General features: G+C 37.0%; 1 protein-coding gene across 4 annotated transcripts; it reads left to right on the forward strand.

Annotated features, from left to right (window-relative positions):
* The first annotated feature begins 6647 nt into the window (after positions 1–6647).
* Positions 6648–40864, forward strand: LOC107842460 (E3 ubiquitin-protein ligase listerin). Of its 4 annotated transcripts, none has more exons than XM_047396966.1 (17): positions 6648–6868; positions 6972–7083; positions 7338–7400; positions 7845–7922; positions 20961–21052; positions 21709–21811; positions 22415–22567; positions 22747–23396; positions 23513–23984; positions 24701–25143; positions 32677–33409; positions 33716–34424; positions 34612–35666; positions 35776–36234; positions 37617–37847; positions 39116–39200; positions 40641–40864. In XM_047396966.1, exons 1-17 carry the CDS (start codon positions 6813–6815, stop codon positions 40670–40672), a joined length of 5526 nt encoding a protein of 1841 aa, XP_047252922.1. In that variant the 5' UTR covers positions 6648–6812; the 3' UTR covers positions 40673–40864. The 4 variants fall into 4 exon arrangements, with proteins under 4 accessions (XP_047252922.1, XP_016541798.1, XP_016541796.1 ...); XM_016686312.2 differs by lacking the exon at positions 40641–40864 and adding an exon at positions 39322–39924; XM_016686310.2 differs by lacking the exons at positions 39116–39200; positions 40641–40864 and adding an exon at positions 38267–38633 and having other exon boundaries at positions 6649–6868.
* Positions 40865–72089: the final 31225 nt, after the last annotated feature.

A 72089-nucleotide genomic window follows, 5' to 3' on the forward strand; every position in this document is an offset into this window, starting at 1 on the left:
GGTTATATGAAATGCAGATCCCAGTAAAGTTTCCCAAATGCATTTTTGTGTCATCTGTGAACAACCCCACAAACATGTCCTTCATAGTACAAGAGATGGTCATAGCACTAGAGATATTGAACTCAACATCAGGAGGTAAAGTAAAGAAGATAATGACTCTTGTATCAGTGGCTCATCATATCCCAAATCATCTTCATCATCAACATATAGTTGAACATACTGATATGCCAGGATCACCTAAGGTCGGCCTCTATTGGTGATTTGCTGCTTGTCTCTGCTCAACTAACTCTATTTGAGCTAACATCTTACCAGTCTATCTATCAATAACCTCATGAACACCGCCTTCAGGAAAATAGGCCCTTATTGACTCTGACATTTTTATATGTGATTGCAGATTATGTTGTATAGTATAGAAAGTAATTGAAGTTGAAACCTAATGAAAAATATAGAATAAGGGTGAAATGCATTGTACCTAATTGCAAGTGGTTGTTGTTTACTTCTACTGATAGGGATTCAGGAAATTTTATTATTAAGAACTATAACTCTATTCATAAGTGTGTTCCTCTAAATAAGAACAAGATGTATGATTCAAAGTTGATTGCTATAAAGTTCAAGGACAGAATTATTTCTCAACCACACATAAGGATTTGGGAAATTCAGTATTTGATAAGAAAGGTATTAGGTCTTTATGTAGGTAAACCTATTTGTTATAGGAATAAACAGATTATTATGAGGGAGAATATGGGTGATTGGAATCTAGAATTTGCCAGATTATATAACTATGCAGATATGATCAAGAAAACAAATCCTAAAAGCTTTTATTGGATAAAAATTGACAAAGAAACTGAACCAGGGAAGAATCTCTTTGTTTATTTCTATGTGTGCTTTCATGTCTTTAAGCAAGGATAGTTAGATGGGTGTAAAAAAATTATTGGTTTTGATGGTGCTTTCTCAAAGGATCGTGTAAGGGTGAGTTGTTAGTTGCTATGGTAAAAAATGAGAACAACCAAATATATCCTATTGCATGGGTAGTTGTGGAGACAAAAACAAAGCATAACTGGGATTGGTTCATAAGGTATTTGATTGTTGATCTAAATTTGGGAACTGGTGAAGGCTTGACTATAATGTTAGACCAATAAAAGGTACCACTACTTAATTATTTTTCTTATTATTTGACTTTAATTTTCATTAAAATCATATTCTAATCATACTTATACTTATTAGAGGGTCTTGTTTCTGTTTTGATGGATCTGTTATCAAATACTGAGAGAAAAATATGTGCTAGACATATTTGGAGTAATTGGCATGTACACTGGAAATGAGAAGAAAGAAGAAAGCAGTTTTAGAGATGTGCAAAACAAGCTTAAAGCAGTTTTAGAGATGTGCAAAACAAGCTTTGAAGTTACGCTTAGAAAGGAGATGCAAGCAATGTCAAGACTAGGTAAGAAGGAAATAACTAAGGACATGTTGGTTAATCCTCCTTCTTCTTTTTAGTGTAAGGCATATTTCAAAACACATTCTAAATGTGATATTGTAGAAAATAACATGTGTGTGACTTTTAATTCTTGGATCTTAGCTGCTAGACATAAGTCCATAATCACAATGTTAGAGGATATTAGGCATAAAATGATGAATAGATATATAGATATGATCAGATTTACTGAAACATGAATTTCTAACATTGCACCTATGGCAAGAACTATTTTAGAAGATAACAAGGAATATTCAAATAGGTATAAAGTACTATGAAATGGGTTAATAGTTTTGAAATTAGGGATGGGGGTACACATTTGTTGTTCACTTGGACAAGAAGATTGTGATTGTAGGTTATGAATGTTAAGAGGTATGCCGTGTCCTCATGCTATTTGTGCTTAGTATTACTTGAATAAAGATCCTGATCAGCATATAGAGCACTGGTATAGGAAGAAACATTTCTTATGTCTTATAACTATTTCATTCAATTAATTCCCAATATGAGAATGTGGCCTGAAACCACAAACCCATCAATTAAGCCTCCAAAACCAAGAAAGATGTCAGGCAGACCTAGCAAGAAAAAAAAAGAGCAAGGATGAGCCAAAAAATGAGGCAAACTATCAAAAAAGGTATCAAGATGACCTGTTCAAAATGCAGTCAAGTTGGCCATACCAAGACTGTGTATGCACAAAGAGTAAGCTTTAAATCAATTTCATAATAGTTAACAATTGTTGTAAAGTTATTATCTTTTCATATTTCTGTTTGTCTGCTAGAATGGGATGGGGAGCAGTAACAATACTCAACCTAGCACTCAGCCTGCACCCTCATGGAATCCACCACAATCAAGTTCTATTTGTGGTGACACCAGTGCAATGCAAGAGATACCTACTCTGAAAGTCAGGCAACAAGAGTAAGTGATATATGTTCTGCGTTTATATTATTATTATTATTATTATTATTATTATTGAAACTGCTGAAAATATTGTGTTGCAGTTATTGTTCTTTCAACATCATGGAATTATAATCTAGGGAGGGATATCATTCACAGTCAAGCTCCACCTTTCATACATATGCAACTACACAATTTAGCTAATTAGGATCTATTTGTGCTGACACAACTGCTTTTGCTAAGAGCATCTAAAAAAGTGTCAAGTGGGGCTGGTAGAGGCCAAGGTAGTGCTGGTATAGGTAAAGATGGGGTTGGTAAAATCAATGTGGTTTTGGTAGAGGTCAATGTGGTTCTGGTAGAGGTGAAGGAGGAACTGGTAGAGGTCAATGTGGTGCTGATGGGGGAGGCGAAGGAGGAATCGGTAAAGATCAAATAGAGGCTGGTAGGGGATTGGGGAGAAAAATAACTAATGCAAGAGAAATCCCATTTGAAAGAGCAAGAAATGCTTTTTCTAGTCAAATTCCACCTTAACCAACCAACAAGAGGCCATACAGTGCTACCTCATTTTCTGTTGCTACTGGATACAAAATGCCTACAACTGGTTTTGGTATTTACTCTGATCTAGCAACTGGAACCCAAGTGTATAATGTATTTCTCTTTGTCTTATTCTTTATCTATAACTATGTTTTCATTCAACATGTCAATATTCATTATCTTACAATTTTTGTCTGATTTTGCAGCTTGATACATCAAGTGAGAGGGTTCTTTATGGAGGTATAAATTTAAAGAATGCTTCATCAACCAATAAAATATTAATTTTAAACCTCGTGGCCTAAAATAGAATGGAAAAGATGTAGTCACCAACACACAATTTCAATAAATGAAAGCAAATAAGAGAAACAAAGTGGATACAACCAAGTCTGTTTTATCAGTTGGATCTTCCAAGAAGTAGATCATTTAGAAATGATTTGTATGCGTGATACTATGATGAGGGTTATATTCTCATTTTAAACAACAACAACAACAAACCCAGTGTATTCCCACCTAGTGGGGTCTGGGGGAAGGTTAAGAGCCTTGCGCTCTACCAACTGAGCTAGACCGGCTTACTCATTTTAAACAAATTGTGTTATTATTTTTTGAAGGAACAATACATAAACATGCCCTTTAACTTGACTTTATATCACATCTATGACCTCCAATTTTGGGTATGCATAAATAGGCACTTACACTTGTATAAAGCTAAACAAGTAGACACATATGTCTTATGTGGCATCCCGTGTGGCCAATTCTCGTCCTACATGGAATCCTACGTGTATCATACCACATAGGACATATATGTCTACTTGTTCAACTATATATAAGTTTAAGTGTCTACTTGTGCACATCCAAAATTGGAGGTCATAAATGTAATTTGAGGTCAAGTTAAAGGGCATGTTTATACAATAGTTAATGATTTTGTGGTATGTTGCAGTAGTACTCTTATGCTCAGTGTTGAGATTTTTTTTTATGCACTTTTATGTTGAACACCTTATTTAGTGATGTGATGCACGTTTTAGCTCAACTTTGCACAGTTAATATGATGTGTTTCTAAAGTGTTTTAGTAGTTACAAATACTTGTGTTTTAATTTATTTTTTAGCAATATTTTAGTAGTTACAAACAACTAGACACAAAGTAATTGACAATGTGATTGTGATATAAAATATGACAGTTCATTCACATTAAACATGTCAAAATGATACAAAATAAAGACTGCCCAAACTACTCTATTACATACTAACTAGGATAAACTACTCAATACCCAATTATCTATTTAATACGCAAGCGTAACTACTAGCTTACACCATACTAAAGAACCACTTTACAATAAGAACACAGAGAAAAAGCAGAACAAGTCTATTAAATTTGAGCTTTGCAAATTCTCTTTCAAGTTTAACTTTTTTGAGTTTTTACTTCACTACAATCAACTTCTCTTCACTATCTTTCAATTTTTCACACAATGTGTCCCTCTCTTCTTCAACCTCTTTGAACTTTTTCTTCAGTTGATCATACTGATACATTAAGCTCGATTCCACCCTAGGAAATTGATGCTCAGCAATTGAAGATTTTGGATTAATCTATCTAAAGTAGCCATATCCACCATTTTCCTAAAATGCAAAAACAGTAACCTTACCAAAAATTCACCAAGAAAAGATAATAATTTAAATCTTTGAAAATGTTACAAACCTTTGAAACTTTACATCCAAAAAATCTACGACCTAGATTTGATGGATACCTTGAAGTTCTCAAATGACAAAATTCAGAATAGTAACACAAATCGGGTAACTCAAGATTAACTGAATTTTGCGACATTCTTGAATAAAATGAGAAAAAAATTAATTTAAGAGAAAGATGAGAGAAATTATGAAACAAATATGAGAGTGAGATGAGAGAATTAGAGAAATTATGAGAGTGATGTTATGACATATGAGAGAAATTAGAGAATGAGAGAAATTAGATTTTTTTGGGGGGTCAGGGGAGAAGAAAGTTAACATTAAAAAATGTTAGCTTTTTGCCACATCGGATGATTTTATCCATTCACACGCCCAAAATGAGTGAATAATATGCGAAGTGCCATGTGAGTAAAAAACCTGGGTGGATTAGACTTCGAGTAGGTTAAGGACTTGATAGATACAAGTTGAGTTAAGGAATTTAAGTGAAATTTTTTGATAAATTTAGGGTTCAATGGATGATTTAAGCATTAAAAAAAGAAGAAGACATGATCTCCCCTCTGAACTTGTCGCCTCAACTCACTTTAACACTTAAACTAAGCTTTCGTTTATTTATCCCTTAACATCTTTAAAATGTATTTATTTCACTCCTAATGCTGACACGGTATTTAACAAAAAGGGACGCGTTTCTTATTTAAAAAATTATATAATCCCACTCATTTTACACACACATATATGTATATATATTAAAAAAAATAACCTTTTCTTCTTCAATACCCCCCACCCTCCCTTACCTCTCATCCCTACCCCGCACCCCCATACCCACATCCACACCCATGCCCTTTTCTTTTTCAGTGTATCATCAAACAAAAATACCCAAATCGCACCGAAATAGAGCTAAATCTGTACCAAAATCGCACATTCCATCATTGTTTTAACCATCTTTCGATGGACTTTACCGAAATCAGACTGAAATTATTTGAGTTTGATCGGATTAAAGCTACGGATACTGTTTTTCTTCACCGGAGCTCAGGCAAACTCGGCAATGACGAATATCAGGGAAAACGAACAGTCGTGCCGCCGTTTTCCATCGAGAACTCGCCAGAGCCTCTTGTTTCCACTTCTCTCTCTCTTTTCACTGTATTTTCTTAACTCTTTCTCTTGTTTCTTGTCTTCGATCTCTCCCCCTCTCAAATCTCTCTCCCTCGATATCTCTGATGCATTGCTTGTATATTGATGGTGAGAGGTTCTCTGTGAATCCACAAAAATAAGAGAGAATCCGTGTAGTATATGTGTTTTTTGGTCAGCTCCCCATTGTGTGGTGTATGTTTGAGTTTCTGTTGTGTATGGTTCCGTTAATGGGTTTCATGGCAGATCAAAACAAAGGAACGAATATTAGTATTATCGCTGCTAAATTGTTTTGCAGACCTGAAATTACTGTGGATGAGTTTAGGTTTTGTTCTACTTGCAATTGTTGATTTGTAACTATTGATGGAAGAGCCATGACTTAATCTACATGAACAAGTTATTTGTCAATTTCTTGTTAAATTCGAATTAAGTTATTGGTGTTAATGATGAAATAATGGTGTTAATGATGAAAAAGAAATTAAAGGAGAAGGAGGAACGGGGGTGGAGGGGCTGTTAAAGAATTGAAGAAGAAGGAGGAACAGGTGGTGGGGGCTGTTGAAGAAGAAAAAGGAGGAGAAAGCGGGTGAGGTGGGTTTTTATTTTTATATATATATATATATTAAAAATAATATAAATATATATATATATATATATATTTTTTTTTAAATATATAAAAGTAATATGTGTCTTGGATTTTTTTTTTTTAAATTCTATTTTTTTATGTGGCAATGACCTAGTACTGATGTGACACTGATTTGGCACTGACATAGCGTGCATGTAATGCATTCTCTGTAGTGAGAGTGGAGTTGTAATTTTGAGATTAAGGGGTAAATAAATAGAAATTTAATTTAAGTAATAAAGTGAGTTGAACAACAAGTTGGTTTTATTTTTTTCTGGACTTTTCTAAAAAAAAAAAAACATTAATAGTAAGCTTGGGCCGGGGCTTCACTATTAGACAAAGGCGGTGACAAAATAGGCGAGTAGAAGTATTTCCTTGTTTGAGACGTGAAAATAGTGAATTGTCGGTTGTCGTCATTCTCAGGCAAGTGCACAGCTCTGGAATCGGCGTTCGTATGACCCAAATTAATATTAATTTTAACGTAGAAGCAGAATAATGGGGAGATCGAAAGGAGATGGAGCTAGAAGCAAGTCTCGTCCCTCTAGCAGCAGGTTTCTTAATCTTTCCGTGTGACCTCTCTTTGTTGCAGTTTGTTGCAGTTTTGTTGGTGTTCTTTTTTTTTTTAAATATTATTTCTAATATTGGGTATTGCAGTCTTGCTGCTTCTTTACTGCCCCAAGGTGCTACCCCTGTGGGATTCGGTGGCTATATGGGTTGTTCCCGTGTTGATTCTTCGTTGACAACTGAAGATTCTCTCCCTTTTTTGGTACTATTTAACTTTGCTGCGCACTTATGTTTTACGAATATTTTCACAAGAACGACCTAATAACTAATAAGTGGTACATGTTATCTTTGTTTCCATGTTTTACGAATAGTTGAATTACATCGATGACAACACTGATGCTAATCATCCTAATGATAAGGCTTGATCCACATGGACGACCTAATTACTAATAAGTGATTCATGTTATCTTTGTTTCCACTCCCTATTGTGATGATAATGATATTTTCTTTTTGCAGGATATTGACAGTGAAGTTGCACAACACTTGAAGAGGCTTGCTAGAAAGGACCCTACTACTAAAGTAATTTCATATGACAAATTTCTTATTCATTGTTATATAATGGATATCTTTTCCAGTTAGGAGAGTATTGGTTCCTTGAGAGATGTGAATTAGGAAACAGTTAATAACTACATAAGCACCAAGTAGAAATATGTTGTTTTAAGTATCACAGTTGTGTTTATTGATGGTTCTCCGCATCATCTTTATTTATTTGCCTATTTATTTTAGTATGTTTTGAAGTTCACATATGGCACTAATATATTATGTGGTCATGGCTCAGTACATCCTCTCTTTGTCCTTTTGTCTAGTTTTGAGTGATTTGGAACTTCTGTATTGGTCTGTGCTAAAATTCATATTCATGGGTCATCTGATCTCTTTGTTTCATGGTCAGACTTGCATGTAGTTTGGCGATGCTTTATTTTTCATGTTTGAGAAAGCTCAGTAAAATTCTTCTTTTGCTGACAGCTAAAAGCATTGGCATCACTATCTCAGTTATTCCAACAAAAGACCGCAAAGGAGATAATACCAATAATCTCACAATGGGTATGCTTTCTTCTCTTTCGCAGACTAGATGCTAGTCAATACCCAATAGGACAATATCCAGGCATGCTATATCTTATGTTGCAGATTTTGCAGTCGATGGAAAAACATTTGGTGCTCCTTTTAAAGAAGGAAAAAAGGGTTTAAAAAAACCTCTCTACTTTCATTTATTAATCAAGTTTGTCCCTCACTATACTGTTAGGCTAATTTTACCCTGCCAATATGAAACTCGATAAATATGCCCTCCAATTGGATGGATTCCTCCAGTTGATCAAAATTATCTGATTCCACTTGAAGTTTTAACCCGACCCGACCCACCTATTTTATTTAACCACTAAAAAATAACACCCATTGAGGTAGAGGTACGGACTACGTATACTCTACCCTCCTAGACCCCATTTTGGTGGGAATACACTGGGTATGTTGTTGTTGTTGAAATGACACCCCCAATCCCATTTCCCGCAAAACAGGTCATCAATAAATTGCTTTGCTGCAACAACTTTCTCCATTGTTAATCTAGAACCAAGAACTACTTCTTCACCGTGTTGTTCTTCGTCTGTTCCCTCTCTAAACTGCCCTCTCTGTTTCTCCATATGTGTTTATATATTTATTGGAACAAGAAGAGGGGTGGGAGTGAAACCTAAGAAACACAACTTAGGCTTCATTTAGCAGTCTATGCGGGACAAATATAAGAATGGCGACCCATCTTAGAATTCAAAGAAAAAGAATAAATAAGAAAACCATTTTTAGCATTTACACTTCACAGATGTTGGGCCCTCTTTAATCAGCATAACACATTTTATTCTTCATTCCCAATTTTAAAGATTTAGAGAATTTTTATTTCCAAATTCTCCTTCAACTATGAGCAGTTCTGAACGCTTCCGTCTTCATCTTCTTCTAGCAAAACAGAGTGAAGTGGAGTTCAAGAGCCTTGACCCAATCCCTGGTATTCTCACCACTAGCTCGACCACAGAGTCTTCGGCTGGCCACTGAAGTCTTGCTTCTCTTGGTGTTACAATGCCAGCACTGAAAATTTCATTCGCCATGAACAAATTTGGAAGGAAATCATAGACGAATCTGCTTCCATAAACACTTTGATATGCCCTCAGCAATAGCCAATAGTTACAACCATGCTCCTCTATAACCAATTCCTGTTAAAACCTTCAAATTTGCCGGCACTCTTTCAAATCTTTCTAGCTTCCATCCTTGGAAAAATTCCAAGTATTCCTGAAATAGAAATATCAAGAAAGACCCACCCTCATAAAACTGATGATTTGTTTGGGGAGGGAAAACAGGATTTGGTGTTATTTCATATTGGTTAAATTAATTATGTGGGTCGGGGATGGTTAAAAGTGGGAACCGGGTAATTTAAGTGAAATACGATAATTTTGGTCGATTGGGGGGAATCCATCCAATTGGAGGACATATTAGTTAAGTTCTGTGGCGGGTGGGTAAAATTGGCCCGATAGTAGCTTAACTAATAAATTAAAGTAGAGGGGTGTTTGGACTCTTTTCCTCTTTTCCCCTTTAAAGAAAGTTCCTTGTGGTGTAAGATAATGATGTTTGGATTTCATGCTTGCTCCTTGTAACCTTTCAGCAACTCATAGAAACAATTTCAGCCTTAAAATTTGTATGATCAAATAGTAAATTTTGTGGTAAATTTAGCATTGAGTCCTTCCAAAATTTTGAAGAATTTTATAGTCTTGAAATATGGTTAGGTCTAACATTTGAGGACAACTAGCACTTATTTGGTCATTCGTAGTATCCCATACAGCCATACTCTGTTGCTTCTATTATTTTATTTTGGCTGAACACATCGCCAATCCCTTAAATTTGGCATGAATTTTTATTTTTGGCGCCTTAACTAGTCCTTGTTCATTTTAAACACCTTAACTAGTGTCCCGATGTGTCATTTTGATAACTTTTCAACAATTAGCTAAAATTACAAAGAGTGTAATACACTCCCGAATGACATGACATAATGACTAATTAAAAAACGACACATGGGTTATTCTAACATGGCATGAAAAAAGGTTCATAAAGGGGGTAGCTTCAGTGGTTCTTATTCTAGGGGTTATTCTAAGGGTCATAGTTTGCAGGGATATCCTGTCGCCCTATTCAATCAGCGATGCAAGTGCTTGCTGGGGCCAGCCAACCAGCTTGATTCAGACTTTGGTTAACTCAATGACTGGTGGAGCAGTATAGGGAGAGGAAGGACTCACACATGGTGTTCATTGATCTAGAGGAGGTGTATGACAAAGTCCCCAAGCAGATTCCTTGGAGGTGCTTGGAAGTTAGAGGTGTTCCTGTGGTGGTACACTAGGTCAATTAGGGACATTTACGATGGAGCTAAGACTCGTGTAAGAACTATGAGAGGAGACTCTGAGCACATTCCCGTATTAATGGGGTTGAACCAAGGATCGTCCTTTAGCTCATTTTTATTTGCCTTAGTGATGGATGTTTTGACTCGGCAAGTTCAAGGTGAGGTGCCTTGGTCTATCTTATTTGCGGATGACGTAGTTTTGATTGAGGAGACTCGTGGAGGAGTTAATGTTAAGTTGGAGGTTTGAAGGCAAACCCTGAAGTCTAAAGGATTTAGGTTGAGCGGGACCAAGACGACATATTTGGAGTGTAAGGTTAGTGAGGAGACACGTGAGACAGACGTGGTAGTGAAGCTTGATATCCAGGTCATTCCAAAGCGAGATAGTTTTGACTATCTTGGGTCTATGATACTGGAAAATGGTGAGATTGGTGAGGATTTTACTCATTGTATTGACGCAGGGTGGGTGAAATGGTGGTTCACATCTGGAGCCTTGTGTGATAAGAAAGTGCCCCCTCATTTAAAAGGCAAGTTCTATAAAGTGTCAGTTAGACTAACAATGTTGTATGGGCGGGGTGTTGGTCCATTAAGAACTCCCATATTCAAAAGGTGAAGATGGCAGAAATGAGGATGTTGCGATGGATGTGTGGGTTTACTAGGATGGATAGGATAAAAAATGATGCTATATGTGTTGGAGTGACTTTGGTAGAAGACAAGATGCATGAAGTAAGGTTGAGATAATTTGGGCATGTGATGAGGAGGGACACAGATGCTTGAGTACGGAGGTGCGAGAGGTTGATTATGGATGGATTCAGGCGAGTTAGAGTCTACACCAAAGAAATATTGGAGGGAGATGCTTAGACATGACATAGATCAGTTACAACTTACCAAGGACGTGACTCTAGATAGAAAGGTGTGCAGGACACGTATCAGGGTAGAAGGTGAGTAGGATGGGGGCTAGTAGCTGTAGTGTTTCACGGGTAGTATATTGTTCTTGGAGTTTTAGGGGTCGTTTGGTTTGAAAACAAGTTATATCGGGATTAGTTATGCTGGGATAAGTTATGATGGGATAAGTTATGATAGGATAAGTTATACTGGGATTAGTTATACAACAACAATAACAAACCCAGTATATTCCTACATTGTGGGGTCTGGGGAGGGTAGAGTGTACGTATTCCATACCACTACCTCTAAAGAAGTAGAGAGGCTATTTCGATAGACCCCCGACTCAAGACAAAGGACAGTATATATAGAAAAAAAAATGCATGGAACATGATAAAATAACATAGGTATGACATCCACCAAAAAATTGAACACTGCCAAATACTACCAAAGCCCTCCTACCTACTGCCTACGACTCAACCACACCCCTTAGCCCTCTATCCTAATGTTTTTCCTCCATACCGGTTATGTCCTCAGTCAGCTATAACTGGAATTAGTTATGCTGGGATTATTTTTTATTGAGTGTTTGGTTTGTTGTATTCAAACTAATATGCATTGTATAATTTCTAGGAATAAATTGATTGATTATCAAAATACCCTCCATCTTATTTAACTTTTTTTATATATACATTTCTTTTTAAGCTTTAAATATTCATTCTTAAAATTTTTTATTATTTTTTAGAGAAATTAAAATATATAAATAAGCATAATTTATATATTTTACAACCATTTTGAACGGTAAACTGTTCAAAATTTATTTATTTATGAATATATTATACGTTAATTAAACATAATTTATGTGTGTGAGAATATATTATGTTATATATAATTAAATTATATATAATTAAACATAATTAATGTAATTAAACATAATATATTATAATTAAATATATTAACATAATATATATAATTAAACATAATTAACGTATATATATTCATAATATTATAAGTTATATATTACGTAATCACGTTATATATTATGTAATATAATATATTCATAATTAATGAATATATTATACGTTAATTAAACATAATTTATGAATATATAATTTATATATATTTATGAATATATTATACGTTATTCATAATATATATTTATGTTCATAATATATTATACTGTTCATAATATATATTATACGTTCAACACATAATTAATATACAGTTTACCAGTTTACGTTAATTATTATTATATATATATAATTTATTTATGAATTATTATACGTTAATTAAATGTAATTTATTATTTATGAATATATATAATATATATATATGTGAGAGAGAGAAATGAAAATAATAGAGTTTGAGGGTATTTTTGTCCTTTCATACATTTATCCCATGGATAATTTATGGTGGGATTATTATCCCACCAATTGAGTGGATAACTTATCCCGGAATTATTTATTAGTTTCGGGATAAGTTATCCCGAATATTGCCAACCAAATCCTGGGATTATTTGCTTCAACACCTCAAACCAAACGACCCCTTAGGGTGTTGTTTGTGGTTTCAAGTAGATTGTTGGTGGTATTATTTGGTGATAATCTTTCTTTCGTTACTGTCTGTTGTTTTGTGACTACTTTGTGTTTCTTATTCTTATATTATGTCTTTTCCTACGTTGTTTGGGCTCGAGTCAGGGGCCTATTAGAAACAACCTCTCTACCTCATCTCTGAGGTAGTGTTATGGAATGTGTACATTTTACCCTTCCTAGACCCCCCACTACGTAGGGAATATACTGGGTATGTTGTTGTAAATTATAAGAAAAATAAAAGGAAAAACAATTTTTCAGCCCAAAAAAAAAACATATTTTGTAAACCCCACAACTGAATTGATAACACATGGTATTTTCCCCACATAATTACAAGACTACTTAAAAATTATACTTTTAGATAACCCCTGACCGATGTTGTCTTTCTACAAGAGCCAACCCTCTACCCCAGCCTGAGTCGTCTTCTCCATGATACCCCAAATGACTAATTTAAAGTTTTTTTTCCAAATCACTTCTAACAATTACTCAAAACGTAAAAATATAAAAATTACAACTACACATTTTGAAGAATTGCGGATGTTAATCTTTCTTCAATATTTTTTTGACCCAAAACACATGAAAAAGCTTGGGAAGTATGGACAAAGCGGTTTCTTCTTTTAAAAAGAAAAAAAATTCCTATGAGAACGGTAGCGGAATTGAAAGTTTTCAAATAAAAGATTATGTTTTTTCATTGAGAATTTTGTAATTGCAGATTAATTCCTTTCAAGGAAACCCATTTGGACATGATCTTGAATTTTGAGTATGATTCCTGTAATTTAGGAAAAAGAATAGTTTTTTGAGTATGATTCGATTTTTGAGTAACTTGCTCTTTTCTTTGTGAGCTAAAAATAAAATTGCAGGTTAATTTCGATCGAAGAAACCTATTTTTTCTTTCAATTTGGCTACCAATTGAGAGACTATTGATGAACATGTTTGACTTTTAAGCTTGAAAAATGGTGGAAAATAGTGGCAAGAGAAAATATGGCGGAAGAAGAGAAAATGAAACAAATTATCTAAATAAGCTTTGCCATGTCAGCAAAAAGTGCCAAAATGACATAGAGAGACACTAGTTAAGGTGTTTAAAATGAACAATCGTTAGTTGAGATGGCAACATGAAAGTTCATGTCAAGTTTACGGGGCTGACGATTTGTTTGGCCTTTTGTTTTTGTTCCTTCGTCATTTAATCGTTTGCTTTGAAATATTGTGACCACCCTTTCATATTGTGCAGTGCGAATAATTATAATCCTTCTTTGTCCACCACATATTCATTAGTAGTATGTATTAGCAATGAGACAGTCTTTTGCACCCAATTTGCATAAAAGTTTGTCAACAATGTTCTTTGAAAGCATAATATGGCTTTAGACACCATCGATCTTGAGTCATGGAGTGTGAATTTCGATTGAGCAAGGTGAAGCTTCTTGCTTCTTACTTCTTAATAAGAGTCGGGTTACTGGAAGAAAAACAAAAAAATAATGTTGAAGCGAAATATATGAAGATTGAAAACTAGAATAAAGAATGAAGATTAAAGACTTGAAGGGGAGCCTTGGAGTAACTGGTACAGTTGCTGTCATGTCACTAGGAGGTCACGGGTTCATGCCTTGGAAACAGCTTCTGATAGAAATGCAAGATAATGTTGCGTATAAGACACCCTTTTCGTGGGGCTCTTTTTCGGACCTTGCGCATAGTGGGAGCTTTTGTGTACCGGGCTGCCTTTTTTAATAATAAGATGAAATTTCAAGCAATAAATTCCCAAATCTCAAACAGAATTGCTATGAATACTAATTGATTGTAATAGGCTTATTAGTGGATTAGCGCTAATTATATTTACTAGCACATTCAATTCAAGAACTTTTAGCAATCTAGACCCCTAATTGAATAATTAAAGACAACAATTAGTATAAGACATTACCTTCTTTAGTTGAATTAGAACCAAAGATATCCAATTAAAAAATCAATCTTACCTCTTAGAAGAATCGTGCTTTTAAGGTTAGATAAATTTCAAGTAGCCAATATGCAAAGATATAAAGAAAATTGTTGGTAAAAAGGAACAAAATCCACTCCTATATATAGGAAAATTTCGAGCAACCTATCCCAAGGAGCAGTCCTACTTTTATGGAAATAACAAATAGTAAACCGAACAAGAAAATTTTATACTAGGAATATTAAATGAGAAACAAGTAAAAATTATCAATATCACACTTAATGCCAAAACTACTCCACGCAAGTATGGGCACTGACAAAATTGCACCAAAAACTCACGTCTAGTGCATCCCCATTTTAGGCATACATGCAGCCCCTATGGGCATGAATTGCAGCCCTTTTGGGTGTGATTCTCAGTCCATTTTGGTCTAAATTTTCAGCTCTTTTGAGCATGCAAATCAGATCTTTTAGCGCTCGTTTGGGGCTCCACGTGGGCCCCAAGTTTCCTCCATTTGGGCTTGGAATTGGACCATGGAATATGTGTTGCACTTAGCCCTTCAGAGCTACAATTCTTGGGCGCTTCTTCCATGATAAGCACCTTCGTCATCTTTTATTGGAGCCTTCTCTTGATCTCCTCAACTTCCAAAGTTTCATCTAAGCCTTTTAATGGAAATATGCCACTTTGGATACTGTCATTGCCATCTTATCCATTAATCATAAGCAACGACGGAGGAATAAAACAGACTAGCCATGTGTCCACTTAACCTAATTAAGCTAAGAAGGGATACATTTGTCTTACAAAGCATGTGGACATCATCATCCCAATAGAAAATCTTTCTACTTATGTAAGCACAACAAATAGCTCGTCTAGATGCCGCCTCTCCAATTTATTCCTATCAATAAAGTATCCAATGGGTATGGAAAAGCCGACACTATATCCCTACCACAAGCATCAAATTGAACACTTCTACAATAGCCAAACATCCTCAATTATACCTCCCACAAATTCTACATAAAAGCTATTTACATAAGCACTAGAGTTCTTTAGAACGATATACGAACCCTTACATGGGTAAATTTGAGCTCATTATTTGAATAATCAGAAATAATATCATCACACATTGAATTCTAAGGTAGGGGGAAGGATGCGTACATATCACCCTCCCCAAATCCTACTTGTGGGATTACTTTAGGTATGTTGTATACTCATTGAATTCTAAAGGGATGCGTACATACCATCCTCCCAAAACCCTACTTGTGGGATTATAGTAGGTATGTTGTTGTAAACTCATTGAATTCTAAATAATTGCTTTAATTCTCACGCAAGGAATCATGTAGGTTCAAACAAAGAGTATTTTAGCACTGTGTCATGATAGTCATGTATCTCATCATCATTAGTAGAAAACACTTTTTTAAGCTCACAATCCCCAAGACGTGAAGGATTATTACATTTCATTACACAACAAAATTTATATTCTAGCACATTATCATATGAGAACTCATGCAACACTAGAATAAGAGGAGGGAACATCCAATCACAATCTCTGGCCCCCCTCCCCCCCCTCCCTTCCTCTCTCTCCAAATTTCGTGTCTTGTTTCAACAACTGCTTACTTTGGATTTAGCTACTCATGATGGGAGAAAATAAACATAAGCATTAATTGAAGTCATAGTGTTTACTTTGGATTAAATTGAAGATGAAAGAAATAACTTTGTCGTTCTTTATAAAAGCTTCTAAAACTTTGAAATATTGCAATTACAAACTACTAAATTCTGGTAAAATGAAAACATTCATGACAACTATTATAATAATCCTACAAAAGGTATTTATAATGACCCACAAAATTGAATCCTAAACAAATCGAATTGTGTGCCGACATCTTCCAAGGTCACATCCACGCACTGTACATTGATCCATATTCCGTGGATTGCCTTTAACTCCGTCGTTCTATTCTAGGTTTCTAGTCTCCAGCTGTAAACAATCGACGGATTTTTCTGCTAGCCTGATCTTCACCAGATGTACATGCCGTGAATGTGACATATGGTCCTTATTTTCTGTCGTACTTTTGTCATCTACAGTATATTCTTTTTGCATGCCATCTGGACTTTCCACGATGGGATCTACACCCCGTATTTTTGATTCATGGCCGTGGATGTCCTTTTTTTGGCAATTTCTCTGCTTTTCCTGCTATTGATCTTTTTGACTTTCAAAACCTACAAAACAACATTCTAACATTAAGGCCCTGTTTGGCCATGAAAACCATAATTTTTCGGAGTTGGAGTTGATGTTGTGTTTGACCATGAACATAAATTAGAGTTTTTGAAATTTTGTGAGAGAAATAGGAGTGAAAAAAGTGAAAACAAGTTTTAGTTGCTTTCCCTTTTCCAAAAATAATTTTCAGTAAAGCGAAATAATTCTTATCACAAATGAAATAATTTTTTAGGAAAAAGCGAAAGGCCAAACGCCTACTAAAAACATATAAAAACATGCAAAAGGAAATTTAATACTCAAGTAAAAGACATTGGATGTGCCATAATTTTAAGGCACATCACAAGTCACAGTTGTAAATAACAATAACAATAGGAATAACAAAAATTACATGGAATGAAGGAAATGATAAATTATCATCAGGTGGACTATGTGTAATAAGAATCAAGTGGATTAGTGAATCAATTTGGAGAAGGAATATAAATTGTTCACTTAGTTTAGTTGTCGGGCTAGAAAAATGACAAAAGATTGACCGATTGAGTCGATTGGTTCCATTGGGCCACCCAAAACTTTCTAGTTTGGCATAGTGCTCTATCTCTAGTGTTAGTAAACGATTGAAACCTAAAGGAAAGGCAATCTCATGGTTGTGAATTTCCTCACGATCACCAAACCGGATCGATGTTGCCTTTCATATCATTCAAGAAGTGGATAACGTAATATTTGTGTGCTTTAAGTTACTGTCACGCTAGATGGTCGACATAATTTGTCCAGCATATTCGAAACTCACAATAGAGGGATGGATGTTAGAATGTTTTGAGAAGGTTCATAATTTTTCCAAAGCCTTCGGAAAAGGCTAGTTCAATTATTTGTGTGGGCATCTCTCCTAAGAATGACGGGTGACCATAATCTAGGTTCCAACGAACTCACAACTGGAAGAGAACACAAATTATATTTATGGGTAAGACTAGACTACCCGTTCCTAAAGCTGCTCCTTGACGTATATTTGCTCTGGTTGCTTTGCTGGCTCCTGTAATATTGTCGTGGTTGACTGGGATGATTGGTTTGTGTCGTAGCTAGTTGTGTCCTAGCTAGTTTGGTATGTGTTTGGGACAGGGAGAAAGATGATGACAACTATAGTAAGGGTGATTTTCATTTTTTTGGGGAGGGGGGTTGCATACTACTTTGGGGTATGTTCACTCTTTTGCTAAGGGTAAAGAGGGAGAGGGAAGAAGAGGAGGCATATCATATATCGTTTATCAAAGGGGAAAAGTGTGTTCAAGTGGGTCAGGGGAGTACTTTGACTTTGGAATGTTGTTAGGTGTCAAGTGCAATAGGATCGGAAAGTGGGATGAAGGAAACTAGGGAAAACACAAGAAGGTAGGTGTGATGTTCTAGTGTATCAAGAGGGTGCGTGAAAGGGATGGGGTGGTAAAAGAAAGGGGTGAATGATCCAAACAAAGAGGCCATCATCAAGGTGGGTATTTGAGGGCGGGGAACGGAGCTAGGATGCTTGCAAGAGATGAAAAGGGAGAATATGATCGGTGCAGTTGGTAAAAATGTGTGGAGGGAGCGGGATGATTGAAGTACTTTTGTGGAGGTTGGTCTTGAATTGTTTTGGTATACAATGGGTGATGTTAGGTAATGTTAGAGAGGGGTTGCATAGATGACAAAGACCATGAGAGGTTGCTCGCTATCTCTTATGTGGGTCGTATAGTTGGAGAGAAATAGAAGAGCATTTGAGGGGTTTGAAAACGATTTTATTCATTTTTTTTGGGCAATAAGTGGTTTTATAAGTTGTGGTACTCAGGAAACGCGAGGAGCAAGAATGGTGTAGGTATCCTAGTAGATGATGAGCTTAGGAAGCAAGTGTTAGGGTTAAAAGAGTCAACAATAGGATGATGTCGATTAAACTAGTTATTGGAGGGTCTTCTTGGAATATTATTAGTGCATATGCCTCTCATATAGGTTTGGATGAGGAAGAAAAGAAGAGGTTTTAGGAGGCTTTGGATAAGATGGTGAGGGGTGTTCCCACATAGGGTTTTTTTTTCGACGAGTTATGGTGATGTGCATGGAGGCTCTGGATTCGGTTTAAGGAATGATGAAGGAGTGACACTTTCAGATTTTGCTCGGGTGTTTGGATTGGTGGTTGTTAATTCGAACTTTCCTAAGAAGGAAGTTCACTTGGTTACTTTTTGTAGTTTGGTGGCCAAGACTCAGATTGACTTCTTGCTCCTTTGGAAATGAGATAGGGTATTTGTAAGGATTGTAAGGTCTTACCAAGCATGAGTCCTTCAACCCAACATAGACTTTTGGTGACGGACTTGGAGATTATTAAGTAGCGGAGGAGGAGAGGTGTGGAGGATCAACCGAGGATTAGATAGGGCAATCTGACTTTGGCCAGTCCACTGGATATAGGGCATACAACTGCTAGTTGCCATCATAAAGACAACTAGAGAGGTGTCAGGTGTTTCGAGAGGCTGCTTGGGCAAGCACCAAGGGGACTAGTGGTGGAACGAAGAGGTGAAGGGGAAGGTGGAGGCTAAGAAGAGATCGTATGCAAAGTTGGCAGAGAGTAAGGATGAAGAGGATAAACGGAAGAATAGGGAGGAGTATAAGATTGCTAGGCGGGAGGCGAAGTTGGCGGTCACAATGAATAAGGATGCGGCTTTCAAAAGCTTATACATAACATTGGATAGTAAAGATGGGGATAAAAAGTTGTATCGGCTAGCAAAGGTTAGGGAGCGGAAGACTCGGGACCTCGATCAGGTGAAGTGTATTAGGGATGTGGACGACAAAGTTTTGGTGGAGGAGGGTCGTATTAGAAAGAGATGGCAGTCGTACTTCCATAAGCTCCTGAACGAAAAAAGGGATGCTAGCATTGTGTTGGGGGGATTTGGAGCATACCGAGTGGTTTCGCAATTATGGTTATTGTAGGCGCATTAAGGTTGAGGAGGTTAAGGAGGCTATTTGTAGGATGCATAGAGGTGGAGCAATGGGGCCAGATGACATTCCGGTGGATTTTTGGAAATGCACAAGAGGGGCAGGTATGGAGTGCTTGACTCGGTTGATGAAGGTGAAGGTGGCGGAGATGAGAATGCTTCGGTGGATGTGTGGGTATACGGTAAAGATAGGGTTAAAAATGAGGTTATTCGAGATAAGGTAGTAGTGACTTTGGTGGAAGCCAAGATGAGGGAAGCGAGATTGAGATGGTTCAGTCATGTGATGAGGAGGGGCACGGATGCCTTAGTGTGGAGGTGTGAGGTTAGCTAGGGATGGCTTTAAGCGAGGTAGAGGCAGACCGAAGAAAAATTGGAGGGAGGTGATTAGACATGACATGGAGCAGCTCCAGCTTACCGAGGACATGACCCTAGATAGGATGTTGCGGAGGAGGCGGATTAGGGCAGAATGTTAGTATGAGTTTAGGATGTATCTTTTGTTGCATTACTTGGTGTTATCTTTTATATGGTATTATTGGATGTGTTGATTTATATTGTATCTTGTCCGTTTACTATTCCTTGTATTGATTGTTTTATTTTGAGCCGGGGGTCTATCGGAAACCTCTCTTTCTCACATCTGAGGTGGTGGTATGGAATGTGTGCACTTACCCTCCCCAGACCCCACTTGGTGGAAATATAATGGGTATGTTGTTGTTGTAAAGTGATTTTATACATTTGAGGGCTAGCCCTTTGTCTTTGATTGCTTTTTGTTGCACCCCTGAGATTCCTAGATGGTCGAGTCTATTTCTTAGAGAATCATGTTATGATGTATATTCTCAACCTTTTACATACAAAAGTTTTTCCCAATGCGAATAAGATTATTTAACTTGTCCCCAAAAATAAAAGAACAAGGATCAGGTCAACTAAGTTAAATCAATTTAATTTCTATTTCAGATGAATACAACTTGAATTTGTAAATATGCTCACTCGTTTAGTGGTTATCAAAAAACATATGCTTGCTCATATATAGTGCTGTTCTGAAAGAGATGTCCATGGAAGTTAGGTGCATCCATTTGAGTGTTGGATTCTTGAAACTACGGAGTATCTTATTAGATTTTTTTTATGGTTTGGGTGACAGAATTGCTAGTTATCAGTCACTTAAGTGGCCCTTAACCCCCCATTCTTCCTGTTAGGCCTTTGAATACAAGAAGCTGCTTCTGGATTACAACAGAGAGGTTCGACGAGCAACTCATGACACCATGACAAACCTTGTTGGCGTTGTTGGGTATGCACTTATCTTATATCAATCAGAACTAGATATACTTTCTTGCATCTGCTACAAGGACAAACGTCAAACTTCAGACTATTATAGCAATGACGACTAGTCTACAGTTTCTTAATTTATCCTCTTTTTTCTTCATTTTGATGAAAACTGGATAGTTTTTAAGCAGCTTGTTAGCTTCTATAGATTAGATTGCACCTGCTGGCAGTTATAGTTTTATTAGTTAAGCAACGTGTTGACAAAATCTTATATTTCTTAATAAAACTCAACTTCTAAATCATTTAATGGTTGGGTGGTGCAAATGATACCTATGTTACTATGTTCTAAATCACTTAGTGGTGGTGCAAATGATACCATGTCAATAACCATGTTGCACGTACTCTTCAACAATGTCAATGGTTGTGTGTCGGATTCTCCAAAACTAAAAAGATATTTTTGGAGAATCCGATACGGGTGCGACATTGAAAGTGAAGAGTCCACGCAACGTAGGTTAATAATAGCTCTTCTTCTATTAGTTGTATCTTGATCATAATTTGGTAATTTTCGTTTGTTCAAACCTCTAGCATATCACATATGATACCATCTATGGCTTGCAAATATTTGGTTGCTTCCCATCCTAAAGTGATTTTCGTGGTTTTCTCCTTTCCTCATTTTTGCAGAAGAGACGTTGCTCCATATTTGAAGTCTTTGATGGGACCATGGTGGTTTTCCCAATTTGATTCTGCCTATGAAGTTTCGCAGGCTGCAAAAGGATCATTTCAGGTTACATGTGTTTCTTAGAAAGTAACCTAACTGTAGATTTACTAGCTAGTTGCATGGTTTCCTCACATGCCATGAGGATCAAATAAACTTCTTCTAATTGTGCTGTACACCAAAATGAAATTGAAGATCAACGTGCAAGTGCATCAGTGTGGTGAAGTGAAATTATAAATGAATTACATGTAACAGTTTCTTCCTAGTAACTTGTATTGGTTAGACTTGGTTTATGTTTGACCAGCTCTGCTTTGCTCATCATGGCATAAAAAACAGATATATAGAATACCTACTCTGTTAATATGCACCATTTGAATCTTTTACTGAATGGATAAGTGTTGAGAATCCAGTGGCATTTTATGTAATCTGTGGAATTTATAATCATGGGCATACCTTCAGAATCCAGTGGCATTTTATGTAATCTGTGGAATTTATAATCATGGGCATGATCTGAATGGTCTAGGAGATGCTATTAGTTCTCCTATATTCTCTCTGTTTTGTTGATGAGCTTCTTGACTTAGTTGTCTGTTAGATACAACAAAATATAGCAAAACTTTCAGCTGTGTCAGTCTTCATCACAGCCTTACTGCCATGTGTAAATTATATTATCAGGCTGCTTTTCCAGCACAAGATAAGAGACTAGATGTCTTGATTCTATACACATCAGAGATATTCAGGTACATTGAGGAAAATCTAAAGCTTACTCCCCAGAGCATGTCAGACAAGAATGTGGCATCAGATGAACTGGAAGAGATGCACAAGCAGGTAATATCCGTTAACATTTAGTGGGCGCATGAATATCTCCTTGGTTCTGACATATGGAGAAAAAATGCTTGCTTTTCAAAAGATTTGGACTTCTCGCGCTTCTCAGATTTGATTCTTGCAATCCCTTTTTAATTCCACATTGGTCCTGATTTACTTTGTTTTACTCTAATTGGTTACAGGTAGTTTCTTCATCATTACTGGCATTGGCCACCCTTCTTGATGTTGTGGTCAGTGCACAATCTGAAAGGCCTGTTTCGGAAGCCGAGTCAAAGCGTGCTTCTAAAGCCAAGGTCGTAGCTATTTCATTTGCTGAGAGCTTGTCATCTACTCATAAGTTATTTCGGGGATTTCTGAAATCTCAGAGCTCTGCTATTCGCTCAGCCACATATTCAGTCATGAGAAGTCTCATAAAAAATGTTCCTCATGCTATCAAGGAAACAGACATTATACATCTCGCGGATGCAATACTTGGAGCTTTCCGGGAAACGGATCCCTCATGCCATTCATCAATGTGGGATGTGATCTTACTGTTTTCCCAAAAGTTTCCAGAGAGTTGGAGTATCATAAAGGTTAAAAAATCTGCTTTAAGTAGATTCTGGCATTTTCTTCGAAATGGCTGTTTTGGATCACAGCAAGTATCATACCCCGCTCTCTTATTATTTTTGGATGTTGTACCTGCACAAGCAGTTGAAGCACAGAAGTTTCTTCTTGAAGTTTTCCAGAATCTGTGGGCTGGAAGAAGCTTGAGTTATTCGTCACATCTAGACCGTCTTGCACTTTTTAAAGCAATGAAAGAATGTTTTCTATTTAGCCTGAAAAACAGTGATAGGTGAAGAGTCCACTGAACTTTTCCCTTTGAAGTTCTGTGGCCCGTGAGCTTTGTATCATTATGTCGAGAGCTGTTTCTTTTAGTTTCTGTGCTCAGATATGTGTTCCTTCTTTCAGGTATTCTGATTCCGCAGATTCCTACAGATTTCAGCAGACACTTACAGATCAGATCCTCTTAAAGCTGCTGTGGCATGAATACCTGTTCTCTATCAGCACAAAGAACCAGGATAGTGTCTTCTCTTCCATGGATTTTTCTTCTGATGGTATTGGACCTTCTCATCAGGGATCAAGACAGCTTAATGTCAAAATTCCAGAGGGTTATGTGCAAGATCTTGGGAAATGCATTGTTGAAATCCTTTCAGATATCTTTTTTCTGGAACCTGATTTGAATTTGCTATTCTGTTCAACATTTCAACAAACCTGCCTTGCTGTATTTCAAGAAACAGACAGTTCTGTCGCGAATGGCGAAGGGGTAACTGAGTTCTTGTCAGTAGTGAATCAACAAGCAGTAAGGAAAGGTGAAACTTGGCCTTTAGTTTATTTGGTTGGACCAACATTGTCGAAGTTATTCCCCTTGATTAGAACACTGGTAAGTTATTCCTTTGTAATGTGTTCTTTTGGTTGTGTTTTTGTGAGTAGAAAATACTGTAGGCTCTAAATCCGTGGCTGCCTCCCCTCCAAAAAAAAAAAAGAAAAGCAATGGAGAAGGACAGTGTGTGAGGGACAAAGGGAAATTTGGATATGGTTGACAAGTTTCTAACTAACACTATTTTTTGCTCTCTCTATTTTTAAACGTTGTGGACAAAAAGTTGCTGACCACTTATTTTACTGAATGTTCAGAGCTTAGCCTTCGTTCTTTTGAGAACACTATATTTTGGGAATTAATTGCTTTCAAGGGAAAACCTAAAATTTCTCTATCTGCATATCTGGCTTGTTTATGTTTCATTACTGATTTCCATGAATAATGTTAAGCCCAAACCCAAGCTCAGCTTATCAACATTTGATCCTTTTGTGGTTTCACCATATTCTTGCCTCGTCAGTGATATGTATGCATTTGTATTTGCTCGTCGGGGAATAGGTAAATAAAATGCTTTCACACGTGACCTATCAAAATTTTCTTTGATGATTCTTTTTACCAATATCTTTCAGTGTCAATTTGATTCTCTCGTATGACTTGCTGTATTATCTAGGATTCCATTCTTCAGCACAGACGGATTCTAGAATTTCTGCAGTGAGAATTACTGTGGCTTTTATCATATTGTTTCTGTATCACTTTCATTCTCTCATATTGGTTTTCAATTGTAGGATTCCCCTAATGCAGTGAGATTTATGGTGGCTGCTGTCTCTATATTTGGTCCACGGAAGATAATTCAAGAGATCTTTGGCATTGAATCCGAAGGAAGACAATTTTTGCATGTCTTCAAGGAGACCTTTATCCCATGGTGCTTGCAGGCTAACGGTCCCACTACCAGCGTGTGGCTAGATCTCTTGCTTTCGTTACTTGATGATGAATGCTCAGAAGAACAGTGGGCTAGCATCATTATGCATGCAACAAATTTGGAAGCACTGAATTCTGCAGATCGGATTGTGAACTCCGATTGCCTTTCTCTATTGACTATGCTCATTGAAAAAGCAAAAATAAGAACTAGCAATAGAAGCGCCATGCATCATAATCTTTTGGATTTTGCTGCCATTTCTGTTGTTCAAGCTTTTCCACCTTTTGGAACTTCAAATGTTTCATTTATACGGTATGTGAAAAATACCTGAAATATTTTATTCACACAGGTCTTTCTCTAAGTCCATCATTTTACTAGATAGTGACTATCTAGTGATAAAGTGGTTTCATTTTCCCGTTTGCCTATCTTTGATATCTAATAAGTTATGTTGTGGATGTCATTTCTATGACTATTATATTTTTAAAAATCATTTGAACCATTATTAGATCTATCGTATTATTTTGCTAATAGTACTGTTCTGTCACTATTTGTCGTTTCTTGTACTTTTGTTACTGCTTTTTTTTGATTGCTTTGGACTGTTTTACCTTGAAACGAGGGGATATCGGAAACAACCTGTCTACCTTTGAGGTAGGAGTAAGGTTTGTGTATACTAGACCCTCCCTGGAGCCCCCTCTATGGCACTTCACTAGGTATGTTGTTGTTGTTGTTTGTATTATTGGGACTAAGAGTTATTTTCTTTTGCCTTAAAATCTAGGTAATTGTTTGTGAACTCAAAACTTGTATAATAAACATCTCAGTGCTCTTGGGAAGGGGGAAAATCTAATCGGACAAGTAAAAGGTTGAGTTAATAATTGACACCAGAATATTCTAAGCTAATGTTTTTGCTACACATCTTCTTTGGCTCTCCTTGATAAGATAAATAAATCTTGGCCCTGGCTCAACCCTAAAAGATAACTCATGAGGTGAACATTAGCCAAAATAAGACAGCCCCCATACACTCTTTAACATCCTCTGCATGAGGGGTGTGCATATCAAATTGAAATAAAAAAGTTCAGGTTTTGATATGATATTTGGCTTAAGTTCTTTAAAAAATATGGTATGATATACGTTATTTAGAACAAAAATGTTGAGAGTAACACTGTTTCGAAATACATGCTAACTTATACAATACACATATTTTAGATTACAACTTAAGTATATAAGGCCTAAAGTTGTACTTCCTTTATCCTTAGTTTTTTTTTTTAACCCAATGTTTTTGAGAGCGTGAAGCGGCAAAAAGTGATTTAAGGCCTTGCTTTGCTTAGAGCGTGAAGCAAAGTGCTCGCTTCATCGAAACAATGTCTTTTTGTTTTTTCTTTTTCAAAAAAAAAAAAAAGATCAAAATAAATCTTACAGCACAAGAAAACACACACAGAAAAAGTCAAATAGATAACAAAATTCAATTAAATTAACACTAGGCAATTTCTTCCCATCTATCCTAGCCTTGGTGGATAGAGTTTCCCGGTACTTATTGCTTGTGGATATTGCTGGTGGAAGGTGGCAGGTATCCTGTGGAATTGGTCGAGGCCCGCGCAAGCTAGTTCAGATAGTTATTAAAAAAATAAATAGATTCAATTGAATTAAAGAACTGAATAAAAGAAATAGAATTATTTGAAATTTCAATTATTAAATTAACAAAGTGAAAATATATATTGGCATGCCTCTGGGAGCAAAGTCGATCCATAGATATTTGGAACCTAATTATGGAGAAATGTGAAAAGAACCTGTCAAGATGGAGATCAAATATTTGTCACTGGAAGGTCGACTAACCTTGATCAATTCTGTCCTAGATGCTATACCAATATACATGTTTTCCCTATTTCATATACCCCGTTCAAAGGATGGATAAAATCAGGAGAAACTGTTTGTGACAAGGAAACCGGGAAAGGAAAGGTTATGGTTATCCATCTGGTAAAATGGAAGAATATTATCAGAAGCAAAAGACAAGGTGGATTAGACATCAAGAACCTTAAAAACCAAGAGCAAAGCTCTTAAAGTGAAGTGGCTATGGAGATACCCACAGGAGGCTCAAACTCTATAGTACAAGGTCATTAAGAACAAGTATGGGGAGTTGGATAATTAGGTGACTGAAGAAGTCACTACCCCATATGGTGTTGGTCTTTGGAGATCATGATGCTGTTCTCCTTAAAAGTCAAATCTACTATCAAAGGTACACAATGGCTACAAAACTATTTTCTGGATAGACAAATGGTTGGGTCCTGATAGTCTAAAAGGCTTATTTCCTGATATTTTTGCTTTGGCTCAATATTAGCATAAGACGGTGAAATGTGGACACAATAAGGTTGGGATTTGGTCCTTAGGAGACCCTTAATTATTGGGAAATCCAAGTGTGGTTGATTTGTTCAAGCTGCTGGGAAATTTTCAAGGACTATAGAGAGGAGAGGACTTCTTATGGTGGAATAGGCATAGCAATGGTATATATAAGGTGAAGGAGGATACAAGCTGACAAACCAAACTGGTACTATCATTTTCAAACTAAAGGTTATTTCTGTCGGTCCTAGGAACAACTGAACAACAACTATTGCCCACAATCTCAACTCGATTATATGAAAATTCTCACTTCCCCATTAAGCTCAACTCATGTTATCATCATACAAAATAAAATAATATAAAATAAAATAAAATAAAATAAAAGTGAAAATTAAATTAAGTATATATGAATAATAGTAATTATAATAAATAACAATAAGATTAGAAGTTCTCTAACAATACTAAATCATGGTCCCACTTGTAGATATCATCACCTATATGGATCTTTTTCTGCCATTGTGCCTAGTTTTAGCCAAGTCTGCATTGGGGAGACATTGATCCCAAGACCGAATAAACGAGGAGGCTTGTGGTAAGTCGGTAGCCAGCGTAAAATTTGTCAATTCATTATGAGCCATAGTCATAGGAGCAGTATACAGTTTTGGCTTTCTACAACAACAACAACAAACCCAGTGTATTCACTACTGGGGAGGGTAAGATGTACGAGTCCATACCTCTACCTCTAAAGAAGTAGAAAGGATGTTTCCGATAGACCCCCGGCTCGAGACACGAAATACTAAACAAATTCATAGTAAAACATGGAACAAGATAGCATAACATAAATACGACACCCACAAGTAATAGAAAACAGAGAAAAGTAAATAGATTCGTAATAAAGCATGAAACAAGGTATCATAACAAGAATAATACCCCCACCAAGTAATTTCCTACACTAGCGACCCAAACTGACCCTAGCCTTTTGCCCTGATTCGCGTCCTCCAGATCTTCCTATCTAGGATCATGTCCTTAGTGAGCTGTAACTGCTCCATGTCCTGCCTAATCACCTCTCCCCAGTACTTCTTCGACCTACCCCTACCCCGTGTAAAACCATCCAAAGCTAGCCTCTCACACCTACGAACCGAGGCATCCATGCTCCTCCTCATCACGTGTCCGAACCATCTCAATCGGACTTCCCGCATCTTATTCTCCACTGGGGTCACACCAGCCTTCTCCCTGATAGTCTCATTCCGAACTCTATCCCCCCTAGTCAGCCCACACATCCAACGCAACATCCACATTTCCGCCACCTTCATTTTTTGAATGTGGGAGTTCTTAACTGGCCAACACTCCGCTCCATACAACATGGCCGGACGGACTGCCACCCTGTAGAATTTGCCTTTAAGTTTGGGCGGCACCTTCTTATCACACAACACCCCCGAAGCGAGCTTCCACTTCATCCATCCCGCCCTAATACGGTGCGAAACATCCTCATCAATCTCATCGTTACCCTGAATCATGGACCCGAGATACTTGAAACTATCCCTCTTACATACCACCTGTGAGACTACCACCTCATTCTCCAGCCTCACGTCATTAAACTTGCATTTCAAATACTCTGTCTTGCTCCTTAACCTGAACACTTTAGACTCATGAGTTTGTCTCCACACCTCTAATTTATCATTCACACCGCCTCGTGTCTCATCAATCAAAACTACATCATCTGCAAAAAGCATACACTAAGGCACCTCTCCTTAAATACGCCGCGTCAACACATCCATCACCAAAGCAAACAAAAAGGGACTAAGAGTAGATCCCTGATGCAATCCTGTCAAGACAGTGAAATGCTCTGAGTCTCCTCCCGCCGTTCTCACCTGAGTTTTAGCTCCATCATACATGTCCTTAATTGCTCTGATATATGCCACCGGGACTCCACTCACCTCTAAGCATCTCCAAAGCACCTCCCTGAGGACTTTGTCGTATGCTTTCTCCAAGTCGATAAACACCATGTGCAGGTCCTTCTTTCTTTCCCTATACTGTTCCACCAGCCTCCGTACCAGGTGAATTGCCTCCGTCGTCGAGCGGCCAGGCATAAATCCAAACTGGTTCTCCTAAATAGACACTATCCGTCTCAGCCTCACCTCGACCACTCTCTCCCAAATCTTCATAAAGTGACTCAATAACTTAATACCCCTATAGTTATTGCAACTCTGAATGTCACCCTCGTTCTTATAAAGAGGGATCATAGTACTCCACCTCCAAGCCTCGGGCATTTTCGCCTTCAATCCAGTCAATCACCTTAAACCAGCCTCGCCAGAAAACTTCCAATAATCCACCGGTATCTCATCAGGCCCCGTTGCCCTACCCCTTCGCATCCTGCGAACAGCCTCACTAACCTCCTCCACCTTGAAACGTCTACAATAACTAAAATCCCGACACTTCTCTGAGTGCTCCAGCTCCCCCAACACAATAGATCTCCCTTCGTCATTCAAGAGCCTATGAAAATACGACTGCCATCTATTCTTAATGTGGCCGTCCTCCACCAACACTGTACCGTCCTCCCCCTTAATGCACTTCACCTGGTCGAGGTCACGATCTTTCCTCTCCCTAGCCTTAGTGAGTCTCAACAACTTTTTTTCCCCTTCTTTCTCCTGTAACCCCGCATACAAGCTCTCAAAAGCTGCCGTCTTAGTCGCCGTAATTGCTAACTTAGCCTCCTTCCTAGCTAACTTGTACTCTTTTTTGTTTACCCGCTTCTCTTCTTCGTCCTTACTCTCAACCAACTTAGCATACGCCCCTTTCTTGGTCTCCACTTTCTTCTTAACCTCTTCATTCCACCACCAATCCCCCCGATGATGCTCGGCCCGGCCCCTAGAAACACCCAACACCTCACTAGCATTCTCCCTGATGCACCTAGCCACCCTATCCCACATAATATCCACGTCCCCCCTACACTCCCACACCCTCATTCCCGCCAACTTCTCCCCTATCTCCCACGCATTCACTGGCGTCAAGCCGCCCCACTTTATTCTATGTCTACACTCCTCTCCCCTTCTCTTCCTATCCTTCTTTATATCCAAATCCATAACCAAGAGCCTATGCTGGGTTGAAAGATTCTCACTCGGGATGACCTTACAGTCCTTACATAACACCCTATCCCCTTTCCTAAGCAACAAAAAGTCAATCTGGGTCTTGGCTATCGCACTTCGGAAGGTGATCAGGTGATCGTCCTTCTTCGGGAAGCCCAAGTTCACCACCACCAGCCCAAAGGACCTCTCAAAATCCAATAGAGTAGCCTCTTCTTCATTTCTTTCCCCAAAACCAAAACCACCATGCACATCACCGAAGCCTCCCGGTAACGCCCCGATGTGCCCATTGAAATCTCCTGCTACAACAATCTTCTCCGAGCTAGGCACGCCTTTCACCACCTCATCCAAAGCCTCCCAAAACCGCATCTTCTCCTCCCCATCCAAGTCCATTTGCGGCGCATAAGCACTACACACGTTCAGGGTAAACCTCCTAATGACCAACTTAATAGTCATCAACCTATTGCTGATCCTCTTTACCTCTACTACCAGACCTCTAAGCTCTTCATCTACTAAGATGTCAACTCAATTTCTACGCCGCTCGCTCCCAGAGTACCAAAGCTTGTAACCATCCACATCCCTAGCCTTAGACCCTACCCACTTGGTCTCTTGAACACACATAATATTAATCCTCCTCTTTCTAAGAATCTTCACAAGCTCTATGGACTTACCCTGAAGAGTCCCTATTTTCCAAAACCCTACCCTCAGCCTACCATCTTTATCCACACGTCTTCCTCTACCGCCCTTGAGGCCAAACCTTAGCCTCCCTCCCACCCCCGCCTTTTCCTCTTCCCCCACAACCACAACAACCCCCCGCCCCAACCTCCTCGGACATGATCCTATCCAACCATCAACGCCTACAGCCACTACTACAAGGAAATATAAGAAAATATAAACAATGGTAGTAACAAAGCAGCAGCAGGAAATACAAGGCTCACACAAATTAGAAGAAATAATCAAGAAACAAAACTAAACTCAAATAGGGAGAAAAAACAAAGCCAAGTAAGAAAAATAGAGCACACTAATGGCCTGGCACCAAGGACAGCCAAACAAATAATAAGGGGCGGTGCAAGTCACGAATATACTACAACAGACACGCAAGTCAAGATACAGGAGATAGTACGATAAATAATATGAAGCAACATAAGAGGTGATAGTAATAAAGCAACAACGGGAAAAGGAAGGTAGAAGTAAAGTAGATGGAATAATCGCGGAAAAAGTCTACCCCACAAATTAATACTAAGTCAAGCGATGTACTAATCCGGAACACAACTCAACAACAATCTCCAACCAAAGCAGCCAGACACTACTACCCACACAAGCAACAGGAAGGATGCAAAAAAGTGAAACAGAAGCCGTAACAAGAGACAGGGACATGACAGCAAAATAATATACAGGAAATCAAAAACTGACTGAAATGGCTAAATGCCTAAAAGTGTAGATGTCACCGGTACGCCTGCTAGCTGCTGGTTCTGTCAATATGATGTCAAAAATCGTTGCCGGAGTAAGGTCGCTGGTAAAAGGACTGCTGGTTTGTTTCCGGAGTATCGCTGGAGAGTCGCCGGAGAGCCTTCTGCAATCTTGCCGGGATTTGGACGTCTTTTGACCCGAACCACCTGTTTGACCTACCTATTTTGCCGCAGGTGAAATCCCTCACTGTTGCCGGCGTCGAGTTGGCGGGAATCGTAGTTCCACCGGAGACCAGAGCGACGGAACCAGAAGGGAATTTTGGGGGGGGGGGGGGGGGAAGTACAAAAAGGAACTGGGGTGGGAGAGAGGTTCAACCTTACCTTTTCCGGCTCAATCGTCGCCGGTGTCAGAAGCTGCCGGTAAGTCGGGGTGGAGCGTGAAGGTGAGCGTTAAATGTTAAAGGTGACCGTTGGAGAGAGAAGGTGAGCGAGTGTTGGAGAGAGAAGGTCCCTTTTCCCTTTTTTAAAGTTTTTTGCAAGAAATAACAAATAATAACCTAATCGTTGTGACGTAAAGAATACTAGAGAGCCTATGCCTCAAATCCACATTAGTTTTGGTTGGCTTGAGGTAAACAGAAAGCTTGAAAAATTATACTTGTGACTGTATCGGTGTAGACGGATTCTTTAAACCTCTCTGCCCAATGATAGAGCAAACACACCATGCATACCATAACAATGAGAAACAATGTCACACCATGCATACCATAACAATGAGAAACAATGTCACACCATGCATACCATAACAATGATAAACAATGTCATATTTCCTCTTTTTTGATCTACACAAAAACGATTCCACTGTATCATCATGCTGACAGTGATAGTGTGAAAGAAGTTGCCATCAAAGGTTTCAGCGGTATGGAGGTGCTGTTCATTTGCTTAAGACTACAGTTAGTAGCACAACACTCACAAACCCTAATTTTTCTTATTGTTTTATTTTGGGTTGCTTGATTGTTCTGTTGCAGTGCTGTTCTTGGTGACATAGCAGGAGATGATGAAACAAACTTTCTGTCCCGAAGTACACTAGTACTAGTATTTGGGGAGGTTCTTAAGAAGTTGACAGCTTTCATGATGGATTCTCCCTTCATATGGGTCAAGGACACGTGTTCACTGATACTTGTGAGAGACAATCACACTGAACTGGGATTTGCGCCTTCTATGGATGTGAATGAGATGGCCAATTTTGCTTTACAAGTGCTTGATGGTGGCTTTTCTGCATTGAAATCTTTGCATCATGAAGTTGAGCTACTTTCGGGAATCTTAGCTGCAATTTTTGTAATTAAATGGGAATGTAACATGGCTACTGTCTTCAATGATGAACTTGGTGAAGAATCTACAGAAAAATTAAAGACAAGGTTGGCTTCTTGTGAGCTAGTGCATGCGCTCCATCAGAAAATTTGTAACCAGTTCCTATTTAGTATCAACATAGATAGTCGAAGGAATCTGGAAAGCATCTTGGTCCAGACTGTAAGGATTGCTGTGCTTGAGGATGAAAATCTGGATTCTGCAGAAGTCACATCTTTATGCTGTCACTGGGTCCTTGAACTTCTTGAATGTCTCTGTCAAGATCAGTTTGAGGTACATAAGCTGTTAGACCGATTTCTAAGCCAGAATGATTCTTGGCCTGCTTGGGTTGCACCAGATATAAAAGATGGGAAAAGAGCCGCATTGGTGAAAACTGAGAGTGCTACAATTGAAGTGAGTGCCCTTCCTGTTTATGTAAATCATATTGAGCAGTTTTGGGATGACCTCATGCACTACTTTCTATTCACTGCTATGTTTTTGTTGGAAAAGAGGGTGTTACAGCAAGGTTTATAACTGACACATATTCTTGTTTCCTTTTTTTGTTGAGGAAGTATACATATTGTTGTTGACTTTCTCATTCAACTATTTAGTTTTGTACCATTTTGTGGCATCATTTTAGCTTTTCCAAGGTGAGTTACATCTTATTACGCATTCATATTAGTATCAGATCTCAACGTTGTGTATTTCATCCCTTTGCAGACCCCAGAAGGCACCAGGTTTGTTGCTCTGATAGACAGACTTATAACAAAGATAGGGTTCGATATAATCATAGTGGGTGCTGTTTCTAATGTTTATCCATCTTCAACTGAGGATCCTAGTTATCAACCCACCACAACTCCTCAATGTCATTATTCTCGTGCCTGGCTGGCCGCTGAAATCTTATGCACTTGGAAATGGAATGGCGGCAATGCCTTGTGCTCCTTCTTACCTTATCTCTGTCAATATTTAAATAGTGAATGTTATACGCCTGAGGATGAATTGTTAGATTCTATTGTTGCCATATTGCTCGATGGTGCACTTATTCATGGGGGTGTCACAGAACCGAGTCTTTCTAACTTATCTCCTGTTACAAACATGGAGAGTATTGGAGAACCCTTTCTGCGAGCTGTTGTATCATTATTGTCAAGACTGTTTGTAGATGATGTATGGGGAAAGGACAAAGCAGTATTTCTTTTTAATCAACTTTTGAATAAACTCCATATGGGCGAAACAAAAAATATAAATTGTTTGAGGATATTTCCTTCAGTTATGGATGTAATCATTAAACCATTGAGTGTTCCATTTGACAAAGACAGTGCAAACATGCAGTCTGCTTCTTTTGAATGTTGTGAAGTGCAAGAGGTTATCATGGATTGGCTCCAGCGAACAGAGTCTTTTCCACCCTTAAATGCATGGCAAACGAGAGAAGGTAAATTTTTTGTTGTCTACAATGTGTCAATTTTCTTATGGATTGAAACAACATAAGAAGTAATCAAATTAGTGCCGTGGTTTGTGGCAGATATATATGTTGGCTTATGCATCTAATACGTGATTTTTTTTTCCAATTCATTCAACTTAAGCTTATTTCACAAAAATCTGTAACTTGCCCGTCTTAGGTGTAATGGAATTGGTATTTTCAGATATGGAAGATTGGTTTCACCTTGTTATATCCTGCTATCCTGTGCGACCAACTGAAGGAGGGAAAGGGCTAAGACCAGAAAGATATGTCAGTTCTACTGAGAGAATTCTACTGTTCGAATTATTTCAGAAGCAGAGAAAGAGTTCTGCATTATCTATGATAAACAAGCTGCCGGTTGTGCAGATTTTGTTATCAAAAATGATTCCGGTTGCCGTTGCTTATTGCTGGGAAGAATTTAGTGAGGGTGATTGGGAGTTTGTTCTATACCGTTTTAGGTGGTGGATTGAAGCAGCAGTTGTGATGATGGAGGAACTTGCTGAGAATGTGAATGATGTTATTGCGGATGGTTCTAGATGTGAACATTTAGATGTTACGCTGAAGAGGGTCAATGATGCTGTTCTAATTGAGGACTCTACTCCAATAAAACTAGCAAGCAATGCTCTAATTGGATTTTCTTTGTTTTGCAATATAAGTGGTCTTGAAGTAAAAGAGCCTGTTGATGTTTCTAATCCCTCGAGAATTGACAGATGGGATATGGCCAAACACCATATTATAGAAGCTGTTCTTCGGTTGTTCTTTTCAACTGCTGCTATGCAGGCTTTGGCAAGTTCTTATTGTGGTGATGCTTCTTCCATTGTTGCCTCATCTATTCTTGATCATTCTCAGTTCTGGGACTTAGTGGCATCACTTGTTGTCGAGTCCTCTTCAATTGCAAGAGACAAGGCTGTAAAATCAGTTGAAATCTGGGGCCTAAGTAAAGGGCCAGTTAGCTCTTTGTATGCAATGCTGTTTTCTCCCAAAACACTTCCTTCCCTAAGGTTTGCCTCTTATGTTATTCTTTCAACTGAACCTGTATCTCACTTGGCTTTGTACACTGTCGACAAGACAAGTTCCTCTGGTGGAGATGCCTCCAACAACCAGGATAATGACAGTTCTGCTGAAGAAAGTCTTCATCTTAGGGCAGAAGTTTCTTCCATGCTGGAAAAGCTACCATATGAAGCTCTTCAAATGGACTTACTTGCATTTGAACGGGTTAGCCTTTTGTTTTCCCTAATTTTTCATGCCTCCCTATGCTTCTTGAAAGCTGATGGAGAAGTATTAATAAACCACTTCTGTTAGCTAAATGCCTTAAATTTTTCAGATAAAGGTCTTTCTAGCTTGGTCTTTGTTACTTTCACATGTAGTGTCACTACCATCACCATCACCCCTGAGGGAGAGAATGGTTCAATACATTCAAGAATTTGCTACTTCGACAGTGTTAGATTGCCTTTTCCAGCATATCCCTTTGGAATTTTGTGTACGATCAAGCTTGAAAAAGAAGGATTCAGAACTTCCAGCTTCAGTGTCAGAAGCAGCAAAATCTGCAACCCGTGCCATCACGTCTAGTTCTGTGTTATTTTGCTTGGAATCATTTTGGCCTGTCGGACCAGAAAAAGTTGCTTCACTTGCTGGTGCAATTTTTGGCCTCATGCTTTGTATTCTTCCTGCTTATGTTCGAGGATGGTTTAGTGATATACGTGACCGTTCTACTTCATCTTCCATTGAATTTTTCACCAGAGCATATTGTAGCCCCGTTCTGATTATGAATGAGCTCTCTCAGGTATGAATGCGTTTACACACTCTAGATACTTGAACATTTATTGAAATGAATTCATGACACTCTAAAATTTTGATTTCCATTGTTTATCAAGAATAAACTTGTCCGTTTTACCCATCTGGGCTCTAGTGATCAAATTGACAAAATATTTAGGACCCGTTTCGCCATAAAAAGTAGCAGTTTTTGGGAAAAAACCTTGGCAAAATGTGTTTGGCCATACAATTTGTCATTTTTTGGCAAAAAATCCAAATTCGCAAAAACTAGAAAATGCTAGTTTTGGGCCAAATTCTATTTCTTTTTTAAAATTTTTTAACTTCACCCCAAACTTTTATATTTTAAAAAAACACCCCACCATCTATTAATCCCAACTAATAATATGACAACCAATCTCATTAATAAACCTTGTTATTTGACTCTCAAGTGTGTAATGGTATTGTTGCATAGAACTTGTAAAAGTAACGTAAATAGAAAATTGAATGCTCCTTGTGAGTTGAGTAAACTTCAGTAGCTTCTACACTGATCTGTGAAATTGTGAAATTGTTTATAAGCAGGTGGAGCGTATAATCTATGAGTTTAATTTTAATAATGGAACATGCTCATTATAAAATGATAATACAAAGTTCTGGGTATTTTTAATAGTTTTTAGAACTTATGAGTATGAATCATACTCCCTCCATTTCGTAATAAGTGAATTGTTGGGGTATTTATTGGTGTTTCAAAATAAGTGAATCATTGAATTATTTTTCAAATTTACCCTTATGATTTGACAACCAATTAACTTTTGAAAAAGTATTACAAGGTCAACTTTTTCTTTTTTTTTTTGGGGTAAAAATGAAAGTTGTATTAAATTTATGTCTTTAATGGCTTTTTTCTTAATCTGTGTACCAAAATCCAACAATTCATTTATTATGAAATGGAGGGAGTATTTCTTAGAAAAGTCAAATATTTTTTCCAAAAACTATTGTCAAAACAAATGGTGAAACTTCACCCAAAAAATGACTTGCCAAATATTTGGGAATCTATGGCCAAACGCTAGCTTAAGATGGTTATGAATAGTGAGCAAAAATGAGATTGAGTTACCGAAGTAAAGGAATTCAGGATTTTCCTAGAAATCTGAATAATTTAATTTTGAATGTGGTAGGGTCATACATTTCTTTTAGTTCTCTGAGGTTTGTTGGCCGAGTGGAAGTTTTACTGGCTGACTGGCTGCTATAAAATCTTAATTAAAGTTATCCAGTCTGGATGAGCATAAAGTACCTATAGGCAGGCTATAGTTGCTTGTGTTTATAAGTCTTTACTTCCAGCATAAGCTTTATTTGTTATCTCAGTTACTCTCATGCTCTTTGTAACCATAAAATGGGTCGCTGACCTTCATTCGAATGCAGATTAAAAAAGCCAGTTTTGCTGATGATAATTTCTCCGTCACCGTGAGCAAATCTGCTAGTGAAGTAGTGGCTACCTACACGAAAGATGAAACAGGGATGGACTTAGTAATTCGTCTTCCGGCATCATATCCACTGCGACCTGTGGATGTTGATTGTACCAAGAGCCTTGGCATTAGTGAGGTTAAGCAGAGGAAGTGGTTAATGTCAATGATGTCATTTCTTCGTAATCAGGTGTCTTACACTGCTTCAGATCTGTCATTCTTCCATCCCACCCTGATCATTTCCTCTATGTCTCTGTTCTCAAACTGCAATCTGTCAGTCTCCCATCTGCTATATTTGAATTTTGAATTTTGAATTTGTTGCCTTTGACATATGTAGCCGTTACTTTTGATATTCTGGTTTTTGATCATGCATATGTTTCTTCCGAAAGCGCACCTTTTCAATTTGAAATGTCACCCTTCACTTCTATATATACCAAGGTTCCATGGGCTGACTTTTAGGTATTGGTATTTTACCATCTGTGATGCCGACTAACTGTTTAGGGTCTTAAGTTGTAGTTCTTGAATGACCTGCCAACACTTGAGATAATTCTCATTGATCCTGCGTACACTTTGCGGGTAAGGTTGACAGTCTGTTTTTCCTCAAAGCAGAATGGCGCCTTGGCTGAGGCAATTTGCATATGGAAGAGCAATTTTGATAAGGAATTCGAAGGTGTCGAGGAGTGCCCCATATGTTACAGTGTCATTCACACTTCAAATCACAGCCTCCCACGGCTAGCTTGCAAAACCTGCAAACACAAGTTCCATTCAGCCTGCCTCTACAAGTGGTTCTCTACTTCTCATAAGTCAACTTGTCCATTGTGTCAATCTCCTTTTTGATGTATTATTCAAAGTGGTGATGCCTTCTTAGCGTGTTAAATATAATTTCACCTTTTGGATGACCCTTGATTTCATTGTCCATCTCTTATGCCGAGTTTGGTGAATATGACCACATTTGTGGGTTGACATACTCTTCCTACAGCTAAGTGTAAGTGCTCTCTCTCTCTCTCTCTCTCTCTCTCTCTCTCTCTCTCTCTCTCTCTCTCTCTCGTGTTTTTGTGTGCATTTTCTCGGGCTGATTTTTAATTATATCAAAGACCTTGCAGTTACTAGCTGTATGTGAAGTGATAACATCTGGGTAGGCTGGAGTTTCTACTCTTTTTTTTTTCCTTAATTAAAACAACATTCTGCTTCTGTGATCAGGAAGTTTAGTTTCCTTCATTTTCATCTGAGAGTTGAGATTGTTAGATGTTCGAGTGATGAGCAGCTTCAATATACTAATGAGCTAATTATTCAAAATTCCGAGCCCCCGCCTAAGGCAGCATTTGTTTTCAAAAAATGACGTTTTTTCTCGGAGTTCTTTTTCAATATTTTCCTCCCTGAAGGGGGAGGGTTTTCTCTCTATATGGAAGTCATAAGAATTTTAAGCTTAATTGACATTTGTTGTCTTGTTTCATGCAGTTGAATGTTGCTATTTGCACTTGTGAAGCGGGTGCCAAGATTATCAGAATTCTAGATGAAAACCTGACACAGTTTGTCTCCAATGGTATTTGCTTATTGCTATTTTAAATGGCAGTTATGGAATAGTGCTTGAATAGAGTTGGATTAAAAAAACAAAGATGTAAAGATAAACGTGATCATGAATCTCCCTGTTCAAATTTGTGCAGAGAGCCGGGGAAGAGAGAAAGAAGAGGGAGGGAGATGGGGGGTGTGTACTATGGGTTAAAGTTTTTGGCTGTAAAGGGAAGCCCCGTGATTTGGTTATGTTTTGTCCTCGTCCATTTTTTGATGCAAGGATGAAAGTGCGAGAGAGATCATGCACAAATCTCAGTACAGATAACGCACATACGATATTATGGAAATACAAGGATAAGCAGCAGTAAAAATCATAATATCTTCAATGTTTTCTATATGTTGTTTCTTGATATCTGAAAATATTTAGAGGAGCAAGAGTCACCAATAACCAGTACGAGGTTATTCTGACATACTCTACGAAAATCTTGTACTAATACTAAGTTACCAACTCCCAAAGACTTTTGGTCCACCAAATTGACTCCCTGACTTGTAGATTACGCATCCTTCCCAACTAAATAAAACTCGGGTCAGAACAGCACAGCACATTTTCTAGTTGTTGGGAAGTATACAAAGTAATTTTGGAGAAGTAAAAGGTTCTCCTATCATTTCATGTATCATTTTTTTTTGTCCGTTCCAAAAAGAACGTCACATTTTCTTATTTGGTAACTATTTAAAGATATAATGTTATTCTTTCCTATTGATTTCACTTATAAGACCCACTTAATTAAAAAAACTGGTAGTACATTTTTTAATAAAAGATAATTTGGTGAAAATTATCAAGTCTTTACTTTTTAAATTTCCTGTTTGGTTAAACTATTACACATAAAATGAGACGGAGGGAGTAATTAATAATAAGAGGTCATCTAGGTCTGAACAATTTCTCACCCGGAGTCTATCTTGACGTGGTGCAATACTAAGTGTGAATACGATCGCTATAAATATAAACTATAAACTGAGCTTTGAAATAGAATAACACAAATTGTCATATTATGAATACCTGAACTCACCTGAGGCTAAGTACAACCAACTGACAGCCAATAAAATGTCTAATGATGCCTAAAAAACATCTGAACCGAGTGTCTACAGACAGGGCGTACGTACCTTTATTTGAATAAACTGAACTAGTGAGCTAACTAAGGCATAATGAAGACCTCTGAATAAAGGAAGAGACTGGAATATTGTGTTTGGCATAACTCCGTACCAATTATACTAGAAACGGATTCCTTTGCTCTAATGATCATTTTAGAAGGGAGTTGGAAAGTTCCTTGGATTATTGCTATGGAAATGAAGAAAATAAATTGTTGAGGGCTAATCTAAATGTGGAGGTGGAGCATACATTAAGAGAAGGCAACACGCAACATGCAACACGCCAGTGGATTTTTCTTGCTAACAATTTTTTTTTGTTTTGCAGGGACACCAAAATTAACATACAATTCATTATAGGAGGTTCCACAAAAGGAAAGGTTATCATATGCATGGAGCAGAATCAAATACCAAATCTAAGGGTGACGAAATGTCAAAACAGAGATTTCAAGGTCCATTAAGCAACATGAGAAAGTGATTACAATGGCGCATATCAATTGAGGAAAACCACAAACATCATCAAGTTTCACAAAGAAAGCAAATAGAGTACACAAAAATGGCAACGTAGCAGTTCCAAAGAAGATTAACTATGAATAAAGGAATACCTAGTGGATTTCAAGTTTATCTGAATTTTATTAGCCTTTACAGTGGTATTAGTTTGATTTCGAGCTCAACCTGTTAGGAAAATAAAAATCAGAACAATTTTGACTTGACTAAGTATCATCTCTTTAAGGAAATGTTACAAGCCAAAGTCGGCATTGAACTTTCAAGGACTACAATCCAAGACCAACACAGGGATCCAAGCCACGATCATTTCAAGAAGGCAAAGATATGTTTGAAGGACCCTTTTTAAGCTCTCAAGAGCTCAACACCATGTTTGGAGGATAGCTTGAAAGCGGAGCCGAATTCATCTCAAAACTTCAACAAGGAAGCAAGCCCGAGAACTACAAACGCGCCAATGATTATTGATGAAGTTAGATATGTTTCAAGCCATCTTGATACCATTTAAGGAGTGTTTTGGAGTGAACAATACATACAAGAAGGATCAACGACCATTGGAGAGGTCGTTGGAGGGTCAAACGGAGCCTGAAGGCCTTTTAAAGTGAAATGCGAAGTCACTTGCACCTGCAGGTGACTGACCTGCACCCAAAGATGACTCATGCGCCTTTCATGTGTCCTCATAGATTGTCATATGCGTGGACGTATGGGCCAAGGCGGCCAACTTACTTGTTTTGTTGAGATTAAGTCACTTTTGGGCTCATATATGTAATAAATAGCCCATGACTATAAATATTAATTTTTTTAGCTTATTTCCGTGGTTTTTGATGAATGTTGATGTTATGAAACTCTTGAGAGAGTGTGTAGTTTTGAAAATCTTGTATTGATTTTTGCCTATAAACGGAGGTTGCAAGATCGTTAAGATTTCCTCAAGGTCTTCGTAGGAATAAAGTGCTTCTTGTAGGATCTTATGGTTTTAGGGTTTTGACATATCCTTTGGTTTCATTGATTTTCTCCTTTTGTGTCTTATTATCTATCTCTATCTTTATCCTTTATTTTTTCGTATTTTCAATTCTTATCATTTTCTCTAGTTTTTGTGTTTGTTTTTTACTTTCATATTTTGGATTGTATCATTGGTATCAGAGCAATACTTAGATTTGTTCTTACGATTCAAGCAATACTTAGATTCGTTCTTAAGATTCTAGTCTTGGATTATTTACCTTTAAAAAATAAAAATAAAAAATTCATTTTTATAAAAATCCCACAAAGATTTTTGTGTTTTCGAGTGTTCTTTGTTGTTTCTAAACTAGAATTTATTCCTCCTAGTGTTATTGAGTCGGAATCTTGAGCTTGAGACTTGATTTTAGCGGATTTGAGAAAACTTCATTTTTGAGCTTAAATTGGAAAAGTGGGTTCTTAGATCTACAACATTTGAGTTGAAGTTGAGGGTTGAAATTACTTGAGAAGTGTTCTCTACATTGAAGAGAACCTCAGATCAAAAGTTGGTGCAATTTGCAAAGGGTTGAAAAATCCACCATTTTTTTTTTGGATTTGAAGGTAGAAGAAATACAACTGGATTTGAAAAAATAATTTTTTTATGACGATTTAAGGGATAAAAGTTGTTGGAAAACATTCTCCATGATAAAGGGAACCTTGGTCTAAAATTTCATGGAATTTCGAGCCAAAATGAAGAAGTAGTGCATTTTGGATCTTCAAAATTGTTCTTGGTGTTTTTGAGGATATTTATATTTTCAAGGGAAAAATTCATCGAAAAGTAGTGTTATATCCAAAATAAAGAGAGAGAAAAGAGTTTTGGTGTTGGTACAAAAGAATATTCAAAGTAAAAGGAATATTCCAGGAGTGAGAGAACCTAAAAGGGCCCACAAAAAGGTGAAAAATGAAGTTTTCAAATGTTCTGTCTGGGCCACTGCGCCCTTATCTACGTGAGTAGATGACTTTAGTAGGTCATTCCAGCAGCTTCTGCTTTCACCTGCAAAGTCCACATGCGTGGGTAGGTCATGGGATGCATCCATACATTTCCAAAATACACTTCAACCATCCCAAAGTCCATTTTGCTTAGGTTCCAAGTTTTTAGTTTCATTTCTTAATTCTTTATTTCAATTTTTGATTGTTAAACTAATTAACAACTAGTAATTCACCGACTTAGTTTATTAATTATTTTTTTTAAGCCCATTTTCTTTCATCATCCATTTCTTTTTATGCATTTCTTGTTTTTTTTCATAGTTAACTTCTTGATTCAAGTTCTTTTGTATATAATCTAGTCGTCCGTCTTTCTTTAAATAAGAACCTATTCGGTCAAGAGTGGCAATCGATACCTTATGTACTATCGAAGTATATACAATTTTCAATACTAGCAGATCCAATTGTGAGGCAATCAAACGTGTGTAAATACGAGTGATTGTGATATTTATTTCGCAAATGCTAATATTGTTGTTGTCTTTGCTGAGTATTTAAATTTATAAGTACAACAGCTTAGAAGAAAGAAACTCAAAATCCCATAAAGGAGCAATTGAAGTTATCTTGGAGCTTATCTTGTGCACTAATTTAATGACCCTTTAGGTCATTTTTCATATTTTCACTTATTCTTTTTATTAGAGATTTTTCATAGCTACCCCAATTCATTTATGACTTGCTGGAACCGACAGTTCGGTTATCGGGCAGTTTATTTGGTTTTAGAGCCAATTTCTTGTTTAGAAATCTTTGTTGGTTTCAAACAACCACCGGGTGAAAACTTCAGTAAAAAAATCTCTAATACAAATTTAAACTGCACCAACAGCTTTGAAATATCAAATTTTGGCTAGGTAGACCTTTGGTTTGAGTCCTGAGGCATCCGAGCTCACTTCGACCTATTGATTGGAAAGTTAAAAAATGAGAAATTTGGGTGTGGGACCCATATTTGGTCAAAACAATCTCGAATAGAAAATCCAATTTTGCCATCACATTCAGAACATCAAATTTAGTGTGGTTACATAGTTCATTTGCATATATGAAATTTTAAATGAATCCCGAGGCATTGGCAGAAACTTGAAATTTTTTTCAAGTTTCACCTGTCAGCAAGTAGTGCGATCGAACCAAGGAGTAGGCGATCCCCATACCTGCTCCTACAGCTAAGTATTGTAATTGCACATTTGGTGTGTGATTGCCACACCTAGATACCTAATATGGGTATAAAAGACCCTTTAGCCTATGTTTTGTCCAATTCTCACTCATTCTTGAGAGACAAAATCCTAAAACGACTTGCTAACTTAAAATTGAGTCTTAGGGGTGTCTTGGGAGCTTTATTAACATATATTTTCACAAATATCTTCGGATTTAAGGTAAGAATCTTTCAAATTCATGCTTGAATTTCTTGAAAATTTGACCAAAGCCCTAAATCCATAGGGCTTGATTTTTATCCAAACTTAGCTTGGTTTTCCCTATTTTTGAGGGTTTTGATCCCTTAAGCTTGATATCATGTTGGGTTGGTCTCGAATATGTGATTTTCTATGAGTGGGACCCACTTATGATTTTTAGTGTTATTTTTAGATCTGAAGTACAATGGTGCAATATGGGTATCGTTATCCTCGTACTGATAAGTAGATATGATTTTGATATTATGATGAAATTTTGGGATTGTGAAATAAAGATAGACATTTGGTGAACGATTCAGAGATTTATAGTTTGGCTTCGAGGGAGGTTTCTGTCTGCTCTTCCTAGTAAGATGATGCATGTTATATATTGCATGTGAATGTGAATGTTAAGATTGGTTATTGGTAGAATGACTTAGTCCTAATTATTGATGTTTAGGGATTTGATATGGGTTTTGACCCGTAAGTGGAAATGTTTACTACACTTTTAGAATCATATTGCCTTCTCCCTAGTTTGAACAAATTTGTAGAATGGATATGACATGATGCTAGGTTTAAGGATGTGGTTTTAGCATTAGAATCATGGTTAGTATGATTAACCTTATTTGGACCATTCTAGTGATCTTGAAACCTTAATTTAGGTGGAGTTGACTTAATTGCCCATGCTTCTAGGAGGAATTCCTATCTTAGGATTGGTTATAGCTTACTTGACATCTAGAAGTTAAACTAGATACCTTAGCCTAGTTTGGGGTTTAAATTGCCTAAATTTGGAAATTGAGGATTAGAAGTGGATTCTTTTGGCCCACCTTAGGCTAAGACTTGTGTTATCCCTTGTGGACTTAGTTGCGAATGTTAGGCATAGTTGAGACTATTGAGCTTTTAGAATAAGGTTACTTTGAGACTTGGTAAATTATGATGGCTTTTCCTGGATTATGACTTATGGCTTGTCGCTATGTTATGGCATTCTGAACTTGACTTATGATGTGGTCCATTGACATGCTAGATAATATAGACATAGACATAGTTATAATAGCTAGCCTATATGTATGGCCTATAAATGTAATATGCCTTATAAATACGTTATATGCCTCTTAGATGTGAGATGCATATTAATATATTATGCCTTATAGATGTGAGATGATTATAGATATGCCTTATGGCTTATGAAGAGGTTATGACTCATAAATACTCTATGGATTATAAATGTGAGATGATGTATAGATATGATTATTCATATGGGTTTCGGATATGTATGTGATTATGATGCTATAATTATTTGGCACACATTATTGGACCCAAGTTCGTGTTATGATATGAGTTGATCATCTGAAAAGTGTTTATCATTGTAAAGGATGTGATTGTTGTTTATTGATATATTAATGCTTATGATTCCATTATTTGTATATTAGTGATGGTATGTATAGATTTGGTACATACATAATTGTTGCATCGATGATTGATATGATTCCAATTAAATTATAATTTTATTATTGTTGTCACTAAATAAGATTTAAAGTCTGCTTTCTGCCTTAAAACAAATTACTTCATAATAATAAATGCCTGTCTTAATGAATAACTTATAAGTAATAGAAATTAATAATGATATTTTAAAAACTCGATCGAGACAGATTTTGGTCTATGATTTGTACTACTAATTACTCCGGTGTGAGAGATTTTGATCTTTTCTACACTTTTATAATGATTTAGTCTCGAAGTTTACTCCAGGCAACAGACTTACGAATTTACACTTTTTTATCTATGGATTGAGTTCATGTACTTATCATCTCTAGATACACATCTCTTCGGTATGAGATGGAGAAAGATGCTGAATTATGATATAACTTCCAGGTAAAACCCAATGATAGACTTTAATGTTGATGTTATATGTACATGTGCTGATGATGTGGATGACGTTGATTATGTTTATGACCGGTTCAATATCGAGTCTTGATTATATTTATGACCAATTCAATTTTGAATTTTAATGATACTTATTCTTGATTCAAGTTTGGATGGCTTACATATTCCCAGTCTAATTTCTAAGGATGATTATGATGAGGATGATTATGATGATGATGGTGATGGTTATGAGGATAAGTTTGTGATATTAATTATATACCTTACATTTATTCTTTCATACGTATTGCCTATCACCAGTATGTGCCTATATCTATCATCCTATATGGGGGAGAGGGGTTGCATGGGTATGGGTGATAACTATGCCTTATGGTGTGTTATATGTTGATTGAACCTTTTGGTCCTGGGGCAGTGGGGGCACGTGATAGGCTCAACTAAATATTTGGTTATCCGGACAAGTCGGTTACTCACGTTGTTATTGACATTGTTATTATTATTGTCATGATCATTGTTATGGCTAATTTATGACAGATTATTCATTGATTCGGTAATGAGAACTGTGGTATGATTTTGACCTCTTTTATCTTACGATTATATGATTATGTATGACCATTTGATGACTTGATATAGGGATTAGAACCTTGAGTATTCTAGCACTAGCTCCTGCTATGATTATAAGGTCTTAAATAACTAGTCTGATGACTTAGGATGCGTTTCAAGTAAGCCTTGGTTATATATGCATACTTAGCTATATGTTGCTATGGTATCACCATATATCCCTCCCTTTCTTTATTTACTCAGATTATATACTCATTCCTTGGCCCTGTATATATATATATATATATATATATATATATATATATATCTTCTTTCTGGTCTTACTTGCATATTGGCCAGTGATATATGGTACAGTGTTGATATTCCTAAATATGGCTGGAAATAGATAGTGCATCCTTACTACTTTTTTATCGGACATAAAAAAGATAGTTTATCCTTATTATCCCATTAGATGTCTTATATGGTTGATGGACACTTGGATATAGTTTCCATTTTATTTATATGTTATGTATGTTTGCTTTATCTTTGGATCTCAGTCGGAAGTTGCCTTTTGAGTACCACGTGTTTGGTACTCATACTACACTTTTGAAGCTTGTAGATCAGAGTATAGGTTGTTGTTGTTGATGTGTGCATCGTGTGGAGAAGCCATGGTTCAGAGACTTAGAGTGGATCCTGATGTTCGGAGTATTACTTACCTCCATCTCATGTACTAGACTAGTCTCTATGTTGTATTCAGAGATGAGGTGTATTAGTATATTCATTTGTACTTCACTTTGGAATCTTGTTATGTAGAAGCTCTTGTACTGATATCACCACATTTTGGGACTATGTTGTGTAATTGATCTTTTATTTCATGCATTCCACTTTCTTTCATTTATCTAGTTGGGTAGTCTGTTATTAGTCGTTCCAGACTTTAGATTTGTCTTGCCTACTGGTGGGTTATAGTAGGCTCTATCATGATATGAGAAATTAGGTCATGAAAAATTAGTATCAGAGCCTAGGTTCATTGGTGTATAAGTCCAAGAGCTAAGTGTTTGGTAGATTCTTGCAGAACAGTGCGGAGACATTCGTAACCTATCTTTGGGAGGATACAGGGACATTCTTAGGAAATTCATTTCTTGACTCCTTGTTATGTGTCCATATTTTTATAATCCTCAAGAACATTTTTTGACTCTATTCTATCCCGAATGGGTGAGGCGAGATGGTTGATGTATGCGGATGGGACTTTGACACATGTTTTTTGAGCATCAACACAACGTTATAACAGAGAGTCAGGGATGGATATTGAAGATTTTCAGCATTAGCCAAAGTATTTAGGGCCAACTTAAGTTCCAGTTGATCTCGTGACTGCTTCATCCCTTTGAAGTTCAGCACTAGGGATCTAAGTCATGTTATATATCCCTCAAACCATGGATGACATTTGATTCACTGAGAAGTTCTCAGATCGGAGTTGGGTTTATTGGTGTTCATCACAATCCTTTACCTATTTCAGAGGACGAGATTCAATTTCTTGAGTGGGACAGTCATTGTCCTATGCTATATCCTTCTGAGCAGGTCATGGTGTATAGAGTTATTAGAGGACTATCGTTGTCACTCCATTTAGCATCAGAGCACTTGACAACAACTGGATCTTTCTCCTCTCAGTTTGTTGATTATGTGAGGGCCACAGAGAGAGCATGTATTGGGAATTATGAAGGTGGCAGCAAGAGGCTATGCCATCAATATAATGCAATTGGTATTTTTTCTGGGAGCTTGTTTTAGTTATGGAGAGATAAAACATTGGTTCAGAGAGTGCCCCAGATGAGAGTCAGTTATTCAACTCAACCTCGTGATGTTGTGGCATATTAAGTTTGAGATGGTGCGCTTGGCGCCTTAGTTGATGAGTTAGTCGGTCGATTTGAGTTTGGAACCGTTCATATTTATTCTCCCTTAGATTCTGTGTATTGGGGTCTTTGTACCCATTGATTATATGCCTTGATGAGTTCATATTGGTTATTGTGTGCCTTGTTATTGAGTTCATGACTATATGAATACCCCACAGTTAATTTCCTTTAGTTGTGAATGGGGTAGATCTGTATTGATATTTGCTCTCTATGGGTGTAGTATTTGGGTTCGAGTCCTATTTATCTTTGCACATTAGCCTTATTATGGCCTTTTGAGTGGTACTTGATATTAATATTCATTTTGGTACCACCTATTCATTATATTGATGTTGATATCGCTAGTGCTATTGCTATTATTACTTGATTTGTTGATCCTCGCTGGCTAGTTATACATACTAGTGTTATCTATCTAGAATTCAATTTCTTGTGGTTCTTATTCGGTGGCTTGAGTAGATATAGCCCGATTTGACGATTCTTTTTCTATAACGAGTCAAGGTTGATTGTTTTCCTCTTGGTTATCTGTGTTAGATTAATTCGGGAAGGTATTATGGAATTGAAGGTAAGATGACCTTCTGTAGTTCTGTATGGTTCTAGAGTTGGCAATTTAATTATATTGCTCGTTCTTGACTTTGAGATTCTCATACTTGCCTCATGTGTTGCGAAGGTTTTCGCTTTGGCTATCCCTTTCTATATAGCCCATTTTTAATCTTGACCAGTTTTGGATCCATTTTTCATTTGTCGCTATTTCATAGATCGAAAGTGGTTTTGCTATTGATATCAAAAGATACTGGATTTATCTCTTAGTTTTGTTAAGTTCGTCTCCTAGTGATGGTTTGCCCTTATTTTTGGTGTGGAGATTAGATGCTTTTTTATTGTTGTGATGTGGTTCTTGTCCAAAGTAGAGTTAGAGAGTTAGAGGCCAATGTCTTTCCTGTGATCGCTTCTTGAGTCACTTGGTTCATTTTCAGGTTGGTGTCATTTGTGCTGAGATTCTCATATGATTTTCCTCATGGTTTGGAGTAGATAACAGGTATGGAATGGTAAAAAAAGGATACATTTGGATTTGGACTCAGTTGTATGACTCATGCCTTGGTTTACTTTTGGCTTGGAGATGTCGCCTAAAACTACACTTCTCTCAGAAGTATAATGCAGTCGATTGCAAATATAATAACCCAACAAAGAAAAAGTGAATAGTTGCTTGACTTGATGTAATCCACGAGCAGTTGTTATGACCCAATTTCTGAGTCATGATGGCACCTACCATAACCCACCAGTAAGTAAGCCAACACCGTAACTCGAAGCTAATGAAATGGGTTACCTTGGTAGGAATGTCACCATGGTCCTCGTATGGGAACACAATATAACGATGACATTCTACAAAGAAACATCTGACAATCGAATACTAATCCCATGACCTGATAGTATTAGTACAAGAGCATCGCCACATTCGACAATAGAAATTACAACTTAACGTTTGATAGTCTTAGATAATCTCATACATTCATCTCAAATACAAAAGATAGAATAAGGATAGAAGGAAAAAGGGAAACTTGAACTCCAAGAGCTCACCCTGTCTCCCGATGATCACCATAGTATGATCTCGACTCAACGACGATAACTAGGACTCAAGTCTGCACCAAAAAGGTACAGAAGTGTAGTATAAGTACCAAAACATGGGTACTTAGTAGGCATTATCGGCCGACTGAGCTAAATTATGATATAAGGATGATATAAAGTAAGAAAATAACTTAAAGTCAAGGTATAAAATCAAACCTGAATCTTCTTCGATATCACTGTCTAATTAACTAATCAACTATAACAATAGTACAACATTCCATATCCACATATACTATAACTTTCATACAACAAGAGTAATCATTTTGAAAGCGTAGAGCTACATATATAGAATAACAATCATATATTACCATAATCAACACAACTGCCATCATTAGAGTATAAAGCAAAAGAACTTGCCACGATGTCCCATACCGCTGGAAAGTACACTCTAGGAAACAAACAAAGAACTCGTCACAATGTCCCATACCACTAGAGAGTACACTAAAAGATCAATCCATCAATATATCAAGGCAAAACTACATAAGCAACTCACCAAAGCTGCGGGTTGTACATTCCCGCCATGGCCTCTTACCGAGGTCTATAATCATCATCAATACCGCAATTTGACACAATGAAGCTGATATCACCATAACCTGGTTATATAGTTATTTAATCTCTAACTCATTAATAAACTTCATGTCTAGCCTATACTAGCTAGCCTCAATTTCCATGAGCCATTAGTTTGCAAGTCTAATAGTTTACTAGTCATCAAATAAGGAAAAGCTACAAGTTACCAACACTATTATTTATTCACCCATCACAAAGCCCTCTTCTAGTTAACCTCCTAATAATATAAGTCATCAATTAAGAAACCACAACATCATATACTAGATGTCAACTTAACCACTGATCATACAATACTAGGTCTATTATCATTGAGCATGTCACAACCTTAAGGACTAGTTTCCATATTTTAGCTAAGTATGGTCCACCAACTAGTTCACTAGACTTCTAGTCTACAATTCATAGTCATTTATTAGAGACAAATAGTTATCACATTGTAACGCCCTGGAAATGGGTCCCGAGACGTCACACGGTGCTTAGGGTCACAAGTGACCCCAAGCTAACCCTTCTACTGGCATAACTCATAAGCAACTGAATAAAATGCTTAAATCTGTATAAAATCAGCGAGAACATAAAACTTTTCTGAACTTGATCAATACAAATCTGAACTTTACAAGATTACAACTCTGCTTTTACCAAAATAAAACTGAAACTGAGTACATTAACTCTACTGACTGTCTATGAAGCCTTTACTGGTACTGACTTTAGATAGCCCGATCATGACTCTCAACTATCCCAACTCAATACGACTAAAATAGGAAAATAAAAAACTGCTCAAATCGTCTATCTGGCTCAAACCCTTGAATTAAAGGATTCAACACCTGTTGACTGAAAGCTGCGAGCTGACTGAATCTGAATGTGCATGCTAAGTCTTGTACCTACATTATGAGACAATGTAGCACATAGACGTATATGTGGATTAGCACTTTGGGAATGTACTGAGTATATGCGGGTGTATGTAATTAAATAATCAATATCATAAATCCTTATAGAAAACATGTATGCTAGTATAGATGACTCATATAGCTTGAATTAAAACCATCATAATCATGAATACGAAAATAGGTAATGTAAATCACGTGAGTTATTGCACTTCATTCTAAATTTGCATTCTTTCTTTATTCTCAAACTTGTAAGATAGATAAAGTCTTAAAGCAACATCTTTCAGAGCATACACTTTAATCTCATGAAAACTAGGAACTTCTTTGGAAATTTAAAGATTTTGACACTTGAGAGCCTTAGAAATCTTGGACTCACAGCTTTCAAAATACATATACTTGTATCTTAGATAGAGTGGGGGACTACTTTAGGAGTTTCTTCTAACCGACATAAATCATGTGAGCTACATAGAGTCCAACGTCTTACCCACGCCATCGGATAGAACCTTAACTTTAGTGATCACTATCTTAACCCACTTGGGGTAAATCAGAAACCTACGGGGGCACGTAGTTCTGGGGCATGAGACCTCAGAATCAAGCCCAACTCGATGCTAAATAGTAATCCCTTACTTAGCTCAGAACTTATGGAAATCCACCTAAAAAAACATTTCAACAATATGTGATGGGAGCCAAAATGCATCTCCTTTATCTCAAAATCTAGGATGTGGATTTCTTTCTTAACTTAGGATCAAAACTCACTTCTTTCTTGAAATCTTTATAGACTTATCATGAATAAGCTTTAAAGTCTTAATAACATAGAAATATATGTACTCTTCTTGAAACACTTAAAAAAAGTATCAATAAGTCATTCTCAAAGACTCACAATTTCACAACAAGGATCAATTCATGACTACAAATCTTGGAAATTCTTGAAAATATGATATCAATATAGGAATCATACAAATTATAATGTAATTTCTCAATTAAAATCATATTAGAATAAGAAAATCATGCAATTCAATATTAGGACCATTCTATAATCTCAAATACTTGAAATATATCAAAATAATGCAAATTCATCTTAAAATATGAATTCCTTAAGAAAACTACAACTTTTGGGCATAAGAACGAAAGGGTGTTCTTGTTCAAAACCCACATACCTTAAACTTAGAGCTTTTGGATGACTTCAAAAATTTCGGAAAGTTATTCACAAACTATTGGGTGTCCCTCATAGCCCTCTTAATGGGGAATTCAACTATGCAAGAATTATTGAATTCTCACAGTTGAATCTCTAGATAATTGGGTTTTTATGTTAAAACCCTAACCTTGTGGTTGAAGGTGTGTAGAGAATTTTGAGATGTTTAACTAAAGAGAAATAGAAGAAAATACGTTCTCTGAGGGTTATAAGTCGTGGAAAGTGCAGGAAAAAGACCAAAATACCCTTGCAAAAATATCATTAACTTGCTGAAAAAAATAGCTGACGACATTCGTGACAAGTCGTCACAAAATGTCGTCACAAAAGGGTGGATTTTATGATTTTCGACTTAAGGTTGACGACATTTTGTGACAAGCCGTCAAACTTGTGACAAGTCATCACAAAATGTCGTCACAAAATGTTGGATTTTGTGACTTTCTGCTTGTAGTGACGACTTTTGTGACAAGCCGTTAGGCTTGTGACAAGTCGTCACAAAATTTCCAGGCTGATACGCTAGAGTAAAATGGGCATAACTCTTTGCTCCGATAATGGATTTTGGCAAAATTGGTATTGTTGGAAACCTAATTCAATTATATGTATTTTAGTGGGTTATGAGCTCAGAAATTCATAGTATACCGAGAGGTATTCTCGTTTGAAGTTTACCATACTAATATCCATCTCAAGAATTCAATCGGCAAGGAATGTTTTGATTCGTCTAATAGCTAGGACACTTTTGAGGCCCTAATACTCATCAAGCTAGATCATGTAGCTACCAAATAACTAAATTTATTTCTAATGAGCTTGAAACAGGGTTCTACTATTAGTTGAAATTCTTGGGGTATTACACACATAAGCCACTTTACTAGGTGAAATTCCATAAGATAACTATTTATCCAAGTCAAGTAGATTTATAGGTGAGCCTTTGGTCCTACACAAGATGACACATATCAATTAGCCTTAACCCAACACTCGACATTATCTACTTCTAGATACTAATTAGAGTTAACAAGGGTTGAACCTCTTATTTAGTAATTAATGACAAAGAATGGATAACAATTTACCAAGGAAGACACCATGTCCCAAGTACACAAATGGGTTTATCCACACATGACATAACCTCACATACATCCATGTATTCATATATACTCACCACATATAACATCATCATAACAACTTTACCTCTTTCGAATTCACCGAGCATCATTATTATCTCTTCTAGATTCACTGGGCATCATCATAATATCATTATATCCTTTGGATTCATCAGGAATCATCATAACATCATTATATCCTCCAGATTCACCGACCATCATCATAACATCATTATATCCTATGGATTCACTGGGTATCATCATAACATTATTGAATCCTCCGAATTCATCGAGCATCATCATAACATCATTATATCCTCCGAATTCACTGGGCATCATCATAACATCATCTAAGACAACGATATACACATACATATATAGTCAAACCAATACGCATATACAACCCACAATGATAGAGTATAAGTGATGTAAGGTAACACATACCATCATACTTTACTATTAATCATTACTACATAATATAAGTAGATGCATGAGCATGAGTATCTCAATGATATACACAATCATCACTTTTCAAAGTTAACATATTTATTAGCAAGTCAATTATAAGTCAAGTGCATGCTCTCTAGCTGCCTCTTTTACTCCCACTTTTCACAATACTAACCCCAAAGGAACATCCATCACATAAGCGTTGGCTTAATCATTAGGATTGGTTCATAGCAAGAGTGGTAACATAATTAGAGGTTCACTTGGTAAACTCATCAATAGGCAAAGATATAGCATAACCATAGGTTCAATTTACATGACTTTCCAAGACTATCCATATCATGAAAACAAGATAATCAATCAAGTATACACATTATCCAACCATCGACCATATGCATAACCGACAACTGGGTTTAACCATTATAACCTTAATAGTGTAACTTAGATGTTCCTCAAGTATCTAGGTCACTATTGAATTACATAGTTCAAGATGAAGATGGGTAAAGTCCCACTCCTAGATCCCAATAATGCTAAAGTACACTTCTATAAGACTACCTTCTACCCGAAATTAGGCTAGGTTATCTAAATCACACCATAAAGGCTTATCAATCCTTACTAAGAAAATCTTATTGAAGTATCCTCTCTAAGTCACCCCAAACACTAAGGCCAATTTGTAGCTAGTCATATCTAGCTCAACATACTCTTTAGGTTAGTCAACGACATCATTCTCCAGTGCTAGAGAAACTAAGGTATTCTCATACTATTCATGAGACTACAAGTAGAACTATCCAAGGTTCTAGGCTATAGTCAAGCATCACATTTTACAAGTTTAATAGCCTACGAGGATCAACTAATCCCAAGTATCATCATTAACCCATTTATCATCTAAAATCCTGCCCAATCTCACATAATATCATAAATGTGAAATTAAGCTCAATATAACTACAAGTAAGCCTAACCTACCTTGAGTCCAAATTACGCACTAACCAACGAGCTTTGCCTTCCCTTTTTTAAAGCTTCTTCCACGAGCCAAGCTATCACAACACAATTTAAGAATTAATACAAGAATGACAATACCTATTATAGAATCATTATGTCATGGGTCCAAAATGACACCAAGCCCCCAAGTGGGTCCCATTTTCAGAAAATGAGTTTTCAAGACCAATCCATTGCTCAACTATCATTAGGGAGCTATAACCCTCAAGAAATTTGAGTATATAATCACAATTGTGGCTACAATTTAGACTCAACCTATTTGGGGTTTTGGGTCTATAAATAAGGAAATTAACACCAAACTAGAAGGAATATTACCTTAGATTTGTAGAAAAATGGATTACATAAGTTATTCAAGCTCATAATCAACCCACAAGACTCACTTGAAGATTTTACACTCTATTAGGGTTTAAAGCTTATGAGGGAGGCACAAAATGGCAAAAATTTCAAGCAAGATAGCCTTTAAATAAGATTTGCCCAGTCCTCGAGTAGTGTAGTTGCAACACTACATTCTCAACTCTCCCATCGTGGTTACTATATCTCCCTCTATGCCAGACTATGGCTGAACCTTCGAACTTGGTTTTGGTCTTTGGCCAATGCCTCGAGATGTATCCAGAGTCCATTTTGAGTAAATGAGATATGTAACCATATAGATTTTGATGTTTTAGATGTGTGGGAAAAGTCAAATTTTGTATTTAAGTTCATTTTACTAAAGTTTTGGCCCGGTGGTTAATTTGAACTAATGAAGACTTCAAATTGGGAAAGTGGTTCTAAAAACCAAACAAACTGTCAGGTAATCGAACTATCATTTCCAGTAAGTCAATAATGACTTGGGGCAGCTATGGAGAAGATCTGTTGGTGAGAATAAGCAAGAATGTAGACAATGACCTGAAGGGTTATTACAGCAGTATTGGAAAGTCAATGAGGGGATTTGTAGTATCAATTATAAGTAGTAACCAAATCTTGAGTGCTTTTGAGTTGTAATCCATAAGAGATGAACACTAGGTTTATGTTCTTCCTAGATTCTCAACTCCATAAATTTCTTGTTATCAACCCAACTATTCTGTTGTTATGCATGCAAAGTCTACAAGGTAGGTATTATTAACTATTAGGTAACCTAGGAGATAAATTTCACCCGTTACCAGGTAAGTCTCAGGGTGTTGCCTTATTACCCCTTTCTAAGACTTCAGTTCACTCGTTTGGGTAGGATCAAGTGATTAGATGGGATGCAGGGACTAAAAGGTAGAGGTAAAAGGATCCCAAATCACTATCTCAACTTCTTTTCCCAATCACAAACTCCTTGGTATGGATGGGTGCGAATACAGGCTATCTTAAGGTATTACAGATACTTGAGATTAATTATTATAAAAAAGGTTAAGATATATTCTAAAAACCCTAGACAAGTTGAATCTCACACTTCCTCTATGTAGCTAATCTGCCAAGGTTCCCACAACCCTAGTCGAGGAGATTAGCCACTCATGTTTGTGAAAGAAACCATGATTATTAATAAAAAACACATACAATCAATTGCACAAGAATAAGATGATTAAACTCCAAAGTCTTTAATTGAATAAACCCTAAGATCTCAAGAACAATGCAAAAAGTATTGTAATAATATGTAAAATAACGTTCAAGAGTGTAACCTAATAAAAGCTAAACCCTGGGGTTTTTATAGTATCTCAAAATAACCTTAAAATCCTAATAAAAATAGAAAAGGTAAAGTTAAGTCGGCAGTCAGTACAACTCGGTCTTCACTTATATTAGCATTATATAAGTCGTACTCTGCCTTGTCATATCCGTTCCAGTGTCAGATCTTCCCATGGCTTTATCTTTTTGTTCAGAATATGACTTTTTCTTATGAGTCGTACCTGAGGTAGGACGAGTTTTCCATCTGTATCCACCTGGGAATTTTGTCCTTCCAAGTCTTAAACACTGGTTTGTATACGACTTCTGACTCGTATACTTATAAAACTTTAATCTTTGAATAGTAGCTTTGGTTTCGTTAAGCTCACGACTACTTTGTATGTATTGTATCTACAGTGTATGGCTCGTATGGATGAGTCGTATATTTTCTTCACTTGGCTTTTTGGGTCCTCAATTCTAGAATACTTACGATTGGCTGACATAACTTATATACTCATCTTATGACTCGTATACATAAGTCATGTCTTTTCCTCACTTAGAATTTTATCCTGGTATTTGCTTCATTTAAGGGTATAATTTCTCCTATGAGTCGTATGTTGAGTATACGACTCATGAGCTGACTTGTATCTTAATCAGTTTTGGTCTTTTTTAGGTCCTTTTCTTCTTTTTTTTATTCAAACACTGTGTTAGACTTACTTTACCTACAATATACACCTAAGTGCATCATACTAACAAAACACCCTAAGTTCATGCAAAAATTCACGGTTTTAAGCATCGAAAGTGTCATGTTTCCACGCCATATTCACACCCTCAACTTAAACTTTTGCATGTCCTCAGGCAAACAAAAACCAATTAAATATTATCTAGCCCAGAGATATGCTTACACAGGAAGTTCTCAAGCAACTCATGGGATTGATTTTGAACTTAATTTTAATCTTGTTGTTCTCCCTTTTAGTTCTAATTTTTAAAACTCAGTTGTGTATAACAATTCAGCACACATAGAAACACGAGGGAATCTGATGATTGCATTACATTAGAAATAGACACTTGGGAATAGACACATATTACATTTATCAAATACTGTAGCACCTTAGCAGTATAACCCATGTGCGCTCACAGTCAAAGAAATCCCATTCACCCTCCTTTTGGATAAATCAATCTATTCAGGGATCTAACAAACGACTTTCTCACTCATAAAGAAGTAACACCGGTGTATACAAAATACCATAGTATTTCCCTTATGCTCTTTTCCTAAGTTTTCAAACAGTCACAATAGGATAACTATAGACTTTATTCGGCTTAAAATGTAGGCTTGGGGGCTGGTATAGTACGTATGGACATTTAAAGTGACTAACCTTCCTTGGCACTACACTAACTTTTGGGGTCCACACTTAACCAATTTTTCACCCTTATTTCTCCCTTTTTAATTTTAAAGAATATTCAGTTTGGGTGTGGTTTTCTAGTCTTTCTTTTTTTTTTTTTCAATTTTTTCCTACTACACTCAACCTTACTTTCTTTTCTCTTATTTTACCCTTCTTCATATCCATTTCACATCATGTACCGTTATGATAGCCACCCTCAACTTAGGCAATTTTCCTGAGTTAAAGTGTACAATGTCTAAGGAGGAACAGTGCCAAAATAGGTTCATTGTATTACAAATGGGAAGGTGATAGGTGTAGCAAGAAAAATAGGCGTATATGCTCAAAATCAGGATCAAGGGATATCATTCACACATGGAAGGTCAATTTGGCTAAAAATGGACTAATATAAAAAATGGCCTATGAAACTTTCCTACCTAACTATCCTAGACCTAGGGAAAAGCAACCGTGCAAGTTCTAGATTCCAACACACCCGAAACTTAGTATATCTCACACGCACTTGCATAGGGCTGTATTGCTACGTACTAGTTATCCAACTATGTAACTACTTTGTCCCTCACAATTCTATCCCTAATCCTAATGCAATTTTTAGATTCACAATAGTCTCACACAAGTATACCAATCATATAATCAAACACGAAAAATTGTCTGAGGGGTTACTTTTTTCAACACAATTTTCATTAAAACATAAAGTTTAGCATAACATCCATAAGTCAAATCACCCTCATAAAAAACATAAAAATAGAATTTTTATTAAAAATGAATTTTTTCAAAATAATCAATAAAAATTATTAATCCGCTCAACAAAAATAATCAATTCGCTGCTATAGGCACACTGGTCTACTCATTATCTCAGTTGCCTGTGTCAAATTGTAAGTCATAAAAGATTTTCAGTCTTAGCTACTATACTTTATAGCTACTTTCAAATGTTTTGGAACAACCCCCACCCCCAACTAAAAATCATTGCACTGTCCCCAGTGCTACAAAAATAAAAATAAGTGTGAGGATAAAAGTCATACCTAGGTGTTCAAGGCACCAGTGCATCATTATCCGTATGTGGGCCTACAGATTGGGTCCCACTTTCTCCAGCTACCATCCTATCAACGGGATTGAATTAATCGTAGATATGGGCATAACATCAAACCCTGTAAAATCAACAATTGGAGCTCTCGATCCACCAGCTCCCATGGCCATTTTATGGACCTAAGTCTCGCCGTCCTGCTCATCCTAAATACTCTTATCATGGTACCTCTTTTCAATTGCTCGTTCTTCTTTCCTCTTTCTTTTTTTTCTTTCTTTGTCTCCTCAATTCCCTACTCTGGGATGGCCCAAATATTTTGTACATGGACAGTAGGTATCACTGTCTCAACCACTAGTTCTGGAATCACCAATCGATCATATAGATCATGCACCATCTTCGTAATCTCTGTCTGTATCTCCGTAACATCAGGCGTCTACTCGTGTCTCAACTATCAAGTCATCCTTGACTAAAAAAAATCTAATCTGGTTTGGACTTGCCTATCCTGCTGCTCAAAGTGAGAATCCATCAATGACCGCATACCACCTTCTATGTGTCCTACACTAGCCTCAAATGTGGCTAACCTAGTCATAACCTCCATCCTGAGGGCCTGTGAAATCAGAATAACACCAGGGGGCATACCTCAAGGCCTTGGCAGCACTGACTGGACTGGTGTTGGGGCACTAGAAGTACCTACTACATCTTCATGTGTGCCCTCTTCTGTGCTCCTGACTTAGTAGCCTCAGCTGTAGCAGGGAGTTAGTTTGATCATCTTACAGGAACAATCCGCCATAACATCTGATGCCTGTCTCAAAGGTCGGTCCAAAGGGTTCACCACATCTTTAATCAAACCAATATTAAATGTCTTCCGTGCTTCAATCAACTTATTAATCCTTAGGATTTATCGTACTCCCATGGACAGACAAATCTGTGTAATCATACAAGGGTAGGCCAGCAGTGCCTTTTAACCCCCAACTGCTCTATCTCTTAACTCTCGGTCTAGGAACTCACCAATGTCGGCTCATAACCGGCTGTAAAATCGGCTATCATAGTTTCCCAGACTGGGTTGAGAACATAATCTCTTATTGTAGGACACAACCGGTATTGGGACAATGTCCAGTAAGTTTAAACATCAAAGTTAAGGGTACTCTTCTTTATTTATTGTGAGATCACCCCATGGCCTTCTACCACCCAGACTGCATTTACTCAGTTTGAAGAAATGCACTCTGTAATCTACCAAAATATTACTATCTTGTCCTCAGAACCTAATGTTCTTTTGGTAATCTTCCTCATTTCTTCTATTCTGAATTCTATCTCTGTTGTGTTGGCTCGGGCCTGATAGTCCAGCTGATATAAGAATCTCCCAATGGTTCGAGGAGAAATATCCACCCAAACTCGACAAATCATAAGGGAGGTAATAGGATCGCCTCCCTTCTACAACAGACCTTGTAGATATTGTCTCTATATCTCACCCTTGTATGCTATATAAAACTCACAGACTAGGACCTCACTATATTTTTTGGATGGTCTCATCATCCATTCAAACCCGTACTGCCCCACTATCTATGAATCCTCTACTAGTACTGACCATGGGTACTTGGGTCATGACTCCCAAGCACCCCGACTCAATATGACTGAAAAAGAAAATACCACTCATCTCAAGCATATCACTGAATCGAGCCCTTGAATCAAAAGGACTCGCCACCTGCCAACTGGAAGCTGCAAATTGATTGGACATGGTACTATTCTACAATTTTTACCTGCATTATGAGACAATGTAGCACATAGACCTATATGTGGATCAATGCTTGGGAATCTACTGAGTATACGGGGGTGAATGCACATGTATAAAATAGTATCAACCTTCTTCAGTCAAATTATAGATGCAATATGGAATGACTCATATAGCTTGAACAAGTATCAAATGTAAAGCTCATAAATCATGTAAGATGAGGCACATAACACAAATCTCGTGAGTCATCATTCTTTAACCTTAAAATCAGAAATCTTCTCTTATTCTCAATACTCAAGACCAAAGAGGCTTTAAACAATACTATCAACTCATGCATATGCCTCAAGGAGAGTAAAAATTCATTAGTGCACAAGATCTCATAACTTTTTTTGAACTCAAATACTCGGAATTCGGAATCACATCACTTTAAAACATACTTGAAGGAATTTCATTCACTTTAGGAAAATGTCTCATTTGAAGCTTTAGGGAAATCATTCAATCTCAAAAGGAAGATACTCTAGTTTAGTAAAAATAACTCATCTCAAGGTTTCATGGGAAAATACCAAATCAAGGGAAACACTTCCTTTTGAAGAGACTATTCATATCAAGGGAATACATTAGCTAGGAAACCATTTTACAACCTCATTAGAAGGAAAATAGCTCATAGGAGCGAAAATACTTTAGTTTTCGAGGAAGTAGCTAATCTCAAGTTTGAAAGGCAAGGGAGGTTCTCGTAACTGACATAAACCATGCAATCTACAAGGAGTCTAACGTTTTGCCCTCCTAAGGAAGAGACCCCACGTTGGGGAAAAGCATCATACTCTTGCCAGGGAGTATAACCTAGGTCTAGTGATCACTAATGAAACTCAGCCTCGGGCCATTCATAATCATCATAATCTTTGCCTCTGGCCTAAGCTACGGTGGCACGTAGTTTTGGGGTAAGAAACCATAGTGACTTACCTGCTCGGCGCTAAATACTACTCCCTTTAGATTATCTACACCCATTTTATAAAAATCCACTTTTAGAATAATCTCATGGTTCACCATGAACCCAATAATCAAATCAATAATCTCATATAGTGAAGTGGATTTCAAAGCTCTCGGACCATTAGGTAAATTCATTTCTTAATCAGCTCAAAATACTCAAATCATGGGTGCTTATAGCACAAGAGTTCACAAATTCACAAGTCCCAAATAAGGCTTACTAAAATATAGTTCAATCTCAAGTTAAAGCTCATCAAAATCATAATATATAGCATATAGATTCATAAATCATGTGGAAATCTGGGAATTTCAGCAATTTATCTCAAAATATCTATATAGTCATATGCTTCAATATCTCGAACATTGCAAATATTAGCTTTTCAAGTAGTAAAATCATGGGGTTTATACCCAGCTGTAAATTCTCAATAAAACATGTAGAAATCATGTCATTTGACTCTTAATTCATTGAAAATATCAAGATAATGCATTCAATAATAATGGGTCAAAAATCCCAATTCTAATTCATGTAAAACCACATAGATTTCAGGAAAATCATGATGTAAATAAGTCTTTGGGTACAAGGGTGAAAGGTTTACTCTTGTTCAAAACCCCACATACCTTAGATTATGACATTGGATGAACAAGCTTTCTCTAAACTCTTCTTCTTATACTTGAAAAAGAGGGTTCTTTCCATACTTGACTTAGGGAACTTGAATCTCAACTCAATTTGAAGAATCCATGGTGAGTTCTTAGATTCTTTGGAGAAGAATTTTGTTTTGATTTGATTTGGAGGAGAAAACCCTAGCTCATTAGTATTAGAGATGGGAAAATGAGGCAGCTTCTTCACATAGAATATATAGAAGGGTTTAAATGAGGGGAAAAGACTGAAATATCCCTTCAAAAATGGGTTAAAAATATTGAACAGGGGCTACGACGGTCTATCAAAAGTTTGATGGTCCGTCGTATCGTCCGTCGCAAGCTCTCTAGAAGAAGGGACATACTGCCTCACTGTGACAGTCTCAGCGATGGTCCATCAAAAGTTTTGTGATCCACCATTTTGGCCATCACACGATGGCCAGGATGAGGCCACACTGCCTCAGAGCGATGGTCAAAGTGACGGTCCATCGAAAAGTTAGCGGTCTATCATTTTAGCCGTCGCACGATGGATAGAAAAATGGGTCACTACCTTGGTTTCAATAGGACGATTGACGGTCCGTCACAGATTTGACGGTTCATCGAATCATCCATCAAACCTGGGTGATTCTGACACTGTTCAGTAAAACGACCATAACTTCATCGTTCAATGTCGGATTTTGACAAAATTGGTATCGTTCGAAAGCTAACTCAATGCTTTATATGAAAAAAAGTCAATATTAGGGAAATTTCACATGGTTCAAAATATTTCACACTTAGGAAGATACCTCTCAAACTTTTAAGGCCGGAATGACACTTCACACAATATGCTCTAAGGCTCAAACTATGAGGGAATTTTGTAGGGTTTTACAATATCTCCCCCTGGGAACATTCATCCTCGAATGTTGATGGTCAGGCTAGGAAAAATAGAGAGAACTAAGGGTGCACAGCTGAAATACTTGTCACACTGAATCTATACATTTTCAAACCTGGCACACTCGAACAATGCATTTATTTATAATAGGAACAACTGTCTACTGAATCTCAGATTTGAGAGGAACTGAATGAAGTAAAGGTGTTACCTTCATCTGAATTTGGGCTAACTTTCCTTAGTCTTATAATAAAGAGTTAGCTCATGATGTATTCAGGACTTGCGATTTTTGACTGACTGAATCTGGGATCAAACCTCCTTAACAGATGATCCCTGAACCTACTGTCAATGATGAGAAATGATTATGTCTGAGACCATACCTATTTAGCAAGGAAATATCTGAACCTGCCAAAGAAGATAATCAACTGAAATCAAAATTGAGATCAAGTGTATCTAACAAGTGACCCCTGGAGCTGGTAACAAGAATACTCAATTGAATATGCTACTGGGATCAAGTCCATCTAGCGGGGGATCTTGGAATAATAAGGATACTAAACTGAATCTAAGATCAAGCCTATCAGGCGGATGATATCAGGGTCTGATAACACTGATACTGAATAATTGGACCTTTCAATATAGGTAACTAAGTACAAATGTTGAGGTCAGTCCTCTCCAGTGAGTGACCTCAGGAACTGATGGTACTGAAGCTGATTAATTAAGTCGACTAGTATGAGTAGCTGAATTCGCTTAGTTCTGCTATCTGACGGAATATTATTGAACTCTGAAAAGAGTACTCGAATACTATAGAGGTTTGGATTGAACACATGTATACTACTAGATCTAAGCAAAGTATACAACCAAGGCTAGAGTGCTAACGATACCGAGATTACTCAAGTTTTATAACTTTCTGAGAGTCCTGAGTTCTATAATTTACGAAGTTCTGAGAATCGTGGGTCGACTGAGATCATCGCGAAGAAGGACATGGGCTCTAAATAGCAGCTAAATTGTCGAGTACATATACCCCAAGGAATGGATAACAAAAAGGTAAAACATAACTATTCATGACCATGGGCATTCATTCACCATCACAATCACTAAGGCGTCACTTCAAGCATTTAGGGATTATAAGCACATGATAACTTGGGGGCGGGGGGAATGTTATTGGGTCACACTCCATTCAACAAGGTCATGCATCAAGCACTTAGCACGTATTTGGGGTCTTAACATGTATCGAAGAACACATAATTGGGGAAACTTTATGTCACGTCACAGCTCATCCATCAAACACCTAGCATGTATCAAAGGCTTAGCATGTATAAAAGAGCACATAATTGGGGGAATTCTAAACTATCGTGTCATAATTCATTCACTGAGCCTTTTCAACAAACCTTTGGCATGCATGAGCTTGCACACAAATGGAGGGGGGGGGGGTTCCTAGTCAACATGCTGTATTAGCTCTAATTCCTTCACATAGGCATTTCATTAAACATATGGGGAGCATGTGTTGCTTATTCAACAATTTCTTCACTCAATTGGCATGAACACATCATCTAACAAGAAACGTGAAAAAGGTTTATCATGGACATCACATGAATATCACATACTAGGGTCAAAGCTTGATAACCTTGTAAACAAACACGAGTCACAACTCAATCATAGTATGAACATCAATTTCAACTCACATGAATCATGAAAACTCATAAATATAAGAATCTTTGAACTTCAGAAAAGGGTTCTAGAGTTTCTTGGACAAGAGGGATTCAAGAGTCAACCTATACATACGACTATCTTTCCCAACACGACACATCTACTCTCTCCTATAGGCACAGCTATCCATTATCTCTATCGCAACCTAAGTAAAAGGTCGCTGAAAAGTTAAAACATGAGGACCTGGAGTATGAAGGGACATTGCACCTACTTGGTACTCAACTGAATCTTAAGGCCTTTAATATCACATACTTATCAAAGTGGTTTAGCCTAAGAACATGCATTATGCAAATCTGGGTTTCACGAATCACTAAAAGCATTGCTCGAGTACTTAAGTCACGAGTTGCATGATCCGAATTTGGAGTTCAAAACTCATGGGATATGATCCCGACTGCCAAATGCACCAGAAACCCTCATTTCAGGACTAGGAGAGTACATAATTCTCTATCATATGCATGAATATGAATTAGGATAATGGAACAGAAATGTAAAACATGAGCAGGTACTGCGACAACAAAAAACACTAAAATGAGAGGGTCAAGCATCAATCCTTCTCAAAGCTATTCTACGGCTCACTGGTACATCCACTAGAGTCTTAAGGTTCGGCCCGGTTATCTATCCTATCATCTCCCCCTTAGAATTAAGCCATCGATCCAAGGAGGTAAACCATTACATAAACTCTGGTCCGACTGTCATCACCTTTCTCTAGAGTCGGGGATATAACAATGTACATAAATAAAAGAACTTGACCTGAATGACTGCACTTCAAAGCGTAAAACAACAACAACTACAAACCCAATATATTCCCACATAAGTGGAGTCTGGGGAGGGTAGATTATACGCAGTCCATACCACTACCCTTAAAGTAGTAGAGACGTTGTTCCCAATAGTCCTCCAGCTCAGGACAAAAAGGCAGTATACGAAAGAATTCAAATCATAGGACACCATAAAATAACATAGGTACGACATTCACAACAAATTGCACATTGCCAAATCGAGGACATCAAAGTCCACCTAATTACCAACTATGATGCATCCATACCCTTAGCCCTCTATCCTAATGCTTTTCCTCCAAATCTTTCTATCCAGGGTCATGCCCTCAGTCAGTTGTAACTTTTCCACATCACGCTCTACCACATCACTCCCCAAAGCGTGATGCCAACTCATAAAACTACCTCCTGAGATACACATCATCCGTCTATAACCCCAATAGTCTTCATTTACTACTTAACGCTTAGAGCGGGTATCTTTCATTCTATGATAGACCGCACTACTCATGCCATAGACTACCACTACATTTCCTATAACTTATTTTTTTAAACCATGAGAATCAAAATCACGCACAACACCTTCATTCAAAATCTCGCTAGTCCCACCTAGCAACTCAGCGTTACTACTAACCAGATAACATACAATAATCCTCGAGAACAAAGCAGCCCCATGGCACCTTGGGCATACTTCTACATCATACATACAACATTAAACTTGATTACGAATCAAATAACCTTAGGCCCTTGCATACACTGTTCAATCCTATTAGATCACATCCCCATAACTAGTACCATTAAACAAGAAATCTCCGCCTCTACTCTCATGACCACCAATCATTCAAGCTTAGTGTCTAGTGCTAATCTCACTCAGACGTCATGAAACAAAAGATCAAATTTAAATACCCACTGGAACTTTATAACCGATAATAATCGACCATAATCATATGGTCCAACTTATTTCAAATTTATCAACACACCCTCTTTCTACACATCATTACTATCCACCTATTTATACAGCCCCAACATAGCTCATAGCCCTATAAGTCTCAACTAAACTCCAACCTACAATCTCAGGGATACCTAAATCAATAACACCCATTTACCAAGTAATTTCATCAATAACCTATACCTTCTAATGCAACAGTTACCATCAACAACTCTCTTCATACATCAACAAGCAATATTTTCTCTTAACTAATAACTCTATCTCTACCTCACACAAATAAACAAGTAAGGGGACAACACTTCATTAACACCCCACACTTGTGCAACAAAATTCAGCTATACATATATACATATAAGTTCAACAAATGGCCCTTACCACTTCTCTTGTCACATCCACTCTAAACCCCCAGTTCCAACCAACATAAGAACAACAGGATACACAATAAGTTGCTAGTGAATTGAAATAGGCCTCACACGGCTTCACTAGACTTTGGTTTTGTGTTTTGAATAAGAAAATGAGATGAATAACAAAGCAACTATGCTAGTAAATCAAAAGATCCCCACACGGCTTCACTAGACTTGATTTTTTTTCTTTTCAAAAAGACAATGATAACAAGATTACATATTACAAAAGATAGAAACTTGACACACAATATTCAATAATCTAAGAATACACATCTTATTTATTTCACTTGCAAGACTCATAAGAGTGAGGTAATAACTCCTATCACGAGGGACTCCTGACAAACCACAAGGCTCTTATCAAGACGCTTTGAGAGACTTCTGAAACTTCTTACTAGCCAATTTGAGAACATTATCTGGGAAGGAATCGAAACATAGAAATAATGATATCTTAAGAGTAATACATGGGTAAGGAAGCATAGCTTTACATCATGGATTATGAGGAAAAATCTAAAAGCACATCTGACTTAGGCTTAGTGCTCGCTTTTATGAATTATGAATAAAGCACTTTAATTATCGGAACTCAAAAACACTAATGGGGTACCTCTAACTCGATCACAATCCCACTACTATCTGTAAAGATTCAAGCTTGACTATTTTTGATACCATAAAAATAAGGCAAAGATGGTCTGAATAGAGGAATTTAAGGATCTACGTAAGCGCATAGAGAATCTCTTTATAGCACGATCTAAGTCTCAAAAGAATGGAGACCTTTTCTAAATACCTTATAGCATCTCGAAGAAAAATATAGATGTCTCTGTACCATTCCATAAGACTCTATGAAACACGACTTCATAGACACCCTAGGACACTTGAACCTTGGGCTCTGATACTATTTATAATAACTCGAAATCACCCCTCGGGATGCTACACGGTGTCTAGGGTCATAAGTGACCCCAAGCTAACCCTTCACTTGGCATCATACATAAATAACTAAATAAAATTGATAAAATCGAAAGAATAAGGCAGAATATACCTCTAATATGAATTTTCTCAATACCAAAACTGGAGTCACAAGGTTACAACTACTCTTTACAACAAAATCAAAACCCAATACATCAACTTCTACCCATTATCTTCTAAGTCTCTACTAGTACTGACCATGGTTAATTGGTTCATGACTCCCAAGCGCCCCTACTCAATACGATTGAAAAAGGAAATACCACTCGTCTCAACCGTATCACTGACTCGAGCCCTTGAATCAAAAGGACTCATCACCTGCCAACTGGAAGCTGCAAACTGATTGGACATGATATATATGCTACAATTTGTACCTACATTATAAGACAATGTAGCTCATTGACGTATATATGGATTAGCACTTGATAATGTACTGAGTATAATGGGGTAAATGCACATGTATAAAATAGTATCAACCTTTTTCAGTCAAATCATGAATGCAATATAGGATGAATCACATAGCTTGAACAAGTATCAAATGTAAAGCTCATAAATCATGTAAGATGTGGCACATAATACAAATCTCATGAGTCATCATTCTTTAACCTTAAAATAAGAAATCTTCTCTTATTCTCAATACTCAAGACCAAAGAGGCTTTAAATAATACTATTAACTCATGCATATACCTCAAGGAGGGTAAAAATTCATTAGTGCTTAAGATCTCTTAACTCTTTTTGAACTCAAATACTCGGAATTCAGAATCTTATCACTTTGAAACATACTTGAAGGCATTTCATTCACTTTAGGAAAATATCTCATTTGAAGCTTTAGGGAAATCATTCAATCTCAAAAGAAAGATACTCTAGTTTAGTAAAAATAACTCATCTCAAGGTTTCATGGAAAAATACCAAATCAAGGGAAAACACTTCCTTTTGAAGAGACAATTCATATCAAGGGAATACATTAGCTAGGAAACCATTTTACAACCTCATTAGTAGGAAAAAGGCGCATAGGAGGGAAAATACTTTAGTTTCCAAGGAAGTAGCTGATCTCAAGTTTGAAATAAAAGGGAGGTTATCGTAACTAACATAAACCATGCGAGCTACATAGAGTCCAACGTTTTGTCCTCCTAAGGAAGAGACCCTATGTTGGGGAGGAGCGTCATACTCTTGCACGAAAGTATAACCTAGGTCTAGTGATCACTAAATAAAACTCAGCCTCAGGCCCAATCATAATCATCATAATCTTGGCCTCAGGCCTAGCCTATGGTGGCACATAGGTTTAGAGTAAGAAACCATAGTGACTTACCCACTCGGTGCTAAATACTACTCCCTTTAGATTATCTGTGCTCATCTCATAAAAATCCACTTTTAGAATAAGCTCATGGTTCACCACGAACCCAATAATAAAATAAATAATCTCATATAGTGAAGTGGATTTCAAAGCTCTCAGACAATTAGGTCAATTCATTTCTTAATCATCTTAAAATACTCAAATCATGGGTGCTTATAGCATAAGAGTTCACAAATTAACAAGTCCCAAATAGGGCTTACTAACCCATAGTTCAATCTCAAATTAAAGCTCATCAAAAGCATAATATATAGCATATAGATTCATAAATCATGTGGAAATCTAGAAATTTCAGTAATTTATCAAAATATCAATATAGTCATATGCTTCAATATCTCAAACATCATAAATATTAGCTTTTCAAGAAGTAAAATCATGGGGTTTATACCCAACTGTAAATTCCCAATAAAACATACAGAAATCATGTCATTTGCCTCTTAATTCATGGGAAATATCAAGATAATGCATTCACTAATAATGGATAAAAAACCTCAATTCAAATTCATGTAAAACCTCATAAATTTCAGGAAAATCATGATATAAATAAGCCTTTGGGCTCAAGGGTGAAAGGTTTACTCTTGTTCAAAATCCCACATACCTTAGATTATGACCTTAGATTATGACATTGGATGAATAAGCTATCTCTAAATTCTTCTTCTTATCCTTGAAATAAAGGGTTCTTTCCACACTTGATTAGGGAACTTGAATCTTAACTCAATTTGAAGAATCCATGGTGAGTTCTTAGATTCCTTGGAGAAGAAATTTGTTTTGATTTGATTTAGAGGAGAAAACCCTAGATCATTAGTATTAGAGATGGGAAAATGAGGTAGCTGCTTCATATAGAATATATAGAAGGGTTTAAAAGAGAGAAAAAGACTGAAATATCCCTTCAAAAATGGGTTAAAATATTAAACGGAGGCTGCAACGGTAGAATCGATGGTCCATTTAAAGTTTGACGGCCCATTGGATCGTCCGTCGTATGCTGGCCAGAAGAAGGGACATACTGCCTCGCTGTGATGATATTAGCGATGGAATCAGCAATGGTCCATTGAAAGTTTGGTGGTCCGCCATTTTTGCGGTCGCACGATGGCCAAGATGAGGCCACACTGCATTACAGTAATGGTCAAAGTGACGGTCTGTCAAAAAGTGGCAGTCTATCATTTTGGCCATCGCATGATGGCCAAAAAAAGGGGTCACTGCCTTGGTTTTGATGAGACGATTGACGGTCCATCGTAGACTTGACGGTCCGTCGAATCATCCATCAAACCTGGGTGATTCTGACAACGTTCAGTAGAATGACCATAACTTCCTCATTCGATGTCGGATTTTGTTGAAATTGGTATATTTGAAAAGCTAACTCAATGCTATACATGAAAAATAGTAGAGACTAGGTAAATTCCATATGGTTAAAAATATTTCACACTTAGGAAGACACCTCTTAAAATTTTAAGGGTGGAATGACACTTCTCTCAATATGCTCTAAGGCTCAAACTATGAGAGAATTTTGTGGTGTTTTACATCCTAGGAGGATATAATTCTATCCACTTTACAAGTTAGGCTCCCCTCAATCATTCACTAAGGTATGCATCGTATGGTGCTTGTCTCTTAGTGTAGAGTGGACTATTTTTTGTATGAGTGTTGTTTACGATTTAGGGCATGAGTATTACCCTTTGGATACTACTCAAGGTTGCAAATTTTTACCATGATCAGTATAGATGACCTAGGTGGAGCCAAGGGTACGAGTTAGGGTACCACTCATACCCTAGGGTATGGTTGACTCTAGTGAGTCGTACCCAACATCGTGGCTATTTTCTAGCTTTTCACTAAGGTATCTATGGTCATTTACTAACCCTAAAAACCTAAGTGCCCTCACTATATAAGTGTATATGGCCTCTTAAAACACATTTTGAGTGGATCAAACATCCAAAATACTCTCTCAAATACCTTGAAAGATTTGGAGGCTAGGGTTTCAAGGGAGTTCATCTTAGGGGAAAGAGGAGTCAAGGTTTTTGGTGGATCATCTTGTTTAAGGAATTGTTGAATAACTTAAAACCCATGTATTTTAAACTTTGATTAGTAAGTGTACACGGTGATTTTGAAATCAAATGAAAAGGGTTTTCGTTGTTAATGATGAATAATGTTTGTTCATGCTTAAACTTGTGATTATATATGTTATTGGTGATGGATTGAAAGTATGGACACTTTTTCCATATGGTTTAACATATGGGTCTTGAATAACCCTATTAATTATGAATTACACCATGAAATTGGTCTTGCTAAAGGTATACACATAATGTGTGTGTGAAAATATCTAAATAAATTGTATCGTCACATGTTATTTGGGGTTTAAAAGTGGGCCCTATCGATACTCTTTTAGGTCAAATGTCTCAATTATCTTCTTGTAGACCCAGGAGGCCTTTTTTTACCACCTTACG

Source organism: Capsicum annuum, chromosome 9, assembly GCF_002878395.1.
Source record: "Capsicum annuum cultivar UCD-10X-F1 chromosome 9, UCD10Xv1.1, whole genome shotgun sequence".
Lineage (NCBI taxonomy): Eukaryota > Viridiplantae > Streptophyta > Magnoliopsida > Solanales > Solanaceae > Capsicum > Capsicum annuum.

Excerpts from the sequence above, each read along its gene's own strand:
- LOC107842460 (XM_016686310.2), top strand. The coding sequence starts at position 6,813 with ATGGGGAGATCGAAAGGAGATGGAGCTAGAAGCAAGTCTCGTCCCTCT. Across the intron at positions 7,084-7,337 it reads AAGATTCTCTCCCTTTTTTG|GATATTGACAGTGAAGTTGC; the intron begins GTACTATTTAAC and ends TTCTTTTTGCAG. Across the intron at positions 21,053-21,708 it reads AACCTTGTTGGCGTTGTTGG|AAGAGACGTTGCTCCATATT; the intron begins GTATGCACTTAT and ends TCATTTTTGCAG.